The 63650-nt window shown below is 39.7% G+C and overlaps 3 protein-coding genes across 5 annotated transcripts in view; 1 reads left to right on the top strand and 2 right to left on the bottom strand.

Annotated features, from left to right (window-relative positions):
• Positions 1-3860: 3860 nt before the first annotated feature.
• Positions 3861-17290, bottom strand: LOC109971977 (cell division control protein 42 homolog). Of its 2 annotated transcripts, none has more exons than XM_020620555.1 (6): positions 17187-17290; positions 12613-12753; positions 10224-10296; positions 9805-9914; positions 7243-7440; positions 3861-4146 (listed from the first exon to the last, which is right to left on the bottom strand). In XM_020620555.1, the coding sequence occupies exons 2-6, from the start codon at positions 12715-12717 to the stop codon at positions 4057-4059; spliced, it is 576 nt and encodes a 191-aa protein (XP_020476211.1). In that variant the 5' UTR covers positions 12718-12753; positions 17187-17290; the 3' UTR covers positions 3861-4056. The 2 variants fall into 2 exon arrangements, with proteins under 2 accessions (XP_020476211.1, XP_020476212.1); XM_020620556.1 differs by having other exon boundaries at positions 17174-17231.
• Positions 17291-18095: 805 nt separating this feature from the next.
• On the bottom strand, positions 18096-22355 carry snrpe (small nuclear ribonucleoprotein polypeptide E). The gene is made up of 5 exons (XM_020620557.1): positions 22120-22355; positions 21325-21351; positions 21168-21230; positions 19415-19493; positions 18096-18237 (listed from the first exon to the last, which is right to left on the bottom strand). The coding sequence occupies exons 1-5, from the start codon at positions 22171-22173 to the stop codon at positions 18182-18184; spliced, it is 279 nt and encodes a 92-aa protein (XP_020476213.1). The 5' UTR covers positions 22174-22355; the 3' UTR covers positions 18096-18181.
• Positions 22356-58016: 35661 nt separating this feature from the next.
• sox13 (SRY-box transcription factor 13) overlaps positions 58017-63650 on the top strand; it is a 52426-nt gene continuing 46792 nt past the window's right edge. For both annotated transcript variants that reach the window (XM_020620559.1, XM_020620558.1), the window contains exon 1: positions 58017-58394. The gene's annotated coding sequence lies outside the window, so the exon portion shown is untranslated. The remainder of the gene's footprint in view (positions 58395-63650) is intronic.

Raw genomic sequence — 63650 nt, 5'->3', positions numbered from 1 at the left:
AGTTTAAACATAAATATAAAGGTATGTGTCAATCAAGATATATGCAAGAACAGGCTCAATGATTAACTACATGGACTATTGTGGGTGTGGTGTATGAATGTTAACACTCTGTAATAATTTTTTAGTATATTACTTGTGTGGTGTAGAAGAGAATTATTTAGAGATACTGCTTGCAAACCAATGATGGTAAGATGATGTCAGGGGGTAGGACTGGATAAGTCTGACTTCTTCCTACTCCATTCAAGCATGTACTAGGTATAAGCAAATTGATACTGGATTAGCATTTGTTGGATATGTGTATAATTATGTGTTGATATGTCAACTGTTTTTACATGCTTGAAAGAATAAATAAATCAAATCAAATCAATAGTGGGAGGGGTGGCTGTGGTCACCTCTGGTTTCAGAGGTAAAAGTCCAATGTGTTTGCCCATAGACAATACTCCTGACTGACAGCAGGAGCCCTTCTACAGCTTGGATGGACATTAAACTCTCCCAGTGAAGTCATCAGTACAACAGGTCATTAACTGTATAAGAGAATATATGCTTCTTTGATAAGCATGCATACACAAAACTTTACTAGTCTAGATGTTTACTGGTCAGATCTTAAAATGGTCTCATACTTGTATAGTGCTTTTTTATGAATTGCAGCACACTCAAAGTGCTTTGACACTAGTTTGGCATTTACCCATTCGCACTCCAAAATTCACGCACAGACATCATCACTGGGAGCAAACTGGGGTTCAGCATCTTGCTCAAGGACACTTCAACACGTGAAGTGGACAAGCCAGGAATCGAACCACTAATCCTCCAGTTAGGAAACGACCCGCTCTACCATCTAAGCCACAGGAGGTTTGAATCATTAATCCTGAATTGCAGTAAGTTATTTTGATTAACAATGCATTCTTCCTTTTAAACAAAGGCAAAATGAGCAGAGTTCAAATCATGATCCACTTACTGGCTGAAAGCTGGTCACAGGGAGGTGTGTTGAGAAGCCGTCATGCACTAGGGCAGATTTATGGGCGTACAGCAATCCTCTGTCTTTTTCTGTGTTCCTGCAGGCTTCGTTCTGCAGTGTTCTACAATGTTTCCACTTTTTTGCCACCGTTATACAGCGGACCGGTAAATGTGGTTAGAAGTGATGTTGGATGCATGATTGGTGAGGTTGTTCCTGATTTTTATTGTAATGTCAAATTAAATGTTATATGTTCTGGCGTCAATGATAGAATTTGTTTTTGATCCCGGTAAACTAAATTTTAATTTTGTAAATTTGTAAAAAAACAAAACAAAAAAAACAATTACAGATGATTGAAACTCAATTACTGTATATCAACATTCTTTTATCATAAATCTAACAAGCTAAGCCATTTGTACCTGACAATATATGGGGTTCACTCTAAAAGACCTTAGTAAAAGTTACAAGTGTGGGCTTTGAGACCTGTTGCTATGACAACAGGTCCTGATGAATGTTGAGTATCTTCAAAGAACAAAACTAGTTACTGCCTCACAGTTGTGTGCCTCCTCCTCCAACCAGTCAACTTGGACTTTACACCAACAGTATGTTTGTCCAGACTCACATAGTATATGTAGTGAAGACCTTGAAGGAATTTCATACAATACGTGTTTATTTTTTTCTGGAGGAGGTTTGTAAAAATGCAAGTTATCACTATATTGACATGTATAATTCTAGTGAGTAGTTTCCTGTGAGAAACCGTCTTCACTTAAAGACTACTTTTGCAGAGTAGAGGACTGACAGAGAGCTCTCTCACATTGTGCCACAACAATCACCTGGAGCTCAGAACCTGTAGAAATTCTAGTTTTGATGGAACTGTAAAATTATTTTCTCATGATTTGCATCTTGCCATACAACTGTAGGCCATACGCACTCAGTCCAAACAACACAAAAACCCCTATGTCAATAAGATGCTTTATTTTATAATACAGTAACATCAGTTTATATCATAGGAATAAATGCACTTTGGCATAATACTGTTCCACTGACCACTGAAAGGTGATGTTTGGGTGGACAGCACCTCCTGCTGGCTAAACATGCCATGTCAGGCCCATCCAGTTGTGATGCTCGCAGCATGTGGAGTAGAACATTAATATTCCAATTCCACCTATATATGTACATGTAAGTAACTCTGAATTCAAGATGCAGATGTTACCTTTGAATGTCTTGAAAGGCTGATGTACCACCTTTTTGTTAGATGACAAAATTGTTACATCTCCTTTGACACAAAACGGTGATAAACACACTAACATACAGTAATGAAAGCTATTCTGTTCACTAATAAGTAGGTTACTGTATTAGGCACTAAAAAAACAAAACGATAACAAAGAACAGGAATGACAAGGAAAACGTGGTAAAGGCAATTAAGGTATAAGTTTAATATTTCTGAAAAGAATGCATATACAAAGAACAAAGACTTTAGACAAAGCATTTGGTTTTGCACCAAAACAACAACAGGTTATAATAATTATACTGACTAGGGCTGGATGTCAACCCAACTCTAGGCCACCAGTAAAGAAAAACAACAACCAATCACAAATTACCTTTACCAAACAGTCTCTCTGTCATTGGAGGTTTTTATTCAACTAAAGCAGAGGTTTTCTTGGTATAAACTGGCAGTAGAGAGTTCAGATGAGTTCCAACCCCTAAATGTAAAAGGAGTGAAAACAACCTTTGTTTTAATATATTTAAAACAGAAATAAAGAAACGATGAAGAAAAAAGATTTTGGTAAAAACACCTGGAGCTTACATCAGCTTACATTATAATTACATCTGTTAAACCTATCATTTAGAACAGAGACCAGGGCTCAGCTACATGCAGCACCGCACAGCTTGAATGGGTACAGCAGAGTAAACAGTCCTTCACAGCCCAGACGTAGCCTGGATACAACACACTACAGGAAGGCACCAAATTCTGACCTGGCAACAGAAATCTGGTGGAAATTCATGTTCACTGATCAGCTGTTTAAATATGCAGCTCAGGAACATCAGTTTAACATGGATGCGTCTCCTGTACCCATTCTAAGTGTAAAGTGATGTTAAAGCAGTATCCTGCCTCACCCTTCCTTGGTCCCTGGCAACGTATGAAGAACACACCACTTGTTCTGCTAACACTGTTTAGGTTCCCTACATCTAAAAGGCCAATTCCTGGAGTCTGCTAGCAGACTCATTACTTCTGGATGCCTTTAGCTCTCTAAGTGATTACCACACTCCAAATGGCCTGTGACTCTGCTCTGTGAAAATCTGCACTAAAAGGGCTGGATACTAGATGGTAAGCTTTACCAATTCACTTTCCTCAGAGACAGAGAGAGAGCGCAGTGAAGTTTGAATCACATTGCGGTCAACTACAGAATCCTGGCAGACCTACAGTGTCCTTAGTGGATGAGAGCATGTCTATCTGGAACATGGAATAAATATCTCAGACTTGTCATGTTTGAGGGGAAAAGGGTGTTGGCAAACAAAAACAAAACAACACTACTCTGTTAGTATTTCTTCTGGTAGTGCTGAGCAAGATCGTTGAGACTGGGCGATGTGTGTGCTTGTAAGCAGAGGGGACAGGACCAGCAGCATGAGCAGCCACCCGTCAAGTAGCTGGGTCAGGCTGGGGCAGGGCTTATACCCCTGACACCTTTACACTGGCTGATTATAAGTAGAAGTAACTGAAACGTTGATTAGGCCACAACACTTGACTGAATTCAAATTAATCTATCCAAAGGTAGACAAAACAAATTCTACTTGTAGCTTGGTATCTGGATCTTGAGGCAATGGCACCCTGCCCCCAAGCCCACAGCAGCCTGTTGGCCAGGTTAGGTTCATCTTGTGTCCCAAAATCAGACTTGGAGGTGAAGCGTCTTATTATTGCAGAGATTTATTTAAAACTTGGTAGGCTGTTGCCGTTAATAGTCTTCTCTGTGGAGGACAATGCTGTAAACCAGCCTTAGCAGAGCAAGGGAAAGGGGGTGGGGGCAGGGGAAGAGGGGTATTTGTGTGTATGTATTTAAGATGTGTGTGTTATGTGTGTGTGCTTTGAAAAAGGTAGGAGCCTCTTATAGCAGCACACATTTGCGTTTCTTCTTGGGCTCTGGGGGCTCCAATGCAGCCAATATCGCCTCATCAAACACATTCTTTAGGCCTTTCTGTGAACGCAAACACACAAACATGGGGCTCAGTGAGGGGGGCAATGCAAACACATGCAGGGGTCAAATAAAAAATGCTGAGGAAACAATATCAACTTAAACACAGGAAAAATAACATTTGAAAACAAAATTTGCATTGAACATAATTTAGTGAAACTATGTAAAAAGCTGTAGGGGTGTAAAAATATTATATACTAATGATTTTGTGTAAATCAACTCAGATCTACTATGAACAGCTCAAGAAAATATTCTGGCTGCCTTCATGTGGTTGTTTCAGCAAGTTGTGTGAGACAGATCAGGGATAACGTGCTGACAACAGAAATCACATGCGTTCTGGGTGCGCAATGCAGCTAAATCAAAGGCAAGTCAAACAAGAAAGTGGAGGGAAAAGAGCTAAACCCCTGACACTGCAACACAAAACAAAAATGAAATCTGAGCATCACTCCACATCTCCTGGTTTTTACACTGACTCTGCCCTTTGGAGAAAAAAAAACAGACATCTACATTTAACATAAGCCATTATAAAGTCAGAATCCCACCAAATTAGCTCTATACTCAGCCCAACGATGAACGGTTCTTCTCTCTATCTGCTCCAGCTACTTGCATCATGAGCCTGATCATGTGTAGTACGCAGAGATGCACTACACAGTAAACCAGTAAGCCCCTCAGCATCGCTGAACTCAGTCCACTAACCCCACTTAGCTCTTTTCTTACAAAGCAGTGGAAGTAGAAGTGAGTTAAAGAAAGGAAAGCAAGCTCTTTTGTCCTTTATTAATTCATTTCACAGCTCATGTCACAATTCTAGCTCTTGTATTAACTGGACTTCTAATACAGCAAGATATGCACCACAGTTACTGGCACATTAGTTTCATATATCAAGTTGGGCTCAAACATGTCAGAATGCATTTTTTTAGAAGACCACAAATATTTAAAAATATGATGTGAAGCTGAGCTTTAAACCAAGTCAATAAGACAGTGCCAAACAGGAAAAACTCTAGTGGTTATTGTAAAAATGGCCAAACACTCCCTACATTTTAGTGTTTAAAAGCCCTGTAGATAACTGCATTCAGACTCCAAGTCCTGTTAATCAGACATCAACAGTAGTGCAAAAAAAAACACATTTGCATTAGAAATGCAAGCTCTGTTTAGTGTTGAGATCAGTCTCAGTGTGGAGCCATTATAAAGCCACCACCCACACTGGAGTCCACACACCATTCCCACCTACTGCAGGACAGAGGGGAAAGGCCACATCCTACATCCTCTGTTAGATATGGCTCCACTGTTGGACAGGGGCCATGTTAATGAGTGCTGGCCCAAAGTAGGAAAACCAAGAATGATACAGTGGTGAAGAGAGAGATTTATGATGGTAGACTAAGCAAACACCCATCCAGAAGTAAAACATGAACTGCACACCAAACAAACTAAATGTCAGTAGCTACAGGTTAGAAAAGACGGTCAGTTAATTGGGCCATAACACAAACATTAGTTGCCATGCACTTTCAATATGTAGCAGTAGAATGGGTCCGGAGTTAGACCAGAATCAGACTGATGGGTTGGTGAGTCAAATGACTGAGATTGGTCTAGATTTCAAAACCAGCACATATAAAAATAGAGAGAAAGAAAAGAGAGGAAAGGAGAGAGATGGGTGCAGAGAATGGAAACAATCGGAGTAGGAAGAGATGAGTGGTGACACAGAGAAAGTTTAAAATATACAACATTTCCTCTTTCTCTGCGTCTCAGGAGGCTCTAGGGCAGCTAGGATAGCTTCATCAAATACATTCTTCAGCCCTCGCTACAATGACAGGAGAAGGAAGAAAACAGCACAATTAACACAGCAAACAGAGACAAACAGATGGAAAGGAGGATAAGAGGAACATGGCAGATCAAAGACAAAAGCATGTGTGTGACATCCCAACAGAAGGTGTGACAGTTAAGGGGAGTGAACTGTGGACTGACAGTGAGGTGTGGACCGACTGCTGAGATTGCCAGCAGGAAATAGGAAATGACATCAACAGCTGTACAACAGTGGTGCCAGGGAGAGAAGGGGGAAGAGGAAGGAAGGAGCAGAGGAGGGAGGTGGGGGCTACACCTCAGCTGCATCAGCACTATTGTTCTCTGTCTGAGTGAGGCCTAACTCATCAGTCCTCCTTTCAGTCAGGTTCCCTCTGGTCGCTTCACTACTCGGGTTTTTAACAGTGATGTGCCAATACCAACACAAGTACTACAGAGTTGAACTTACAAATGAACAGACAGATTTATTAATTATACAATCCGACAAGTATTGAGAACTGCAATATTAAATCCTGGATTTTATAATACTTCACACCCTTTTCTCTTTGTCCCATTCAAACACTTAAAGGTAATAGAATATAATTTGTTGGCTCACTCACTGGCCATTACATTTCTCATTCAAATCATTAACATGTAAAATAAGTGAGTCGTGCTACCAGGGCCACTGTTCCAAAAAAAACCAAAAAAACATCGTGCTACCAGGGCCACTGTTCCAAAAACAAAAAACAGAGGTTATCTTTTGAACTTCATGTACAGCAGCATTTTCATACATCACAACATATTTTGCCACTTGAAAGAAAATTTCACCTACTCTGTGGCCATTCTGGGTGTGGGAGTCAGATCCTAGGCCAAGGCCTGGGGCCACACTGTGCAGGGAAACTCCCAGTGAAATAGTTCAATAGACAAGACTAACAACCGTCACTGGGCTCTTGTGTTTTGATCAGCCTGGTAGGTCATTTGTCAAAGCCTACAAAGCTCCCGTGATCAGTTACAGATTCTGCTTCACAAGGCCTAAACTCCTCTCTTCACCTGCACTAACACTAAATGCAGTGTTTACTGTAGCCAAGAGCCACTATGAAGCAAGGCAAGGTTTTTATCATGATGATTTACAGTCACTGAAACCAAAGCAGCATGCACAACTAAACTCAGCCATAACGTGCAAAGGCCGGGTAGAATGTAGACATGTTACTCTTTCTTCCACTTTCTTATTTCTTGCCATCGAGGTATGAATCATATGCATCTCAAAGAAAGTATATATATGTGAGACAATAAATCCTCTATATATAAATATTTACAGTTTATTACCTGCGTGAGGGCTGAGCACTCCACATATTTCACAGCCTTGAGGTCTCTCGCCAGCTTCTCAGCTGTCTCTGGAGTTATGGGTTTTTGCTTGTTTTTGGCCAGCTTCTCTATGGTGGAAGGGTCATCCCGCAAGTCAATCTGAGTGCCAACTAGCAGGAAGGGGGTCTTTGGACAGTGGTGAGTGATCTCTGGAACCCACTAGATACAGAGACAATGATCAACACACTGTGTCACAAGCATCATCAGGTTTTCAATAGCATTGATTGGATTAAACTGTCATTATGACCAAGTATCTATTTTCCTGTTAACTGGGGTTTTAGTAATCCTGGGAATTAGGGCTGCATGATATTTTATATCATCACGATGTGCACATGCGCAATAGTCACATCACAGGATATGTAATATCAAGAAAGGCAAATTAACACAAACACATCATACTAAAATGTTTTTGCTGCTTGATACAAAAGGAAAACACACAATTCTAATTTTCCATGATTAATCTACAAGAGAAGTCTGTCTGATACAATATAATTTACTCCAATGAAAGGATTCTTAGGTACACAGAATCTGTTGCTAGTGTGTCACATGCAGGCTGTGTGCGCACAGTGAACCACCAATTACAATTATTATTGATTAATTTATCAAATGACTATAGCAGGCCCTGCCCCTGCCAGTTGTGAACCATAACATGAAAGATTACGGAACAGCAGAAGACCTCTACAAGTAAGGCTTAGTTGCAACTTTTCATCATGCAAAAAACATAGTACCAGTAGAGGTGGAAATATTTGGCAATCTCACGTATCGATGTGGATTCTGATTCTTGGTGTCACGATTCAATCTAAAACGATTTTCTATTCAAAAACAATTCAACCCAATGAAAAAGAAGGGCACTATATTTTGGCTTTTACTTTAATTTACTGAGTGTCATACAACTGAATACTTCTATTTTAGGTTATGTTTTAATGCAACTACTTTTTTGAATGCAGGACTTAGAGCATTTCTACACTGTGGTATAGCTACGTTTACTTCAGTAAACAACTTGAGTAGCCTACTTATTCCACTTTTTTGGTAGCTAGCATGTGTTGTAAGCAAGCAAGCAAAATGTATTTATATAGCACCTTTCTAAACCTACATTACAAGGTGCTTAACAGTAAAGCAAAAAAATAAAACCACGTGTGGGGGGATGGGGATGTGTTGTTGTTAAAGTTACATTTGCAGTAGTGGAGAAAAGTGTCTGTGCTGCAGTGTTACTACAAGAACAAGATCCAAAACGGGCACAGGTCTGTAGTGCCGACTCTCTCTTCAGGAACTCTGAGCAGAGTCCCGTAATCTACTTTCATTTGCCAATCTCTCCCCGCCTTTAGCTGGCCTGCATCCTGCCTGTTCAAATTGACTGTCTTCCTGCCTTTTTCACCCTCACAATCAAACAAAACACCCTCATTTCTTCTTCTCTTTGAGTTTACGTCTAAGTGCCTACTTTCAATAGCTGCTGCTAAACATTTCCACACTTGATTATGTCTCCAGCTGTTTTGCACACAGAGGATGTGCCCAAGTGATACAACACCTAAACTCAAGGGATATGTCAGGTCCTCACCTATCCCTCTATTCAGATTTTGGGGAGACAGAAGTACATCATAAATTGAGCCTAGAATGAATCTAATCTTTCCTGCTCCGTGTCCCACATTTCCCTTCCATTCTATGTCTTCCCATCTCATCCACTGTCCCTGCTGAGCCTGTGAGACTGCCTTTGGACATCTACCTGCCTCTGGAATGGCAGGCAGGGGGATATAAGTAGAATATTATGGAACTTTAAATGGACATGTGGTCCAGCCAAATAAAAGAGTCCCCTACACTGTCTACTTCATTAATGAGGACTTCCCAACTGAAAAGCTGCTGTTTGGAAACGTTTTCCCGGAGGATCATTAAGTGAGAACCTCTCAACTGAGATGAGAGAAACGGCAGCAGGTGAGGCCTAGATGAGAAAGGTCAAGCCTGTACAACAACAGATAGCGTGGTAAAGGCTGTTGCCCTGAACAAGTGGACCTAGGTGCAGTGCACTGGCTACTAATTTAGTTGGTTAAGTCATAACCATGTGTATTAAACTACCTAATTTCCCCCTCCAAAATCACTTCAGAAGAGTAGTTACAGTGCTCACCTACTTTTGTGTTTGGTGTGTTGAAACCAACTGCTGCACACATAAAATGGTCTTCAGAGTAGAGTCAATTTTCAGCTTTTTAAAATTATACATTTTTACTTTCTATACAGATGCACTCCCCTACAAAATCACCCCAACCATTCTAGAATGATTAATTCTTTCCTAATACAGTTATTCAGATTATCTGGTGAAAACTTTTGTATTTTTTCCATTTAGCAATATATGTCACAGGGGAAAAAACAGCAATGTCAGTTTTTTTTGCAATATCATGCAGCCCCTACTGGTTATTACTATCTTACACAATATTAAATTTAAAAAACATCAAAAACAAAGCACCCATATCTCACAATGAAGAGGGAAAAAGACCAATGGCAAGGTAGAAAAAGAAAAGGAAGAGCCAGGCTTGCCTTTTCTTTGACATTTTCAAAGGAGGAAGGGGACACGACGGAGAAACAGACGAGAAACACGTCTGTCTGGGGATAACTCAGTGGTCGTAACCTGTCGTAATCTTCCTGACCTGGAGAAACCACAAGCAAACATGTTTAATTTGCATAGTATGGCCATCAAGTTGGCAGTACTGATATACTGGACAAAAAAACGACGCAGAGCAACAAAATCACAATGCTCATGTCAGTCTAAAGTCGAACTGCCATTAACACACAGCCTCCATTCAGAAATGTCAGTGAAGGAAGACAACCTATAACTTTTGCCATGACTTCCATTTAATTTCAAAGAAACACTTTGGGGTAATAGATCCATAAACTGAACACGCTGGATGAGCACAACTAAACAAGTGTAGGCTATAAAAAGAAAATAAAAGACTTACCTGCTGTATCAAACAAGCCCAGGGTGTAAGGCTCACCCCCAATCATTACAGTTACAGCATAGTTATCAAACACCTACAACCCACAGACCAAAACCAATAGTTAGACACTCATTATAAAGCAGTAAATTGTGTATACAATTTATTATCACTAGATTTTAACAAATATGGTGTAGACATTTTAATCTGCATTTACAAGTACTGACATTGACTGTGTGTCAATGTGATTGAATTTATTTTAAACTGAACATCTTAATGCATCAGGTTCCAGCAGATTCAACCATGGACTTTTAAACATAAGGTCCATCTGTACAACAACCATGGCTGAAATTTCATTCACAACATTGAAATTAACTTGGATCATAAGGTGTATTAAACCAAAACCAATCATCCATACAGAAGAGCTTGTTCTTAACTTTCAGACTAAAACTAAAAAAGTACACTGTAACAAATTTCTGTAATTTTCACAGTATTATTACTGTATAATGAACAACATGCTTGCTGTACAACTTGTATACAGTATGTTGCTGTAAATGTGCAGTGCATCACGGTCAAAATTTGTTGGTGGAGGAATTCTACAGTCAATATATTTTTCCTGTGAATTGCAATACAGTAATTTTGAGCATTTTTAGCAGAAACCAGTCTGTCTTTGCTGAATTTCTTGCAAGAGGTCCTGACAGGATTCCACACCTTCTTCAGCCTTTGACTTCAGCAAGGTAACTTAACCCATTACTTTGTCACTGTAACATTACTACATTACATTATTTTAGCTAAGTTTTTTAAGTATAAAGTTACTTGTGTGTGTAACTCTAAGAGTGCACTGGGAGAGACAAGTAGAGACACACACCTTCCATACCTAATAAGCTACTGTGCATAATATTACCAAAATATACTATTTTCTCATGAAGTCTTGGTAGATTTTGTTTTTAATCTGGCAACATTTATTTGTCACTTTGGTGCAGAAGTAAAGTTATTGGATATACTTAAAATCGAATTGTGTGTGTTTGTGCCCATGTGTAATGGTTATGTGTGTGCTGATATGCTAGCTAGCTCCATGTGGAGAAGCTCACACTCGTTTTTCCTATTGCTAGCTACTGTGGGCATGAGCAACATTACCGAGTACTGAAGTGGACCAGGCGAAACAAAACCTCATAACAGTTAAGACTTTTAAAAAGCACACTGACAGGATAATGTGTTTTCTGAGCTTCATCACAGGGCAGATTGCAACAGCTAAGATGAACAGATTTTTGCTAGCCTAGCTTGAGCATACAGGGGTCTCATTCCTGACTTGTAAAAGCATGTACATCCCACTGCATTATGATTTTTGACTTTTCAGTTCTAATTCTTACACATTTTTTTTTTTTGCACCATTTGGTGGGTTTCTCTCAGGCGGAGGAGCTGCAGCAAATAAAACCATGACAAAAGTTGAGACTTAACTAATGTGTTGTGTGTGTGTTCTATGTAATATATGCTACTGCCCTTTTATGCAGTGTTGTTAGTAGTAAAAATATATTGTTGTATTGCCAATGAGAAGTAAGGAGTGAACAAAAATTGTAATAGTACAATTTAGTGTTGCCTGTAAATTTCTGCATCATTAATGAATTTCTTTCAGTACAGGGAGGGAGACTCCAGCTCAGGAAGCGGTACCTAGTTTAGGAAGCAGAATTTTCTTTAGGAACAATAAAAGTCGGTCTTTAACATTTTAAAGTTTACAATTCTACAGGTTTTCATTTAGATTGTGTTTTTAAATATTTTGACTTTTAACTAAACATTTTAATTGTTATCCAGTTATTTACTGCCTATGTATTTTCAATTTTAAAATGTTGAAGGCTAAATGAAATGCTACAATAAAGAAATTTGTGACAAAAAGTAATTTTACAGTTATTAATTTACAGTATTAAAATTAATGCAGTAATGTCTGTTACAGTAGTCTAATATTTGCAGTGATAAAAATAGAGCACCTGTTACTGTGATGACAATTACAGTACAATTATTATTACTATATTATCGATTACGGTACTTTACAGGTACAGTGAAAGTGTTTACTGTAAATGTTACAGTAAACACTCTGCGGAATGTACTACAGAAACTCAGCAGCTAATTGATGCCAGCAAGTTACTGTACATTTCACAGCATGTTTTTACGGTGTATTTATACCAAGTCCTGTATCAGTCTTACATTTTAATGAATTCTGCAACAAGCTAACACAGAGGAGTTAGCCAGAATCATATAAACACCATGAAAATTACTGACTCTAAGGTAAATTTGTCACAACTACAAATGCAGCTACAATGGTGGGACATCATCCATTAACTGCAACTATGTGGTGGTTAAAATAGGGATCATATTCATAAGTCCTGTCTATCAATGTAATAGATGTTCATGGACTTACCGTAGGTACGTATTCAGAGGGAAACTTGTTTGTGGTGTAAGAAATGAGCAGGCATGTTTTACCCACAGCACCGTCACCAACTACAACACACTTGATGGTCTGCATAGCTGTATTTTACAGTCTTCACTCCTCATTCAAGATCTGGAACAGAAAACAAATAGAAAGAAAAATTTATTTTTTAATGGCACTGTAAAAAAAAAAAAAAAAAAAAATATCACACAGACACACATTATAAGCAAAGGTAAAAACTACTTACTATAGAGTTCACCCCCTCCTTTGAGTCGCAGTGGATATAATTCAGCTTTTTTTTATTTAACATTTACATAAGGCTCTTTTTCTTAATCCAAATAAAGAAAAAATTTATGTTTACTATTTACCTCTCCCTCTGGTCAATGTTTAGCTAAAGCACTATCGGCATCAATTACAGTCCTGATGTTGAGAGAACTCCTGGAGTAGCCCTTGAAAAGCTCAGTACCAGATGTTCATTAATTGTTAATGACCTACTGTTGATAAGAAGCACTTTGATGTAACTGTAAAAATGAAGCCTGCTCTTAATCTGAAAATTGATGGGACCCAAGTCCTGTGCAAAAATCTCATCAATTACTTGACGCTGGGATGGTTTAAGTGGAGGTCACCCTGTCCAGTGCAGCGTGGTCTCTCTCTCTCTCTCTCTTGCATAACAGTAAGACTTCATACAGTCATCTTTTGTTTTAGCTTATTCATAACAATTAGCTATTAGCTTAACAAGCTTGCTATGGTCAACAAACTGGTGGTGGATGACAAACAGCAGGCAAAGCTGAAATGATCACTTTACTGCAAGTTTATGTTTAGTGGATGTTTTGATAGATTACTCTTTTTGACTTTTTACTCACGGATGTTTAACTGCATGCCCAGTAACAAGTTTAGGTGTTAGGTGTAATATTTCACTTCACCCAATGCAAGCAAAAAAATGCTCATGCTGTATAGTGCTGAAGGGGTGTGCTGGATTTATAAAAATAAAAACACCACCATTATTGCGAATCGAAGTGTGGCACAATTGTTTCATCTTGATTATTTTATTTTCATAATGACTGGAAGCCAAAATTGTGACAGAAAATAAAGTTTAATTGCTTAGCCCTATCGGTACCACTGAAGCACATCTTGATACTATCTGCATTTTGAGACAGCACACTGCATGTCATACATGGACTGCTCTATCCCTGTTTCTCTTCAACAATTACAGTATATCAGCACTAAGCCACTGCAGAGCTCTGCACCACTGTGTGGGGGTGGGGCTGTCATTGTTAGTCAAGGCTTTGACCCTGTTATGGCTAAATGCCATATTAACTGTTAAAACATATCTGACCATGCTGGAAAGTGTTTGTAGTTGTTTCAAATGGCCATATTGGAAGATAGAGTGGAAAACCTGCCATCACAGAGAGGGGCAGATGTGATCTTATTTAAATAGGGCAATACTGGTCTATATTTTAAGTCAACCTCTTCTGCCAAGACATTCATATTGCTGACCTCAGTTGTACTCATGAAAAGGGATAGTTGGGACAACAATGACAGAAAAGTTCAATTCTTTTCTCCTTCCATGGCTGGCCAATCACTGTTTGAAGTGGGTTGTAACTGTTGCACTGTCACTTTCAGAAGGTTACAGAGATGATTGGACACAGACCCCTCTCATCTGACACTTGTGGGGATGGTGAGTTATCTTACTATCCAAAAAGCAGTTTAAACATAAAGACATCTTTAACCAACAATAACACTGATCCGACAAACTCTGTTACTTAACTTTAGGTGCTAAGATACTTTATGTGACTATCATTCTGAAATCAACTTCCTACACAGTTATGTGCCCTGGTGACCTGTGTTTTGTGCAATTTGATAATCTGAAGTGACTAAAGCTTAACCAACTGGCAACAACCACGTAACATTTCATTAAAGGTTTAGATGAACCCACACTGGTTTGGGGCTTTGTGTGATCTACAACATTCAGCATACAACACAAAGCACCAACTTAAGTGGGACTAAACCAGTTGTTGAGCAAGAAACAACCCTGCCATTGTATGGAGGACTGTTTTTACAACTGGTTAGTGAAAGAACAGTTAGGTTCAGTGCATGGTGATTAGCAGTGGGATGGTACATGAGTACACCTGTACATACTGACCATACCATAATCGTTTAAGCAGCATTCAACTTGGCCTAAATGCTTTCTAAGTATCTTGTATTAAGAGAAGCCTTTCTCTTTATAAGAAGATACTTGTCTCATTCTTATGAAATACATTTACATTATAATGTGATTTTTCTCATTATTACAACATACTGTCCTTATAACTACATGGGCTACCATATTTTCTCATAATAAGGTGAGCTCTGTACAGCATGGACTGAGTGCAGCACACAAACTCACTTTGAGCAGTATGCACATTCAGTTCAGCAGCCTCTCTCATCAACACCTCCCATTTCAACTTTCCACACAATGACCAGCGTTGCACCCAAGAGGTGCGCTCCAGATGGTCCTTGAGAATCACCGATCAGACACTGACATCTACACCCAATAATTAGCCCACAAAATAACACGTGCATGCAGCTCAAATAGCTTGCATGCCCTGATGTTTCAGGCATTACTGGCAACAGGTGAAATCAGTGGCTGCTGTTACTCACACCAAGCTGTGCAGGGCTCATGTTATGGAGTAGAAATAATTTGATCCACTTTGAGGTTGTGTGATATCATATTAGACAGCTCCTCAAGTCATACATTTGAATCTACATATTAGGAATGGGTACTTCAAGCTAAAATGTTATTTGATATTCACAACTATTCACCAACTATTTGAAGATGACGGACCACCTCACATTCTTGAGACTCCCACTCCATGTTGGCTAGCTCCATATTGCTAACGTTGTCATGTACACATGCTGTGACTTTACCAGTAAGACCACATGGTTCCACTGAAGTGGAAAGCAGATTTGCCAGGTTTTCAGCAATATGCCACTCTGCTCAGTTGTAAGCGCTTTCCATGCATCCGTGGTCAGAGACACCTTGTGAAACAACTACGCAGCTCACATGTATTATCATCATACAGTTTATCCAGTCTTGCCATGACCGTTTTTCTTGATGGCTGTAGTCTCTGCATGATTGTGTTTGTATTTGGCGCTGTAGTAAAATGACATACTGACCTCGTTATCTAATGGTGATTGCTGTTTACATCAGCAATGTGAGAACAAGTGTGTGCTTTTCATGAAACTATAGTTCACAAAAGAAAATCGAGGAACGTCTTATAACGGGAGTAAATATTAGACAAAGTCTAAGATAAATACTTCACTAAGCTGGTGGTCATTGACAACAAAGGATATCTGTAGCTGTGATAATGATGCCAGACTTAATCTACGCATGTGTGTTCGTAGGCCAGCTAAAAGACTAGTAGCTGAGATTCAGTTTGATGCAGCGGTTTCCTCACAATATAAAGAACTCTATTTAAAATTAACACTCTTAGACTCAACATCTAGCAAGATAGTTTGCAAGACTGATAATCTCTTAAGATGTAAGCAATATACATTTATACTGAAAACTGCACTACAACATCAAACATCAGTGCATCCAGTTTTACGCTTTACGATCTTGCGACTGGAATAACATCGCATTTCTCATTTACTCAATGATCGGTCACAGCTTCCTTCCACGTTCATATGAGCAAAGGCTTTAAATCTCTTGGACACAAGTTCTTTTAAAACGTTGCACAGTCAGACCTCATATCGAAAAGATAACTCAAGCCTTTCTTTGGGACATTCATTCAAAATCTACAATGAGTTGTCCAGAAATTGACAACATGCTCAGTATTTATGTCAGCACACTGTCACTGTGGTGTATAAATACGTGCCATTATTATTACCGTTAGCCTGTATAATCACTATTCAACAGTTAGCTACATAACAAAAACATTTCAAGATCACCGAAGAGATGACTACCACGTTAGCTTGGATACACTAGCCTTAGCTGCTGCAACATCCTCGGCCTCAATCTGGCCTAATTTCGTCTCTTTTTATCTTTACCCAGTTAGTATTCTAAACATGTACCTTAGCATCGTTCAACCACTACACTCAAAGGCCACGCTTAGATTATAATTTAAAACAACTAACATTTGTTACGCCTTTTATTCAGCTTGTTTTATTCAGTAGCTAATCGCTAGCTAGTAACTAGGTGCATCTTTTGATATTTAAACTACTGACTTTGCTTAAGGTGCAAAAATTAGAAGACTGTTTATACAAAAATCGCCAAAAATTTCGATGCGAACTGTGGCTGCTACACAGCCTCAGAAGATTTATTTACAAGCCGGTCCAATGTTTCTGACAGCTTGTCTGCTTGCTTTGCTAACAACTGTACGTTACTCCACAATTAGCCTTCTAGCTAACTGGCTGAACTAACCTTAGCGGATGCTTTAGCTAAATGACCTACATTGACAACTTAAAACCAATGTACAACAGACGATTAATATGCATGTTAATGACAACACTCATACAAAGAACCAAGCAAAACGACATTCCGGTAACAGATTAAAAAAATAATAATAAATACATTTTTCCCGTACCGTATCCTCTGTCTTTACGCCGGGCGTTGGCAGCTCTGTGCTAGGGGCTTCCCAGTCAGCAGAACAGGGACACGTTGCGTTGTGAAATACCACGTAATTACGTTAATCAATTTGTCTACAACCAGGGTACTTTACCCAAACTAAAACCAAAAACTTAAACAGCATAAATGGTTCCGCAGTTTAGGTAGTGTATGGTTTCAACAATGAAGAATACGGATGATATTTGTAGTCTAAATATGAAACCTGTATTTCAGAATCTGAAAATGAACCGAAGCCCAACCTATAGGTCCATCCATCCATCCCTTACCTATACCGCTTATCCTGAAGAGGGTTGGGGCTGGGCTGGAGTCAGCTCAAGCTATAGTGTTGTTTGTAAATAGATTTTTGGTATTGATAATACAGGCTTCGTACAGGCTCTAGTCACTTTGTAAGAGACTGTATGAAGCCTGTACAGAAAATGCACTATCTGGACATGTGCTTGAATGTTTCTTCAGACCTTCTGTTACATCCGACTGAACCTGCTTCCACGCAGTGATTCTATTTACTTGTATTACACCGTACCAAAACTAAACTATCACCTTCCCCTGTTTCACATCAGTAAATGTAACACGCTTACTTAAGGCCGTACAACGAAACATAAATGCGTTAAGTTAATCTCCTCTGTCAAGTAAATGTACATTGTCCGATTACACTGTATCAGATGATGGAAGTTTGACCTACATAAGTGCATAGCAATAATGACTTCTGCCACTAGATGTCAGTCCAGGACAATGACCTAAATACTCATGGAAATAACTGACGTTACATCTACAATGGAATTTGTTTTTTTTTGTTTGTTTGTTTTATAAATAAAAAAAAGTAGTTTAAAAAAGGGAAAACACTTTATTCCAGAAAGGATCCATGCAGTAGAAAGAAACAATTAGAATATCCATGTTATATAAACACAAACATACTCTTTCTAGGTAAAGGTCAGATTTGCAGGCATCTCCATTGCTCTAGTTGGACACACTCTGCAGCAAGGTGATGTTGTCTCCTTTCAACATGATCCTCCCTAGAAGATGAAAGCAGGTGAAACAAAAGTGGAGGAGGATCCGAAGAGCAAGGTGATGGAGGGAAAAGAGATAGAGTGTCAGTTCAATTCTGGACAAAGCAGTCAGTGCCCACCAAGTTGGCTAAAGATAACAGGGAATCTAGTGTCACAGTACATGTAAGATCAGTATCATGTTTACTTTCACATGTTCATTAGCTAACATAGTAGCTAGCAAAGGACATTATAAGGCATTCATCTGCTTCATTTTCCACAAATAACTGCAGGAGAAAAACCTGTGAAGTACTCCATATATGTCATTTGTGATTAAAAATATGCAATATATTGTGATGAACAAAATAACCATGTCTATTATTTGTGAATGACAGACATTAGTGCAAATAGAGTTTATTTTGCAAGACATACATATAGTTGAGGTCAGAAGTTTACACATACTTCAGCTATATGCACATTCAAACTGTTTTTTACAATTCAAAACACAGCTATATGCATTCAAACTGTTTTTTACAATTCAAAACATTTCAGGATATTTTCCCTCTGGTAGTTCAGTTAGTGAAGCTAAGCTGAATTTTGATGATGTGAAAGTTCTAGGGCTGTCCAAAACTGAATTTTTTTTCCACTTTGGAACTTCAGAAGTTGAACAATTCAAAGCTTATATCTCTGTTCCTGACAGATTGTGCTACAAAGTGTTTATACAGTAAAGCCCCTTTCAGATATGACATATGTAACATTGCCTGCCAGTTTCTGTAGCATTTTGGTTAGCCATGCTGCTAATGTAGCCTATTCTGTGCGAGTACCAATTTCTACCACCAGTGTAGTTATATTAAGAGTTGAAACAAATCCATCTTTTTCACCGATCAGGGCTGCAGCGTTTTGCTGGAGCCCCCTGCGGTACGCAATCCCCACATAAATTAATGCAGAGGGCTGCATTTTTTCACATTTGAAACTCAATCTGAACCCAGGCTAATGTTTTAGTTTTTACTGTTATAAATGACACCTGCTTTTCTTGCTATGACAAGATGTCAGCGAAAAAGGGTCTAACACCATGTTATTCAAGGTCAATAACAGTCTGTGAAACTGTCAGGTTTGCTGAAATACACTTGTACAAATCAATTATAAGGAGAGCTAAACATAGACAATGCTGCAAAAGCTGGTGTCAAACTGTAAGATGTGCCCTTACCTAGTGGCTTTCTGTTCTTCGTCTTCATGTGGACTTCCTCTGAATCATCTAGAACCAGGTTCATGTACTCATCAAAACCCTAAGACAGAAAGGGAACAGTCAGCCAAAAACTGATTTCAACAGGCCTCATGCAGGAAGACTTTCATATTTCTTCCCTACATGCCTCATGGTTTTCTCTGAGACTTGCTTGTACTGATTTCGCCAACTGGACAAATTGGCCACAATATGCCAATTAAACTAACTATCATAAAACACCGTTATACCTCAGATAAGCCCCTTTTCAATCACTGGTACTGGCTTAACTCAACTTTACTCGCTTTTGGTACCAGCTGATTCATTTTCCACTGCAGATAGCCCCCCTCCTCAGCCTAGCTGGTTTTCACAGAAACACCCCATTACACTGCTGTGACATCATCAGCAACCGACACAGTAACAATGGAGGACATCAAAGGTAAGCTGTTCTTGATTCTCGGTATGTAGCTGTTTGTCACAGCAAAGAGAAATTTTGTGTTTCAGAAGTGTCTGAAGGAAGCAAGAGAAAAGACTGCTGAAACAAAAAGGAAGGTTTGGCAAATAGCACTTTTGAGTCTAGATGACAAGATGACTGGTTGCTCAAAGGCGATGCAAGAGGGTGAGTTATGCAATTTCTCTGACCAATCACTAGCCTGCAGTGTTTACATGTCACCATTTGGTATTGCCTCTGCTCGCTTGGAACCTCGACAGTGGCGATACCAAAAATAGTACCAGGCACTATCCCCAACATTTGGCTGATGGAAACACAAATATGGCAAGTCAAGATGAGTTGAGCCGGTATCAGGCGGTGGAAAAGGGGCTTTAATTAGCAAGCCATGAAGCTATCTGAAAACAAGTTTCTTTCCCCAATGGTGACAGGCAGAACATCTGTACTCATAAAACAGGTCTGGACCACTCTGGAATTTTAAACTGAAATTGATCTATGTGACAAGTTCTCTTAAACCACTTGTTGATGCACCTTAGGAATATAACTGTTCACATGTGTGGCTCTTGTATGAAGCCCAACGAATAATCATCGATTCATGCACTTTGTTTCCATTCACATTAAGGTTCCAAAAGGTGGCTTTTCAGCAGTGGTTTTACATATTACACAGTGGGTAAATACCAATTCCTTTAACGGCATCCATGTTTCCCTCACTTGCATCTTTTCTTTGTCTTAGTCCTGACATGCAAGATGCGAGGAGAGGGGAACAGGGGAAACATTTATATAGTCATGAAAGGTCCTTTCCTCCAGTCCTTCATGTAAAGCATCCAATGGCCAACTGATTTCTGATAAAGAGGCATATAAAGAGCAATATAATTTCAGCGAAGGATGCTCTTGTGTATCCTAACTCATGGCTCTTACAGGCAGCCTCCTCGCTCCTCAGAGCAGGAATAAGAGCTTTGGAACACCCCTCAAGACAGTGAACCTGAACGACTTCTGGGTTGAGCAAGGATCAAGGAACTATCAAATCACAGTTTCTGCTGAAGCTCAGTATTGAGATTTGTTTTGGTTTTTTCCCCCCTAGAAAATCTGTGATCAATGACAAACAAGGCACTTGTTCTCTGATTTATCCTACTGAGTGTAATCATGGTCTCTGAATCTCCTCAGAACCAATATCAACCTGCTCTACATACTGTATATATTAATCAAGTATCCCACATTGTCTATATATTAATGAAATGACTCATTCTTGACTCCAGCTCCATATTTAAAAACAAGATAAGTTTAACAACTTACAATAATGCAGCCCTCTATCCGCATGTTCACCTGTTCATACAGCCAGACCTGGATCCGGGAGCGCTGGGAAAGGGAACATCAAGAATTCCATTTCATTCAGACACAACACAAAACATATCAGAACAAACTATAACATAAGGTTGAACTAAATACTTACGTTTTGTAGGTACCTGAAAATAAGGTTCTGATAACTGGAGTTAAAGAAAGTCAATGCTCAAGATAACACAAACACACATAACAATACAAGTCCAATACGTTCACAAGACGTTATTGAACATAAATGGCTACCGATATCGTTGTTGGTGACATTTCAGAGGTTTTTTTCCCCAAACTGAACCTGAGCAATAAACAAAACGGTGCAAGTGCACCGCAAACAATACTGTGATCGGCAAGTCAATGTAAAGATCTAATCAAACAAGTAGTCTCCACTTAACTTGCTCATTTTTATTACTGGTAATTCAAGCAGGAATTGAAGTGGCTCACCTAGATCCGAGTCTTATTCTTCTGAGCAAACACTTATGGTGAGAGCCAAATGAAGTGCACAAACTTGCATAGTTTCACCTAAAAAAATCATTATCGGTTACTTTGGTTACCTTTAACTGGAAGGAAAAGTAACTCATTGTTATTGTCTGGACTCATAGTGTATAGCACAGATGAGAATCCTTAGCTTGAAAGGGATGTCACATTGTTGTGAGGCGTGCTAATGACGCTGGATTTACCGCGGCTAGGTCTTACAAGTTACAATGAACTACACCAGCCATAATACATTTAAATCACCGTATGATCTCGTGCATGTAATAAGTCTTTGTCATACACTATAGCTCCGTTAATAGCTCCTTATTGATTCTATGGAAAATGAGTGGCTAGCTACCGTGAAAAGTTAGCCTAGCTGCTAAGTTATTGTAGCATCCCACTCAACCACGTCTGTCGTTCACCGCAATGAAAAGGATACAATGGGCTGCACCATAACCTTCTGGACCTTCTGTCCTTGTCCTCTATATGCCATCGCTCCAGCAAAATACCAGGAGTAGGTATATATATATAAAAAAACTGCACCTGTTTAATAGAGTGCACTTAAACGATACGCTCACGTTGCAAGTTCGCGTCAATGGCGGGTTGCTTTCTGCTTCCGCTTCCTGTTCTTCTTCTTCCCGAGTTTTAATGGCAGTCGGCAACCAGTAAACTAGGAGCGTTGCGGCCTCCTTCTGTTTCGGAGTGTGGATCAGTGCTCACATTCTACCCATAAGATCCATCTGTCCTAAATACAGAAATAAAATTATGTCTTCAAATTAAACTTCTGAATCCTAGCATTTCATTTGCTGCCTTTCCTGTTTCTATCTCTGACAGTCCATGTGTTACTGGCTCAACCTGAAAGTGCTCACATAATCCAGTTGAGTATTTGCCTGTTGATTTAGGTGTTAAGTTAGAATGTCCAAGTCTTATCCTGTTGAAAATGACCTCCTTTCTCCTTGACCAACCTATATTCCTGTAGCCTACAGTGAATTAATTTTATTACTGAGACTATAAAAGAATCCCCCTTTGATCCATGCTCCACTCTTGCCATGTTTTCACTGCTTTGATCCAAACAATTCTTTTAATTTCTGCTTTACCGGATAGGACTAGATCTTCTGTTTCTGTGTCTATAATAGTGTTTGTTTTTCAAGCCTATACACTTCCTCATTCACCTTCAAACCTACATGTACTTGCTGAACTGAACCAACTTCCCCTGATGAATAAGTCTTGAGTATACCTGTAATTTATTGAAGAAAATATCTTCACGGCTGCAGCCACAGAATCAGCATAGCACTAAAAGCACTGCAATCGTTTCCACTGTGTAAACCCCCAGATGATCTGATGTACAACTACCTTCCTGTCTGGTATTAAATGTGTAGCCCCAGTGGTGTGATGCTATGGATACTTTCAACAATCTACTGTATATATTCGTATGTAGTTAAGGTAAAGCTCCCTCATATGAATCTAAAAACCTGTTAATAAGTCTATTTTCCCATTTCCCTCCCTTTTTAAATTTCAGCAAGAACTGTGATTGTGTGCTTAGATGCTATTTAACTTCTCCAACTGAGTATTTGAGGCTGAACCATAAACCACACTTATTAATAATCAAGAATACACTGATTAAGGCTACATACATTAATAGTCTGAAATAGAGAAGCTGGCTCCCCATTCTACCTCACTTAGGAACCTCATAATGATAATTACTCCATGATACTTTCCCACAGTTTTACTGATATGTTCCACCCATATTAACTTTGAAACAGCACTCCTAATCTAAAACATTTACTTTCTCACACACTCTTTTATAATTCTGACACCCACATCAGGTAGGACTCTTCTTCTTACAAAGACAGTTTTCTAACTGAAAATTTAAATTCCCACTTATATGCACTTTGCCCAACCTTGTCAGGTGCTTTCTGAATCTTTTCATTCATATGTAATATGTTCTTTCTCCTTTTCTATAAAGCCCTGTCATCTGCACAAAAACATCTGGTTGTATTTGCAAAAAAAAAAAAAAAAATACAACCATCATTGATTATTACTGACAATAATAATAGACTTATTACAATCCTTGTGGGGTCCCATTTTCAACCACAGCTTACCTAAAAGTTTGTCTTTCTATCCTGACTTGTATCTCGTTACCAATGATAGTCTTTTATCCAATTAAGTACCCTTCCACCAACTCCCATCTAGTTTACCTTTATTAGAATCAGAATCAGAATCAGAATCAGAATCAGAATCAGAATTAGTTTCATGACCACAAGAAATTTGACTCTGGTACAGAGGCCCAATGTGCTCTTAATAAGGCATAAGAAGTGTCTGTGTGTGTGAGAAAATGCAATAAGTGCAATTTATGCATATATAACTTATATTGTGGTAGAAGAGCTTTCAGACTGATATATACAGTGGTTATATTTACAGTCTATTGCACTGGCATGACTGCTGCATACTGTCATACAAGTGTGGATTAACTGTTTATGAGAGTGATGGCAAGGAGGAGGAAACTGTGTCTGGCTGCATGTGTCCTCTAACACCGCCCAGAGGGGAGGAGTTCAAACAGTTTGTGTCCAGGGTGTGAGGGGTCTGTTGTGATCTTCTCCGCCCTCCTTTTGACCCGTGAGGTGTACAGGTCCTCCATGGAGGGCAGGCTCACACCAATGATCTTTTCTGCAGTCCTCACTGTCCACTGGAGTCTGTTCTTGTCCTGTTTGGTTGCTGAGCCACACCAGACAGTGATGGAGGTGCAGAGAACAGACTCAGTGATTCCTCTGTAGAACTGTATCAGAAGCTCCTGGGGCAGGTTGAACTTCCTGAGCTGGCACAGGAAGTACATCCTGTGCTGTGCCTTCTTGATGATGATAATCCTTTCCACATCATATCATAAGTCTTCTCAACATCAAAAGGGAGAATTTAGCACCACAGTGACAGTGTGCTACTGGAGAAAAGGAACTACTATAAGTACATTTACACAAATATAGTAGCCTACTTGTACTTTACTTGAGTATTTAAATTTTCTAGCACTATATTTCTACTCATCTACATCTGAGATATGTTCACTACATTTATTTGAAAGTTTTTGCTAATGCATTAAAAATTAATGAAGTTTATAAGATTAAACCAGTGGTGCAACTTTTTGGTCTGTGATTAAAACAATAAATATTTGTGTAGCAAAACTTTATTTGTTCTTTCCTATCCCTTTAATCATCTCACAACCCCTCAGATTTATCCCGTGACTTTTGTTGCAGCTTGATGCCCAGGTTGGGAAACCCTGGACTAAACTGCTTAACTGTAGCCAAAATTAACTTTACTTAGCTACAGCAGTGACATGCTTTCACATGAGTATTATTAATCTCTCTCTCTCTCACATTGTTTATACTGCTTAGTCCTGAATGGGATCACGGGGGGGCTGGAGCCAATCCCAGCCGGCATTGGGCGAAAGGTTTGGTACACCATGGACAGGTCGCCGGACCATCGCAGGGCCTATTATTAATCTAATATCCATAATTTTTTTAATGAAGAATTAGTACTGTTACTTTGGTACTTCAAGTACTTTTTATCAATGATAATTCTGTACTTTTATTTGGGCAATTTAGAATTTTATGTGTCATAGAATATTTTTACAGTGCTACTTTTTTAAAGTAAATGATCCGATTACTTCTTCCACCACTAGACAAGTGCAACCAGTGACAACACTGCAACATGATTACAAACCAAATCAGTGCAGCTTCATACTTGATATTTTTAGCCCTGAAAAGGAAAAAAGTGGTGTTAAAGCCTCTCCAGTGTACAAATTAGTAAATTTGCAGGTTCAACATACTTCCCAGATGTGAGCCTCTAGGGGGTGCTGTTGTCATAGCGTGGCATTTTGACAGATTGTTGACCTGTTTGATGAAGTTAGCAGCAGCTTGTCCAGACCATGACAATATAAATAAAATCAACATATATTATCTATTTGGTATTTAGATTCTTGATACTCATTAGTAGATTAAGCTTCTAGGGAAAAAACTATTCCTTGAACTTCAGTGTCTTCTGAAAACACACCTTCAGGTTTTAGGCCAAGAAGCAGCTTTTACTGCTAGATATACTGTGACTATCAGCATCTAACCATAATTGGCCAAGGTATTCCCTCTGATATTTATAGACAGTATTATATAAAGCATGATTGGCAATTTATACACATTATACCTGTAACATGATGAGGTGTGTCTGGGAAGCCAGCCTTGAGTGTGTAGTTAACAATAGTATTAATAACATACAACACAGGGTTGTTTCCCTGCTCAGAAGAGAAAGTGTGACAAAAATTAGCAGCCGAGGACAGACAAGAGTCCACAAGTGGGGGAAAGACAAGATCCAAGGAGCCTTGGTGGCACAGGCCTTGGTGTCGTCTTTCAGGCATGGAGCCCTCGGATACATCTTAAAAGGCAGGGCTGCTACAGCGTGTGGTAGCATACATCGCTCATCGGGGATCTCTGTCAAGAGCCACATGCTTGTTATTGTTCTATGGGAGCTGAAATTGGCTTCTGACTTTCAATGCCAAATGCCTGCTCATATTCTTAAGGAAGCCTGAGAGAAGGGAGACCCTGGCACTCCACACTGTAGAAGCCCCGGAGTCACAGTAACAGCAAGGAAGGTGGGGTTAACGCACACAGAGTGTGGTGCCACAAACTGCTGTCATGGTCTTATTCACAGTAAAGATCATATGGATGTCTTCTGATTTCTGTCCAGAAAGGGCTCATAATACTCAAAATGATAAAACTGAAATGGATTAAATATAAATATGATTTAAAATGAAAGATTTCCTGGGACACTAAGTCACTTCTGAACACAACACTGAATTCTATAAATAGGACAGTCTCACACACACACACACACACACACACACACCCATCCATGCCCAAACTGGATACCCTGCCACCACCAGCCATATGTGTTTTCAGTATTTTCTTACTCTGTCTTTCCGACCTTCTCTTTTCCTTGTCGGACTCGGCCAAAGGAACTGCCCTGGTTAGATCAACCTCCTCTCGACATCACTTCCTGTTCCTGTTGGTGGTGATTGTTCTGAGAGGAAGGGAAAGCAGACGGGATAGGAAAAGAGCTGGAGGGAGGAGGGGGTGCAGGGTTGTTGGTGGTTCTTTGTTCCCCTACCGGCCTCACCTGCCTGACCCCCACCTGACGGGCTTGACCCCTGCAGGTCTGGTAGAGCCAGCCAGAACCCCCACTGGCTGCCTGTTTCCTGCTTAGCTGACTGGCAGGATATTCATAGCGTGCTTGGAACACAGTTAGAGTTAGACTGTTAGATTGAACTAATATTGGCTTTTTTCTGAAAAATTGTCTGTCACAGTTTAATTAGTCAGTGCTTAAATATTTATGGTTAGTGGGGAAGAAAGGTTAGAAAGAGACCATATATATTGTTATGCCTTGAGGTAGAATGAGTGTACCTGAACGCCCCTCAACATTTCCACAGTTAAACATCTGAGGAGCCTCTTTGCTGCTCTGACAGGGTGCAGGCCGCTTTTCACTGAATGTAATTTATAGTTATACAAGTCAGTGCCAACAACTAATGGCGCAAAATGATGATGATTTATATATAGAGCAACACACACCACTGGTGTCAGATGTGTGTTAAAATTCCTGCACCCCTTATTTTTTACATAAGCCTGCAAGGCAGCAGCCCCAAGACCCAAAGACATGCATCAACTCATCAGGATACTCCACTGTCTTTTTTCTCTCTTGAAACTCTTGAAAAAAGCAAAAGTTTCATGGAATCCACTTTCCCAGGTCAACACACTGTAACTACATGACTTCTGTCTGTAAAGCATGTGGTGTGTGCTACAGTGGAGTCAAGTGAGGCACTCTGTGCAGCAGAGGTGTCTAAAATCTCTGTTTACTTCTCACTATAGAGTAAAGGGAGTGTAGTGAATAGGGAATCGTGCACGAGTGACGAGGAACACAGCCTCACGCTCGGTCAGGTCACCTAATGTTGATGTCTGTGCATGTACAAGCTTTTAAAACAAATGTGCATAATCTCACTTTAAAGATATAGAGTACTGAAATAAAATATCCACAAAAAGCATTCCTTTCAGCCTTCACAGATTAATATTACATGCCACACACAATTGTTCAGCACTTTTTTACTCCAGATTTGATGATCTGCATAAACTGACTTTGATGACTTTGAGTCGGAGCCAGTGGCTCGCTAAGCATTGACATGGTGCACTGTTATTACCTGTGGCTGAACCTTCTCCCTGTTCATGCACCCATTCTCACAGGCCGATGTTTGTGCTGCTGTTCTCTCCACTTGATGGTATCACTCAGGGATGTGACAGAAGTCATTTGGTCTTTATGAACGCTGACAGATTTATTCCTGTGTATTCAGAGGAGACAATCAGTTTTCTGTAGAGGGTGGAGTGGCAAAGTTATTGCTCAGGCTTGTAATGTACAACACAAACCAATTATAGAAACATGTGTAATCAGGTTTCTGTGCCCGAACCTTACCAAATACAGAGTTTACTAATGTGAGTCATGAAATAATTATCTCACGGTACTACTTCAAATGACTGCCTTTTCCAGTCAGTAGAGGCTGCAAAACCAGGTTATGGTTTGTGGTGTGGTACCTCACAGCATATACACTCGCACTGACATGTATTCTTTTTATACTCAGAACACTTTCATAAGTTATCAACTAATAACCATGAAATTTCAATTTTGTGGATTTTCATGTTTTAATTCAATATTGATATTTATAAATGGTGTCACTTTCTTGATATAAGGTGGTTACACTTGGTGAGGTCCTTTGAGGCCTTGGACAGGTAAAGGCTCCACAGCTCCTGACAATATAACAAAATTCTCTATGTAAATGAAAGATACACCATCAGTTTATCCTGTTGAACTGAATGAGAAAATGTGTCCATGCTTTTGATTGGTAGTACATATAAACTCCTGCTCATTCAGACTGATCTAGCTCTTGTCCATGCCGTAAGTATGTCCATGTCTGCAGAGATTCACAGTAATGTACAGTGTGGCATTGCCTACTGCAGTTGTTGTTAAGGGGAATACGCACAAATTTACACCGATGTCTTGTCTCAGTTGTTTTGGGTGTGTGTTTCTAGTTTCAATGTGTTGACCTTTGACCTTTGTTTCTCAAATGAGTAATGTCAGAATTGGTGATGGTCACTAAATGGCATCTACATGGGGATTCCCAGATTGGTCACATAAGCCACACCAGGCCTCAGCACAGCAGAAAGAAGGGGAAACAGTTTCCAACTTGTTCACACTTTCTCTATTAAACAATCCATTCAATGGCCGCTGCCTCAGACTTGCTCACATGGCTCTTATCTTGTTTTAACAGCACTGTCGAGATGCACAATACATTTATTTTCCCTTCAATTAACATGGTGAATAATATGCAGGTCCGATAAGGGCTTTTTGTTTCAATCAGTGTTTGTGAAACCGAGGAAATGTGGAGGCATTTTTCATTGTGATGTTGTTTGGCTATAACACTGGGGATCTGATGAACATGTCAGCCAAAGCTGCTCCAGAAGTGGCAGGGGTCAGTGAGTGGGGGCACTGTGGGGGAGGGAAGAGGAGGAGGAGGAAAGCCACTGACCATCTCACTGCCCTTAGATATTAGTCAGCTATTACTCCAAACCATTTTTTTTTAAATGTCGTCAATGTTTACATGTTGTTCAAGGCAAGAACTTAGCGTCCTTAAACTTTTTAAAGGTGTTCATTCATTGCTCAGGGCTTTATGTGCTGTTTGATATGTTCTTTACTGCTACTCTATATAAGATGGAGCCTGTCCTCCTGTTAAAAAAACAAAACAAAACAAAAATCCCCAGGTTGTTCATGCCAGCAGCTTATTATGACCGATAGTTACGTTTTGTTGTCAAGCGACCTCTACTGGCTGTAGTAACAATGACAGGAGCAAAGGAGGAAGTCAGGTGGCGTAGTATGTAGAGTTAGCACTAGGAGGAGGCTGGGGTGGAGGGGTTGGTCAACAAAACACAGGACCCTCGCCCAGGATATTAAGAGTTGTTTTTTTTTTATCCATGACTGTTTCACAACTTGAATGCTTATTGTCACAACCATGATGACAAAGGTCCTGAGACCTTAAGGAAATATTTCATTTAATCCTAACAGTGAAGTTTTCCTAAACGTAATCTAGCCAGCCTGTGACTGTTATTATGATGACAAACTCCTGGGCAGCGACAGTGGTGCAGTGGGTAGAGCAGGCGTCTCCCAGCCAGAAGGTTGAAGGTTTGAATCTCGGTGCCTGCAGTCCACATGTTGAAGTGTCCTTGGGCAAGACACAGAACCCCCCAAGTTGCCCATGATGGCGGCACATACGCAGCGGCCCAGGGCCCTTGGCTCCAAAAAAAAAAAAATCTCGTTGTACATGTTACAATGACAATAAAAATAAAGTTTCTTCTTAAAACTGCTGGTAGCAAACCTGCAAACTGCTCTTACTCCCCTGTGGATTATGTCCCGGGGTTAAGGCTCAACAACCTAGATTCCCATTTAGGCTGGAGAACTTGATGATATATAATTTATAACTAAAGCTGAATTTCTAAATTTCGGTCTGTTCAGCAAAAGTAATCAACATTTCTGATAAATTACTTTTGTCATTTAGTTAAAGATGCACTATTTTTGTATAACCTAATAACTATGCATAATGTAAAAGGAATCACCTACTCTTTGAATTATGGGTTGGTTTTCAGGCCCTAGGATGTCACATTTCTGGTTCACTGTCTGCACTCTCGTCAACTGTGTCTCATTTCCGGACACAGTAGGCAGCAGTTTTCAGCCAAACAGTTAAGACAAACAAAGACATATAGTATCGAATGGCACACTGACAAATTAGAGCTAATAGTGAATGCACAGTCTGGATGTCTCATTATATTTTACAAACTAAAGGGGAAAAAGGTCATTTTAGGAGATCCCTTTGGTGGCTTGATGTGCAGGACATCAGCATCAGATAATCTGGATTTTAAAAAGATGCTCTCATTCATTGTCAACTTTGAAAATAGTTTTGATATGTTCAAATGTATGGTTAAACCTAGCAGAATCTCCACATCCCAGCAATGAAGCTGCAGAGTAAAAAGAAATGTGTGCACTTCACAATGGATAGAATAATTATTTGCTGCATACAGAGTGCTTTCGAAGGAATATTTCTTAGTTAATATGGGTTGTAGGTTTAACACTGCAGTCCCTGTCACACATTCAGCCTTCACTTAACACATTGTATAATTTTTATCATACCATTCATAATGCTTAGCAGTGCTAACCTCTTCATCAGTTCAAACATTCCTCACCTGAACCAGCAGGTTCTCAGATCTGTCCTATCATCATCCAATCAACCACTCAACATACATACACACAGACCACTTTACTGGGTACACCTGTACAATTGTATGCACTTCAGTGCAACATTTCCACCTTAACATCTGTGTTTATGAAGCTCAAGATGGTTCAGCTTTTGGTGAAACTTTCATAAATGTATAAATTCAATTATATGTTTATTATTGAGGACATACGTAGTTTAAGGTGGTGTTGTATTGGAATGCATTATATTTAGAACTGTCTCTATCCATGTGTCTTCCCCAGCTACATGCATGATAGGGTCAGAATATTATCTGCCACTTTGCCTGTCTCACACTTTAGTGTTCTAACCCGTTTGCCTGCCTGCATATTTTGCCCCAGCCTGTAACAGGTTTGTGTTTTTGCCTTCTCCCTTCGGGACTGCTCGCTGTATTAGCTGTGTGACCAAGTAAATTGTCTCTATCTTGCCTTTACAGAGTCCTTTTGAGTCCTCACCATTATGGATGGTTTCTGATTTCTGTGTGTACACATCATAACTCTCATGATGTGTGAGCTTGAAATATCAGCCAGATGCTTCTGGTTCCAGCCTGCAGAGGTGTAAATGTCAGAGTTGACATGTTGCTGTGCTGTGCTGCTGCTGTGTCCACCAGCTCCACTTATCTGCTGGTACAAGTCTACTCTGTGTGTGTCTGAGTCAAGCAGCTGTGATCTGTGGAAATGGGGAAATCTTGACTTGGGTAATCATATGCACAGTTAAGATGGTTTGACAAACTTTGTAGGTCTGCCTTTACTCAAGTACTGCACTTAAGTACAACTTTGAGGTATCTGTACTTTTCTGCTACTTCAATACTTTGACTTCACTACATTTCAGAGAAACATATTGTACACTGTACACACTATATTTATATGATAGCTTTAGTTACTAGTTACTACTTACTTTACTTAAGCAGCAACATCAGTGCATTTATGTGGAGACAAAACCTGGACTGATAATAATGTCACAGGCACGGTCACAACGGTGTAAAACAGTTGTTTTAAAAACATAAAGATAACCTATTAAACTAATAATTATTTAAAAGTTAAAGGCCATGTGTCTGTGCAGATTCTCAGTCCTCCAGGTCATAGTAAGCTGAAAAAACTTAGAAAAAATCAACTGGACTAGATTTCTAGGTTGAAGACGTTTTACCTCTCATCCAAGAGGCTTCATCAGTTCTGACTGACTGGTGTTGAGCCAGAGATATTTATCCCCCTCGGCGGTGTTTCAGTCCTTTGAAGGCCACCAATCGACAACAATTCGACCTAGAAATCTAGTCCAGTTGATTTTTTCTAAGTTTTTTCAGCTTAAAGGCCCGGTCTTCCACTCAGGGTAGGCCTATATTAAAACTACATTAGTAATAATAAATGCTTTATAATAAAATAAATGATCATATAAATATTTTTATTTCAGTACTGTCTAAACTGTTACCCCATTATTTTGTTACACAGTAATTATAAGCCAATAATTAGACAACTGTTCCTTGAAGTTATTAAATAGGAGCTCGGTAATTTAAAAAATACTTACAGTCCCTCTCAGACATAAAGTCATTACCTTACTTATTAATCTTTGGCCCACTTCTCTTATACTAACATACAGTAGGTTCCAAGTATGTTATACCTTGTATATTTATGCAGTAAAGGTAGGCTACAAGAGATATTATAGTTAAGTGTGTGTAACCAACCTACAATAAATTGGTTTTAAAAATGTTTTGTTTTTTAAATGTCAAACTAGTAAAACTTTTCATGTGAGACAAAACAAAAAATAAAACAAAGCAATTCATATTACAGAAACTTTGTCTACATTTAACTACGATTTGTTGTTGTTATCTGTCAAAATTCAGTCACTGGCATCTTTAAGTCCCTCTACTAGGTGAAATGCTCACAATCCACAGTGCTTTGAAGTGTGTGCTGACAGTAAAGAAACTCAACAGCAGGGATAATTATCATTGTTCTGAACAATTCTTTCAATCAACATGACATTTGTGGCCTGACTTGTTGGTGTGGAAGTTGCCACACTTGCATTATACTAATGACAAATGCACCAGCACCATTTGTCTTCTGTGCTGCTGGCTGCCAACCTTGCATTTCACTGCAAGTGGACAAACTGCTTCGGGAAATGTGTGCGCTTCTAGACAGGTTGGCCTTATTAAGAGCTATACCTCTTAAGAATAGGGAAGGGTCTGTATGTTCAACCCAAACACCAGGAAAGGTAGCCTTCACTTACAGCAGCTGAGGTTTGTTCTGTTCAGATCAAGTGAATTGAAAGAATTCTGATATCACTAACAATAACTCTTTAAAAAAACATGAGGTATACAACCTTGCTAGCTCTGTGAGGGATTAAAGGGATTTTGCTATATAAATACTTTTTGATACATATTTAGCAATGTAACAATAATGGACAATTGGCTTACACAGGATAAGAACTTGGCAAATGTAAAACCAATACTTGTGTTGGCCAACTGGTAAACTGCTACTGTCAGATAAAACCTGGTTAATGTGACTCAGGTGTTTTTATTCACACTGCATATTATAAAATGAGGAAAGTCTTTTGTACCTTTTTGCTGTTATTGTGAATATGGGAAGAGAACAAAGCCCCGCAGGCTTCTTTTGCATCACTGTTCCTTCCCTCAGGTCCCTTGTCAGTCCCATGGTTTATGATCTACGTTTGCCTCATCCCTGCCAGATAGACTATCTGTGTCATTAGGTGGTAGGTCATTCATAGTTTCTGGACACAGGGAGGCTGCTACAATGTCAGCAATTGGCTGTTTCTGCATGGACTGTAATTCACTCAGGACAATGCTTGTTGTCTTTATAACTGCTTGTCTCCAAGGGCCATGAAACACGAGGGCCATGTTTCACATTACCAAAATCAAGAACTGGGCATGGATAAAACCAATCTCCCTCTCTGTGAAGCCTACAAGGGCTTTATTTCATCTGAGAGAACTATTTTATCTTGCTTCCTGTTTGTATCTCCCCGTGAAACTGACACCTGTTCACACACATACACATTGGCAGCAGATCCCAATGAAGTGCCTAAATATGGTGAACAAAAGGTCTGCAGGGGAGTGAAAGGAGAAGCGGAACAAAAAACAAATAAGTAATGAAATTATAACAATACAGAGAGGGGGGAGATAAAGAGACAGAGAAAGAGAGAGAGAGTAGGGTTGCCACAATGGCGAGGAACAATTGTGCCACGTCAATGGAAAAAGAGAGGTGGGGGGAAGAGAGGGCTATCTGGACAATAGAGCCGGTGACAGGAGCACAATGGCTGCAGTGTTTTCAATTAGACATTATCTCATAGACAGAGTGGCAGGTCTCATTGTGCAAGGGGGCTATTTCAGGGCTGCCTTTGTGTGGGGCAGTGCCATACTCCCCCACACCTCCTTGATCCTCAACTCCCTGAACCCCCCTCTCGCACCCTCGCCCCCGCAGAGGTCTTGTTATCTTGTGCATGGCTGTGTGTGTTTGTGCATGTATGTGCGTGTCCGCTGACAAAAAGCAGTTCTTTTATGTGGGTTGTTATTTGCTTTCCATCAGCAGAGGGCAAAGTGTAGCCAGATACATGGGCCAGAACTGCAGACTGATGGGTGCAGAGGGAAATAACAACGGGAGGCGAGAAGGTGATGGGTGTCAGCCGGTGGGAGTATCTTACCCCTGTCCGGCTGACCTGTGTTGTTCACGTTCACCAAAGAGTCTTATTCGCCGACACCAGTTCGCACTCCCACGGTGGACTGCAGATTTTCTGTAGAATAATGTGCACATCATTATCCATCCAATCAGGTCATTGTGGTCTCTATATCTCTATAGGCTAATGTTTGCGAGAAGTGGCTCTCGTCTTCGGCATCCTTCCGCAGTGTTGTTTTGCTGCACTCAGCGGATGAGGGGTCGGAAAAGAGGGTGCTGCGGTGTGCTTGCTTCTCAGAAATAATGCGAACTTTGCTTATCGAACAGGAGAATCTGTAACACGTTGACACGGTCACAAAAACAGTTGTTCTCACAAGTTTTATTTAGCCGCCTCTGTGCGGTTTGCAATGAGTAGCGTGTGTGTGTTGTTGGTCACATTGCTTTTTTGCATGTTGGGAAAGACACTTTGGTTCTGTCTAAATGCACACATAAGCAGATCTGAGCTATCGCTGTGATACTGTGCCAGCTAAGCAGAATAAATGTGAGGTTTTTCCACTGTTGGTGTTTATCTCAGAGTGTTGTCAGTCATTCAGGGGCCCTCCCTTCCTCTGGTGTGCATGATATATTCCATGTTAAGGTAAGATGCCACGTCGCATTATTGCAGGTGAAAAAGATTGCTAAACTCTACTAATAGCTTGTGGAAACAGAAGGTTGTGCCTCACTATTAAAAGAAAGGTGTTTCATGGTCTTATGCGTTCATGCAGCTATTTTTTATAATTGAATTGCACTCAACAACCATAAGCTCATGATGAAGTATACTTATAAAACAAATTCAGCCCCTTAGACATGTTGTATTTTGTTGTATGATATTTTGTTGTATAAGAACATTTAGTAAAAACAAATGTACAATAACTGAGCATTATTTATTTAATGATTGATCACACCGATCTAACTTCACTGCAATTTCACTGTTTGGATTGTAATAAAGGACTTTAAGCATTTATATGGTCTTCCCGGGTAACAAATCCTAGTTGCACCAATCTATCAGAATGACTTGTGGTGACACCTTAGAATCCACAACTGACTTAACATCACTATGTTGAAAAAGTACCATGTGATCACTCATATAAGAGAATGACATTTTGGACATTGCTTATCAAATATAAGCTTGTTCAAAATTCTGACAAAACAAAATGAATATTATTCTCCAGGACAGCCTACCGTCCCTATTTACACGCTTCAGGGTTAGCAGATTGAAACAGTTGAGGGTTACAGTAAGCTGGTTGGACACTATAATCACTTTTAAAGACCCAGCAATGATAAAATAAACTGAAAATTTACGTTTTAAATAGACAAAATATCTTGCTTTGCTGTTTCTAGTCAAAAGGCCATCATACAGTCTACTCTTGTATATACTCATGTTTATGGTGACACTGTATGCCTCTACCTTCACCTTAAAGCCTCTTGACTCTTTGTATCACAGTACACTGTGGTTCATCACAGGAGATAAATTCTTCACTCGTCAATGTGTTTTACATCAAAAGATGGGACGGTCCTCCTTAGGCAACAGAAGGGAGTTACTGCAAAAACAGCCTCATTACCTCTGTTCATTGGTTTCATATAAATGCAGTACTTACAGGAGGCCAAAGGACATTTAACATTAGCAGTACCTTATGTTGGAAGAAATGGTTTCAGGTACTATATCCTAACAAGTGGAATAAGCTATAGAAAACCTTGAAATTCACATCTCTCATTTCAGTTTTACTTGGATGTTTGTAATTCTACATGTATTTGTTTTACCTGTAAAACGTTTGTGATAATTTGATATTTTTTCTATTTAAAACGTCAATTTTCAGTTTATTAGCTCATTCTTGGGTCTTTAAAAGTGATTATAGTGTCCAGCCAGCTTACTGCACCCCCCTGCACTGGGTGACATGTTTCTTCATTAGCAAACACCAGACCTGAGCGTGAGTAGCTAGTGGAGTGTAAACAAAGCTGAGAGCTTGTACAAAATCCTACGTATGTGTACTTGACTGTGACTCGTGCTAACTTGAGAAAGTTATGGCTGCTTGGAGACTTTGGGGTACCATAATGGGTCTGGTGTTTTGTTACAAAAGAAACGTGTCACCCAATGCAGTAGTGTGTCTCCCTGAGGTGTTTTTAATCATTTTTCAACAAAAACAGAGATCGCACAGACGAAGAAGCTAATCCAGGACTGACACACTGACAGACATTAACCGTGAGTAGAGGCAATTCATTGTCTGTTTTAGTCGCTGTATGGAGATTGCTGAAAAGACTATTAATATAGAAAATGACCAGCTTTATAGTTTAAACTGTATAGCTATAATGTTATAAACAGGTCCCTCTTGAGAAAGAGATCCAAATCTTAATGAGGCTACCTGTTTAAGGATAATCACCTTTATTGGCCAAGTATGTTACACACAAGGAATTTGTTTCCCGTTACAAAACCAATGGCAGCCATCTGCAGCGCCACCTCAACCGATGGCACTAACCATCGGGGGCAATGGGGGGGTTCAGTGTCTTGCCCAAGGACACTTTGACACGTGGACTGTCGGCACCAAGATTCGAACCTTCAACCTGGGAGGCGATTGCTTTACCCACTGCACCACTGTCGCCTCCCCATAAAGGCCCCCCCTATTAAATAAAGGATTAAAGAAATTCTCTAGGTTAAAAAAAAACTAATTACCTCCACATTATTACATGTAAAAACAGAAAAAGTCAGAATATTTTATGTCAAAATTCACCTGGAACATCAGGCATGAAATCTGACAGGAAAACTTACTGAGCCTACAAGTTTCACATTCTATGTTTTCATCAAAAACTAAATAAGTAAATGACAGATATACTGCACTATGTTTAAGTATAGTGATGTAAGGTCTGTTAAACATTCATAAAACTATGTGTAACAAAAGGACCTAAACTTAAAGACATTCATATGTATCTTGAAAGAAAAGATTACTTGTTGTAGAATCTTATATTTGGAAGAATTTGCATATTTCACATATCACATTAGAGTATGTGAAGAATAATGCATCAATGTGGGTAAATTTGTACAATAAAAGGTAGAAAAGTCAGTAGAAATGTTATATTTGTATATACAATATTACATATTATATACATACAAGGTATACATATATATATTTGAAATTTTATAGATGGACCTGGGTTCACTTCCCAGCCAATACACCACACCCAGACACTGGCGATGCACAAGCCAGTGCACTCTTAGCCCAGATAAAAAAAATGAAAGGATTGCAGAAATGGCATCTGGCAAAAAACCTGCACCAAATCACATCTGGGTTCCTAACAGGTGCAGCTGAAAGCAGAACAACAGTATCCTGTATATTTTGTCTTATCTTCTTCTTTTTATTATTTAAGTGGGCCACAAAGAGGTGGAGAGGAAACAGGGGAGAAGCCCAAAAGTCAGTGGCCGGACTTGAACTGCCGACAATGCACGCATCTGATGCCTGAGTATATGGTGCAGAGCACCATAACCATTTGACTGTCGACACACCCCAGCTACCTTGTTTTCTATGATCAGATGTTCTGTCCCGTGTCTTGTAAACATTTATTTGCAATAAAAAATAAAGAATAACATTCTTGCATTTTCTTTTAACTTAATCTTTAAATACAATACTCATTGCATTCTCAAATATGTTGATTTAGATGATTTAACAAGTGTAAGAAAGGGGACAAATGGCACTACAATAATCTTAATATACTATACTATAGGTTGATATTACAAGAATATACAGGGAAAATAGAAACATAAATATGATAACACAAAAATATCACAGATCATCCTGTATCATCATTATACGGTACAGAAACAGCAATGATGACAAGGTCAAACCCAAACTGTCTACCAGGCATTCTAACCAACATAAAACTTTTTTTGCCACAAACCCTCAAATTATGATATATATGATATATATCAATGCCAAAACATGTTTTATACTGGTCTGTATCTGTTTTTTGAGTAATGGTTTTCAGAAAATTATCTAACAAAATGTATTGCTGCTAGGACCACTGCTACTGGAAACAGTGACCTAAAACCCCCCCCGAACAGTGGCTGTAGGCCTACTTCTATGTTTCGTCCAGTGCGCTTTGTGTCTATTTCCGTGCTCTGGACCAGTTCTGTGACCCAACAAACTAAAGTATGTCTTAGTGAGTCTTTTTGTTTGTTTGAAAGTCGTTTCCAGTCAGCACAGCGCATGAAAAGCATTCAGGATTTTACTAAAATAGAGCAGCACAGTGAGTACGTACAGTCTGACTAAATCAGTGAAATGAGCTGATGCAGTGTTTGGATGGAGGAGTGTCATGGCAATAAACCCTTTGTGTACAGTATTACATGCAACAATCTGAAAGTGACACTATGATAGACACTTGCATGCAGGATGTTGCAAAGTTCCTCATCAACATGATAGTGACAGAATACTTGAACTAGCAGTCGATCCCTGAATTGAGTCACACAGAGCGAGCGTCCATTGAACTCAACTCATCTTTGATTTTTGTATTTGTATTTACAGAAGTTTTCATTATTGGCACAGTATAGTACCTCAGCATTTTTTATGTTTAAATATTTGCTAGATATCATGCCAGACAACACTGTTTGCTTGGTGTTTGTATGCTGTATGTGTGTGTGAGTTGGGTGTCAGGTAAGCTATGCAGTCAGCAGCCCTCAGATAGAGCAGATATCTATCTAATGGCAGAGTGGAGATATAGCAGCCGAGTGACCTGATTATAATCTCTACTACCCCTTGACTACCCCAGAAAAGAGGGGCAAACTAGGACACAGGAAGACAGTGTGGGTAATTGATTTCAGTTGAGGTCGGTGTTGTTATGACATGTAGATTACTTTGGGCTGCTCATACACAACAAGCCTCCAGCAACTGCTACTGTGGCCAGACGGGTTTGTGTTGGTGGGTATATAAAAAAATCACATATTTCAATAGCATATTTTCTGTTATTTGTCATGTACCACAGTAACGTTTCTAATGAATTACCACACACTGTATATAGAACTTTGTAAACTTTCCTTATGACTAAACCATAAAATAAAAAAATTGAGAAAAGTTTGCTTTATATGTGTTAACTCCTAATATTTATGTATGTTGCCTTTTACAACACTATATAATGAGTACTATTTTGTAACTTGTAGTGCAATAAGGTTACCCATTATCTCAACTTCCTGCATTTTTCTCTCATTTTTATATAAATATCTATTCACATATCTATGTCATTTGAGATACTGATGGGTCACAAATGCTAGTTTCAGTGCTGCTTTTCACTGATTGTCATGAAGGAGTGAACAACATTCTTTAAAAGATATTTCTTTATTTGGTGTTTTGGACTATATCACTCCAAAATTCTTGCAGAGCTCTTCAACTGGGTTGAGCTATGGTGACTATGAAAGCCACAGCAAATGATTTACATAATTTTCAAAGTTATTAATGCACAATTAAACGTTCGGTGCATATTTGGAGCCCAGTATTTATGTTAAATGATGTTTGATGGATTGTTGGGCCCCACAGTGGATATCAGGCCATGCTGCCATAAATCTGTTGGGTCCCATGACAGGCGACACCATTCTCTGGCAATGACCTACCATGCCTAAACACTGGCCTAACATACTTTTAGAGCTGGAAATATGCAGCAGCTTGAGCCAGCCTCATATCCACATTGTATCTGAGCTGGGGTGGATGTACACACTGGCTTGAGTGGCAGTTTCATCTGAATGCAACAGCCCACTCAGTAGTCCAGCTGTGGCTCAGAAGTTCGGCTGTTACCGTTGATTATCAAGCCCCATATAGCCCAAGCAGTACTTACCAGTAATATCAGAAAACTAGCCACTCACCAGCTTTGAGCACCTTTAAAACATTTCTGAATCCTGTGTTCACTCAAGCCAATAACATGTATTTGGCAGCTCAGGTTAAACTACAGTGGCACAGCTGGCCTGTTCAGGTGTCCCACCACCACCAGCAACCACTACTCGGCAGCTCCTCTCAATGAAATATCTGTCTTACCCAATAATGTCACAAGCAGCCAAAATAAATAGTGTGTGAGTGTGAGGGTGTGGGTAAGTCTACATGGTCATCAGGTGAGCACCCACTCAATACCTAGTGTTTTGCTGAGGTGGGCTCGTGACAGAAAGAAGTCTCAACAGAAAACTTCTGCAAATGTTATACAAAAATCAACAGCTTTTTAGTATCCCAGAACCACACCCCTCTTCACCTGCACACTCCACAAAATCCCCCCTGACCGATTAAATTTATTCCAGTATTTCCATACTATTCAATGAGCCTTTGCACCATGTATGTAAGAATCAGCATTTGTTATGTTTCTCCATTTAAAAGAAGCACATGTACAGTTCCTGTTTTCACATGTGAAATCCATTATTTCATGTATGCTTCTGCATGATAAAATACATTTAAAAAAATGTATGATAACAGTTTTTATGGATAACAATATAAGCACAGGAAGAAAGGAGCAATTATAGTAAAGACAGACACATAGACTAAATCTGATGGTGCTGTTTAATGTTTAATCTATTGTGAAACTGTGAAAACTAAAACACAAGGCAGACCCTGTGTCATTTTAAATACGTGTAAGCTGCCTTAAGGGCAATGAAACATGTTGTTAAATTCGTGCATGTAACTACTACCATCCACCTGGCATATTTTTGTGGAGCAATAGTGGAAATGATTGTTGATAGTGCGGTGCTTAGCACTATTGATTCACAGCCAGAAGGTTTTGGATTCGAACCTTGCAGCCAACCAGGCCGTCCTATGTGGATTTTGCATACTGTCCTCATGCCTGTGAGTTTTCTCCCAGTACTATGCTTTCCTCCCCCAGACTAAGGACCTGCAGGTTAGGTTGACTGCAAACTCTAAATTATCTGTGAATGTAAACAGTTGTTGTGTATGTGTGTGTCAGCCCTATGATAGACTGGCAGTCTGTCCAGGGTTCACCCAGTGTCAGCTGTCCCACAAGGACAAATGCATATACTTGATGGGTAGAAATAAATCACTTCTGGTTCAGACTGGTGAACTCTTTTTCCATTGACAAATCTCAAGAAAGGACCAAAGACAGCAATCAGCTGAATCTACTATACTGTCTGATATATCATGTTCCTGTTTGCTATAAAGCTCCAAATGACATGATCACATACAGTGTAGTTAATTTTTGACAAATTCTTGATTTACTTGTCTGAATAGGCAAAAACACCAGCCTTCCTTTAAATCCAAATTAATCGTTTTTTGGCCACCACAGCAAACTGTAAACAAACCAGTGACATAGTATTACTTTACATGCAGCTGTAACAAAGAAACCATCAGCATTTATCTGTTGTCATGTTTCTGTGACCATGGAAGCCCAGGATTCACTTTGCTTTTAGTGCTATTTTGGTCTCTTAAGAACAACAAGAAGAAAAAAAAACCTCTTTGCTGGTAGGAAGAGCATTCTCACTGAAAACAGGTGCACGATCCTGAAAATGAGATTGATGAGAGCCATGAGATGCAACCAAAATAATTTAAAATGAACTAGTAAAGTGGCATGTAGATACCTAAAACAAGACCAACAGGACCTGTTGGTACCTAAGGGCTCAGCCTTGGTTTGGACAGAAATTGAAATTATGTTCAGGTCTGGGTCAGATTCATACACATAGGTTAAACATTAGGCTAGATGGCTCGAGCACTGAAATGTCTGCCTCGTTTGCCTGAGGTGGCCATACAAACTCAACTGTGTTGGGCTTGGGTCAAGTTCAGACATCATATACTATAAGCTTGCTGGGCTGAGGTTGGGTTCAGATTCCACACTCTTGGGCACAGGTTGGGTTTGGACAGAGATATGCAGCCTGATCCATGCAGGAAAGTTGCAGGTTATAAAATCAAACAGTAAGCTGAAAGATGATAAATGCTTTGTAGAGCTGAGAAAAACTGCAGAGTCAGAATATAAGTGTCTGCCAGTTTGTAAATGATACACTTTACATTACAAATAGTCATTTGATTCATAATGTGAAAATATCAATTAGTCCAGCTTTAATATCTATGCTCTTTTAATTGTGATTATACAGTAAGAAAGGTGCATCAACATGAACTGAAAATCAATTTGAAGTCAATTTACAGTGTCATAAACTGAAATCATATTGTTAGGTGCCTGCACCATTATAATCCTATAACTTCTATTTAAACATACTCATCATTCATGCATTTTTACTAAACCTGGTCATTACAAACTGTTCTTACAGGTTGCTGTATGATCAATAGCCTTTTTTACTCGACACCTATTTATATACTCTTTATCTGTGTTATATCCGATTATTTGCTGCTGCAATGGCTCAGTGTTGTCATGGGAATCATTAAACAACCTGGCACATTACTATGGAACATATGGTGCTCACAAATGCAATTATATTAGCGGTTGAGGCTCTATAGTGCAAATAACTAATAGAAGCATACCCTAGAAGCTACAGCTAACAGTGGCTGAAGATGCTGTAGCATGATGCAGTCTGGCAGAGCATGTAGAGCAGGCTGGCACTGTCCAGCAAAGCTGCGCCAGTTTCATCAGCACAGGCAAATATACATGACCTGAAAGGCAGAAGGAGAATAAAGCCACAAGACTGTAAGGCTGGCACTATTCCTCCTAATGAAATAAAATGGTGGTTTGTATGAACAACATTACAGAAGCACAATCAGTTTGGGTTCCTGTAATGTGAAAAAGTTTAAAGCCTGAATGACTGGGATCCTATTACTTGTGTTTGGTATGAAATAACACAACTTGTTGTTAGGTGATGCCTTGTATTATTCACATATTATTTTCCCTGTGGTCATGCTGAAATCAATTTATTGCAAATTGAACCCAATATTTTAGCCTGTATTTGTTTACATTTTGGTAAATAAGCTTCAGGCAAAATATGCTGAATTAACTATTAATGCCTCCTGTTTTCAGCATGCCCATGAATGTATGGTACAGACAAGTGTCATTGTATTACCTTATTACAGACGTAAAATTAAAAATGTGATGCATCTTTTTTCCTCTGATTTCAAAGATAATTTCTTTGGGAAGGTTAAGTCCATCCATCCAACCACTATCTATACCGCTTATCCTGAATAGGGCTGCAGAGGGGCTGTAGCCAATCCCAGCTGACTTGAGCAAAAGCCATAAGGGCATGTCACACAATCTGAATCAGATTTTTGTTCAGATTCAAACCCCAGAAATTGGGAATTAAGGGGTTTTTTAGTAGCTTTATAGCCTCAATGTGCCTCTCAGTTTGATCATCTCTCCTCTAGAGTAAAAGTATATTTGAGCTTGAACATTTATTTTTGAACTGCAAAATCACACTATGACTAAGATAAATAATTTTCTTTACAAGATGACATATTTGACCATGTTTTTATAGGCAACTTTGGCTCTTTTTGTATGCGTGGGTATGTTGATAAAAACAGTCTTAGACTTTCAGAGTGAGGACATTATTGTAGAATGAGATTATATTAGTCACTAGAAGTTTGTTCAGTGTTGAAACTTAAATTTAGCACTGGTTAAGATTAGACATGAAATGCAGTAAAAGTACATCACACAGCATTCAACACAAAAAATACTTCATCTTTGGAACAGATGATTCACTTGTGAAAAAATAAGTCCATATGTTGCTTGTGTCAGTAGCTTATTACAGGCACGATTCCTGTCACTTCACCTCCAGCCAACAGGTGTCTCTGGATCTTCACCCTGTTCCCCATAATTAGACTCTGCCCAGTACACCTGTTCCCCATTCTCCTATCAGCCTCAGGATATAGTTACTTCACTCCTCTGCCAGATTGTCTATTGTGCATTCTTTTTTGCCATAGCGTTAGCATGTCCTGAATTCACCTCCTGTGCATCTGTACCTGATTCATGTTTTCTTGAACTACAAATAAGTCAATCAGCACCATAGAGTCTATACAGTGGGTAGAGGGTGTTTTCAGACCCTCTCATGTTTTTTACATTTTGTTATGTTTCAGAATCATCTTAAAATTGGTTCAGTTCTTTTTTCCTCATAACTCTAGAGTGCTGCAGTAGTCAGTCCTAAAACCGGGAGCTGAGTCGGATTTTTTGCACTTCCAGTTATCTCACCCTGAAATCTATGGGTTGTTTGAATGTGTTTTTGGTTCTTCTTCTTCTTCTTTCGGCTGTTCCCGTTAGGGGTTTGCCATTGCAAGTCATCTGTTTCCTCCTAATTCTAGGATGCCCTCACCATCCTCTACTCTCATCCCAATTAACTTCATGTCCTCCCTGTCTGACACTCTTTTCACCTCTAAAACATTTCTCACAAGCTCCTCCTTCAGGATCACTCCTACCCCACTTCTCTTCCTGTCCACACCATAATAAAACAGTTTGTATCCCCCTACAATGCTATGCGCTTTGCTTCCCTTCCACCTGGTCTCCTGCACACACAGTCTATCTACCTTCCTTCTCTCCATCATGTCCGCCAGCTCTCTACCTTTCCCTGTCATTGTGCCAATGTTAAGAGTCCCTATTCTCAGACCTATACTCCTGCCTTTCCTCTTCTCTCTCTGTCTATGAATCCTTCTACCTCCTCTCCTTCTTTGACCAACAGTAGTCCAATTTCTGCCAGCACCCTGTGGGTCAACAGCACTGGTGGCGGTCGTTGTTAACCCGGGCCTCCACCGATCCGGAATGGAATTCACATTGATGATTCGCATGCTTAAATTTGGCATGTTTTTACACCGGATGCCCTTCCTGACGCAACTCTCTCTATTTATCCGGGCTTGGGACCGGCACAGAAGTCAGAAGTCTAACCCCTGGTTAGATACCTAAAATAAGGTCTGCGGTTCACACAAGGTCAATACATTTTCACCTTTTGTTCTATGAAATAAAACACATTTATTTTTCTAATTTTACATGTCTTAAAAAGGCAGTTGCTAACAACTTGTGTAACAAGCGCTAAATGAGACTAGAGAGGTTTTCTGGGATTTTACACATCATCACAAAGACTCATCTAATCACTAGTCTGTCCTTGCAGCCTCATTATTTTTAAACGTGTGCACTTGCAAACTATTCTAACTAATTGACACAGGCCATGCTAAGAGGAAAGGATTTTGTAGAAGAGAAAAAAGCTATAAATCAATTTACAACTTGGAAGCCGTGGTGGTGATATTGAAGTCATGGGATCGTGGTGTAGTTGGTTTAAAGCCTAACAATAGCTTTTTATTTCAGGCGATTGTATTTGGGCTTCAAAAATCATAAAAGTGGTGTTCACTTTGTTAAGATTATCTTGCTGAACAAAATGTGTATCATAAGCTTTGGATTGTCGCAGTTTATTTTTCTGCAATAATCCAAAAGTGTATGGAAAAGTCCCACTGGCCTTTTGTCGAGGGAACCAGCGCAAGGCTAATTTCCAGGTTGGCCTACAAAAAAAGCATCATCCCTACGGCACTCTATACTCACAATGATACAATTAAAACAGGTTTATAAAGTATTTTTTAAAATTTATTAAAAATCAAAGACTGAAATGTCCTATTTAATGTGGTTACAACACCTGCAATTGAGCTCTGGTGCATCCTATTCCTATCAATAGTCACCAAGATGTGTCTACAGCTTGATTAGAGTCCACTTGTGCCTAATTTAATGTATTAGATGTAATTAGGAAAGGCATGCACCTGTCTGTATAAGGTCTCACAGTTGATGGTGTAAGGCAAAGTAAAATGAAAGCCATGATGTCAAGACAATTGTCTGTAGACCTGCGAGTCAGGACTGTGTCTAGACACAGATCTGGGGAAGGAGTTCACCAAAAGGCACCTGAAGGACTCTCAGACCAAACAAAGAAACTGGCTACAATTTCCAGCAGTGTGTGTGGAGAAAACCAGGCCCTGAGCATCATCTTACTAAACACAGTGGAGGCAGCATCAGGCTGTGGGGAGGTTTTTCTGCCAATGGGACTGGGAGACTAGTCAGGATAGAGTGAAGGATGGCTGCAGAAAAATATAGAGCAATTCTGAATGAAAACCTCCAGAGTACTCAGGATCTCAGGCTTGGGCAAAGGTTTACATTACAACAAGCAAATAACCTGATGAAAACCGCCAAGAGAAAACAAGAGGGATGCCATGAAAACTCCTGGAGCGGCCCAGCCGGAGTCCGGACCTGAATCCAATAGAGCATCTCTGGAGAGACCTGAAAATGGCTCTGTACTGATGCACGCCATCCAACCTGGCTGGCCTAGTATTTTTCTTTGGAATGGGGAAAAAAATTCTAAAAGAAAGGTGCCAAGCTTGTACTGCCATCATTAATGAGACCTGAGGTTGTCATTGCTGCCAAAGGTGCTTTAACTTTAAAGTGAAGGGTCTGAATACTTGTGTAAATGGGATATTTCAGTCTTTTACTTTCATTACATTTACAAAACACTCCAAAAACCTGTTTTCACTTTATCATTGTGGAGGATTATTTGTAAATAGAAGAGAACAAATGAATTCTGTCAATTTTATGATGAGTCTAAAATATAATTAAATGTGAAAAACTTGAAAGGTTCTGTGCAGTAATGACCAAATAGTTGGGGGACATTTTATTTAATCAAAAAAGTTATTAAAAACAAACTCACCTGAAAAGGTGTGATAATATCTGCCACAAAACCACAAATATCGCCTCTGGGAAAAATCTTTTTGATTTGTACTTTGATTTATTTATTTTTTGGCTCATTCCCCATCCACTAACATGGAGAGGGTGGGATTTATGACCTGTACCACAACCAGCCACTAGCGAGTGATTGACTGGTGGCTTCACTTCTGGGAGCTGTTATGTCATCCATCTTTATATACAGTCTATAGTCAGTACTTACAATTTTTACTATATTGGCCTGTCAGCCTGTGTGTCTACCTGGTATCTCACATGACCAACAGTTTTGTGTTATTGTTAGGCGACCTCCAGCAAATAGTAATTATGACACTAACAAGGGAGGAAGTTGGGTGACAAAGTCTACATTAGCAGGAGGTTGGGATCGATGGATTAGAAATCACAGGACTGTCCCACAGATCAGTGTTTGAATCCTTTGTGAAGTGTTGTGTTTTACTATTCCACAATCAAAACCATATTTATTAATGAACCGTGACAGCAAAGGTTATTTTAACCCAAACCACAATCATTTTCTAAACCTAAGTTTTTCTTGTGCTTAAACCTAATCAAACAAGAACATTTTGTAACCATAACTGTGTGTTTATGAGTGTTCCTATGATGACAAAGGTCTGATAAGTGTGCTGTTGGAAGGTTCCCGTGAGCCACATTAAAGGATAGTGACAAACATATTGTTGCTTAGGTTGAAGCAGCAGACATTGAGGACTGCAGAAAAGGTCATTGGTGTGAGCTTGCCCTCCATGGAAGACCTGTACACCACACGGGTCAAAAGGAGGGTGGAGAGGATCCCTGCAGACCCTTCACACCCTGGACACAATCTGTTTGAACTCCTTTCCTCTGGACGGCGTTACAGGTCACTGTGCACCAAGACAACCAGGCACAGGGACAGTTTCTTCCCCCTTGGCTGTCACTCTGATGAACACTTAACCAATGACAGTATGACTGGACAATAACCCTCAGTGCAATACCTGTGTATATATACATTGCACAGATTATACAGACTCGTACAGGTCTCTAGTTTTAAGTACTCTATCTTTATCCCTATCTCATTTCATGTGAAAATTCCTTGTTGTCTGCATTGTTTACTGTCTGTTTATACTGCTTATTCTGCATTGTTTGCACTGTTTGTTGATGCCAATGTTGCTGTTAATACTGCTTATTTTGTTATATTACACAGCCTTATGCTGGTTTACTGTTTACACATTGAGAGCCGATGTACCAAAGTCAAATTCCTCGTGTGTCCGTCACACCTGGCCAATAAATCTGATTCTGATTCTGATTCTAAAGGACTGGTTGAGAAAACCCTTTACTCAGCTGGAAGAGTAAAAAGTAGCAGCTCTTTATAACCAACGACAAATATTTTTAAATGAACACGTGAAATTAGAAAATCCTTACATCTTGTACTGTATGTTGAAATGAATTGATTTTGGTTTGAAATGTGGCTGAAAACAAGCCTTTACACTAGTAGCAGAAATTATGTTGGCAAACAGGACATGGTGACTTATCTTTGGTAATTTTGAGACCAGAGGCACAGCAGCGCTAGAGCTGGCAATGAGGAGGAATACATTGTCAGTAGATGTGGCAAACCTGGCTTAATGTATGATTAATGAAATTCCTTCTTTCCCACTGCACTGCATGCCACAGCACCCTAATAGCTTCACTGTGGAGGAGAACAGTCCAAAACATGCTAACCAGAAAGCCTTCCAAGAGAAAACTGTAGGTTCCGAATAATTGCATGCAAATATATTGCACTTGAAATTCATATGCTTGTATGGTTTACTGTGTTGCTCTAAGCCAATGTAAAAACAGACATCTTTAATGGCTGTAGCCACCTCCACAGTTCTGACTACATCATGGTGTAAAACCTAACAACTCTGTGCTACAATCATTCACACCACAGCCATGTGTGTAGTTATCTTCAAGTCAAAAAAATTTTTCATCTTATTTCTTGAGAAATGTACATTAGTTGGCCAACCTATCTACAAAAGTTCAGTTTTAACTAATCATGGACAATGCCACAATACACAGTATAAACGTGACTCTGCGTTTCACCCAACACTCTGTCCTGGTGTAAGCAAATGCAAATCTTGGTAATAATTGACTTGAAAATTGCACTACACAGCTTGATCGTTGCTGGAACTGCACCTCTGCCCCCACACTGGCACAGTTAGCTTCACTGTCTGTTAGCAAAATATCAAACAGATGCAAGTGAATAATAAACCTAGTTATGAAAATGCCACTTTCATGCCCCAGAGTCCCACCATGCACCACCATGAACCGCAATCAAATAGAGCCTCCAGTGTGTTGGTCTGTCCAGCAGGAGGATGCATCACAAATCCAAATATATTTTAGTTTAGTATGTTATGATTTGACCTTATATCTAATGTAAATGCTTTTTCTCATCATTGACAAAAGCGTGTATCCTGATTATGACAAGGAGAGGAAGACTATTTGAAAAACTGCTGTCACATGTGCAAATCAGTGGGTTGGCCACAGTTTCAGGAATATACTGGTTGTTTTGCAAATATTAATATGCTTTTGTGTGGAGTGTACAACTTTATTATTGCCATAGTTGTTTCCAGTACTAAAGTGCCTCTCTAATAAGATCACAACAAACATCAGTGTAATATTAGTCCACAAACATAACATAAACTTTCATTAAAATACAGATACAAATTGAACAGTGGCATACTGAAAATTATATTCAAGTCTGAGAAGCAGTTAGACGAGCTGTGTGTGAGTTGTTTAGGACCCACTAAATATGCAGATTCGAACCCAGGCTAGACAAGAAAAACGTATTTAATGATCCACGAAAACAAACAAAACAGAGCCGGTCTCGTCCGCTGATCTTGGGGCAGCTGGGCACACTGAGTTGACTGGACTACTGTCTCCCGGGGTGAATGAGAGGCATTGCTCGCTAAATAAGAACAGAGAGAGAATTTAAGAACAAGCAGCAGGTATGGTATAGATTGTTTCTGGTAGTCACTCTGGGGACCTGAACAGCTGAGTATGCCGCAGGCCCAGGGAGTAATCCAGGGAAGGGGAGACTGGTGCCAGAGATCTCGGGTTCGGTGTGTGGGTCCCCTGATGAGGCAGCACTGGTAGCTGAGCGGTGCGACGTAGGTTGGTGGCGCTGTCCCAGGATTGCCTTGGAGCTCTGAGAGGAGGAGCAATTCACAAAAAGCAGTCCAAAAACCAAAAACTCCTTTAAACGTGAGAAGGGCACGAAAACCGATACAACACAACAATGCGCAATAATAGTTCACACTGTTGCGAAAGGAGCGCAGATCAAACAATGGTCCATAAACTTGAGGCCTTGACATGAACATGAAACGTAGTTACACTACCTGTGCCTGCTACCGAGGTACATGGGGCGGCCCGGGTCACGGACGTAACACTTCTCTGATGTAAAGTTTCCAATCATAAGTATAGGCCAAGGTGGACTGTAGTCTGACTAGGTGCCTTTTCAGTGAAGTCTTCTGATAATAGTCACATTTGTTGCCCACAACTTTTTGCCCGCAAATGTTCTACCATGAACACTGAATTTCAAAGAATGGCTAACTAACAGCATCCATTATCCAGGTGCCAGTGGCAGCATCAAACATCTGGACTGTACTCACACAGCTGTTTTATATGTAGCGGCCACCTGGCACAAACAGAGTAATAATAGACTCTGTTTGTATAGCACCATTAAAAACAAAGGTATGGGGTGCTTTATAATGCACAGCCAGAAAAAGCATAACATTTAAGTAGGTAGAACTAGAGGACAAAATAAAAAGAGACAATGGAAAAACCAATACTTAAGTCAGATAAAATCCTAAAGAAAGGCTAAGCTAAGAATAGTCACAATTAACAAAATAGCCATTTACAACAGAATTAGTATTAAGTTCCTCTTTAAAGTGGCTGGAGAGGAAAAATGAAGGCTTTCTTTTTCTGTTCACAGGGGCTGACAGCAGAATGTTGTGTAATTTAACCAGTGGTACAACAAACATTAAGGTCTTTCACTGTAGTAAAAGTAGTAATACCACAGTGCAAAAATACTGGTACAAGTAAAACTAATATTACATTACTTAAATTAAAGTAATATCAGGAAAATATATTTTAAATGTAAAAAAAAGTACTCCTCACTTTGAATAGGGAACCTGAAAGTATTTTTTATATTTTACAGATTTATGGCTGTTGATGGATTAGAGGGTTTGGTGACATCATGGGAGTCTAATCAGTCAGGGTTTTTTCCACACAGAAAACACCCGTGTGGGTGTGGAGAGCCTTTAATGAACCAAATAGCTGCTGTAGCTGTCAGATAAATGTAGCACAGTCAAAGATACATTTGCATAACATGGAAATACTTAAGTGCAGTGACAGTACTGCAAAATTGTACTCAAGTAAATATGCACTACAGAAAATAAGTTACCAGCAAGATAATGAATGACTATAATAATGACTTTCATCACGTCACTCTGTGATGATTTGGGAAATACAAATACTGGGGCTATGGCCACATTAATGTGCCCAATGTTTGCTTGTTTGTTGCCCTGATGCTTTTCTTCTCTTTTCTCTCTCCTCTATCCACTCACCCCAGCCGGTTGAGGCAGAAGGTCGCCAGCCAAAAGTCGGGGTCAGTCGGATGGTTCTCCTTTCCACTGTCACCAAGTGCTGCTCAAGGTGGATTTGTTGGGTTTTTCTCTATGATACTGTAAAGTTTTGACCTTACTATGTAAAGTGGCTTGAGATGATTGTTGTTGTGAAGTATACATTTATTTGAATACAAATGCAAATAATTTTGCAGCCTCAACAAATGCAAATGCTAGGCTCTCTGCACATCTCTAATGCAAACAGTGAAACTAATCAATGGGTTTAGCAGGACTTTCCCTCTTTGTGGTACTTAACCCCCACCACAGCTCATCAAAGAAGCTGTCCCAGGTAACACAAAGAGGGAATTTTTATATAAAAAGCCTGTAACTTTTGAAGATACCTACTTGACTTTATTAATTTAAGAGTACTCTCTACTTTTAACTTTACAATACAAAACTGCAGGCTATCCTTTCAGATAATCTAAACAGTTAACAAACCACTCAGGCCACTACACAGCATAACACAACACTGGTGCCATCAAATTTGCAGCTGGAAAGCCCATGTGATTCAAAAATTACAACAAAATAATCATAATCGAAATGCTGCGTTGTCACTGGTGGGCTGAAGGTAGTCATTCAGCAAAATACAAATTCTCTCCATTGTTCACATGTATTGTCAGGAACAATAGCACATGCTTTTTAGAATAGGTGACACAAACAACACAACTCTGTTTCAGTTTGCAAAATCGAAAGTGCTATTGTGTTGTGAAAAGCTTCAGAAGTTACTCACACAATGTGTGTAAAAAGAAAATACAACATTTAAGGTAGAAAAAGATGTGCCTCTTCTTTGAACCAGTTTTAGGAAATAAAATGATATTCAAACATTTTAAGCAATTCATAAAGGGGATGACACTTGGCTCATGCAGGTCCTGGGTTTGAGCCTGCTGATCATAAGTAGTGAGAAAGGTAATAGAAGGACAGTGTAAAGCTGCTTTCTGCTCCATATCTTGCCTGTTGCTAATTACGCGACAGTGTTGTATCCACAATTGCTGCCCTGATGTCATTTGATCTTTTCTTTGAAAGCCTCCTCCAGTGCACCCCTGTGTCTCACAGCTGCATCTCCTTTTTCCTCTGCTCACAGTTTTTGACATACTACAGTTTGTCTCTATTGTTAGGATGCACTGCTTGAAACAAAAGGTTCCTTTCTGATGAAACGTGACAGACTCAAAACTCCTCATACAACCAGTTCACACCTGCAGTAATTTAGTGCTGAACAAAACACATGCTACTTATTTACCACCTGTTAAAATAAGCTCTGTGGGACCAATCCAACCTAAGAGACTTGCCATGCTGTCTATATTATGGCTATCCCTATCCTTTTAATAATTAATGTAGTATTAGTTCAGCATGTAGTGGTTAGCACTGTCACCTCAAAGCAAGAAGGTTCCAGTTTGAACCTCTCGCGGGACCTGGGCCTTTCTCTGTGAAGTTTGCATGTTCTCTCTGTGACTACAGGGGGTTTCTCCTGGTACCTGAAGGCAACATCCAATGTTTTGTCAACATGTCCATCTACCACATTGTGCATACTGTACATTATCAGTATATAGCAACATCTCCTGACTTACTCCTTCACTACCAACACTGTTAATATAGGCACTAAAGGGCTATGAGACATAATAAGCTGCTTGTCTAAATGGACAGTCTCAGGATGCACAGCTGGTGTTTAAGCTGGTGGATGGTCACGCTCATATATACTGTGTGTGTGGCCACATACAACTTTTTTTTATATGCACTAGCACTTTCTGGAAAGAGAATTTGATATGTAAAAGTTGTGAAATTCCCCTTTAGGAACGGCCTGATCCATATGGAGTAAGACTAGTTTATAGCCTGAAAGCAGCTCAGTCAAAAAAAAATCCTCAGCAGTTGATGTAGAGACACTGGGGCTGCACCACATAATGGGACAAGCTTCAATTCTTAAGGCAAACCAAATTGGCAGCAGAATTAGATGCTTCATTCAGAATGAGATGTAGGACTAGCTGAAAAAAAATAGCCAGAACTTCTGGCAGCTGCTGAGGGATTGGTTTCTTATTGGAAGATGCAGAGAGGTGCATTTAGTGCATGAACGTCCAGACTGTCAATCATCCTGAGAATCTCGAGAAGCCTGAACGTCACAACACTGTGACAGCACGTAGCATGAAACAGGCTTTCACATGTATAGCAGCATGAGTCTGCCTTGTATATCTGACAAAAAAGACTAAAAAGATAAAGTGAAGAAAAAACAGGGACATTAGTTTAAAAGTGGAAGAAAAGAGAAAAGTGGAAAAAAGTGAAAGGGCAAAAGAGAAAAGGGAATGTGGCGAGAAAAAAGGAGAAGTGTCGAAAAGGGTTTTGTAATCTCAGTGTAGTGGTGTTGTGCCGTCTCCATGGTGACAGGCACAAAGGCCTGTGGTTGGCCATTGATGGCTAATTGTATTCTTCACAGCTCTTTTGTTAATTGTTGTCTGCCCAGCTCCCACTTCCTGCTGGGCCACGGCACAAAGCCATGAACAGTAGGGATTAGAAATGGCACATCAGCTCCCTCAATGCACCGCCAAGCTGTCTCTACCTTGTTCTCTCCCTCTCTTTCATTCTCTCTCCTCTGGTCTTTCTCCCTCTCTTTTTTCTCTATCTCTCCCTGTCCCCATAGAGCTGTGCATCCTTTTATCTCCTCCTCACCGCGTGCACTCCTATGACCTCTTCGATTCTTTCATTCTCTTTCTTTATTTCTTGATATGAGGTCTTCACTTCACAAGTCGCATTTATGTGACGTGTATCAGCTTGTTTTTCTTCTTTGATGCTGTCACTGCCAGCGTTATTCACACAGATGCAGATAAAACATGGCTAATATACAGCATGTCCACTATAATGCTACACCATTTCAAATACATCTTAAAGTCACAGTTCTGGCTTTTCATCATCACTAAGGCATCATTTTCCACCACAGAAGCTGACCTGGGAATGCTGAGATATGGCAACTACTTTTACAATCATTGACAAAATATAGTACAGCAATATTAAGAAACTGATCAGAAACAAAGTGTTGTTATTAGCATACTGTATTTTTATGTTGTGAACTCTAATAAACATTGGATCAAGCCTTGATCAAATCACAATTCTCTACTTAGCAAGTCCTTTGACAGCAAAAACAAAGACATCAATGACGGTAGCGACTGTTTGATCCAATATATTCAGACACAACACAAGCAAATACAGAGTCCGAAACAAGAACAACTTTATTTTAAAAATTGTTTCCACATGTCCCAAAATGTAGCTGTTTCCAAAGATGCAACATATATAAAGTATGAAATGAAAGAGATATAATAACATATACAAACCAGAATATTTTCATTTGACGTAAAAATGCAACTATGATAACATGATTTAAGTTTGAATATGTCATGTAAAAAATACTGAATATTAGGTGTACCCTTTATGTAGTGCTGCCATAAGCTGTGTCTCAGTTCAAGGGCACATCATTTGAAGGGTGTGGTCAGCGAAGGTGTGGCCATTGTAACCATTGTAGACTATGGAGGCCGAACCATCAGCCAAATCAAAATGAGACTGTCTAGTCTACTGAAAATTTCCTATTTACGTTATCAGCTGTTCCTGCCCTTACCGCTGCACTGCAAAGTCTCACTCGCTAGCAACTCTGACAGCTGCTCTGTGCTCTGCCGGCACGCAAAGAACCTATGGATAAGGTGGGCTGTCAAGGATCCACTGGGTGGAGCCTTTATTACCTGGAGAAAGGACACATTTCTTGGCCACATTTGAAGGAGCCCTCAAAATGGGATGCTCTTGTTGTAGCACTGTGATGCCATCAGTCTTCAAATGCAGCCTTTGAAGGATATGTCTCCTGAATTGGGACACTGTTATAGAGAATGTGAGGGTATGACAGGCCATGTTGAATGCTGGGATGCGGGCACCATTTTGGGAGGGAGGTGCTGTGTTTACCTGTATACATTCTTGTTTTGTTTGGCTAAAAAGGTTGCTTATCATTTAGATCTCCCTTTACTGACTGAGGTCATTCACAATGGATAACCTTAGCTGACTGTAGCTTGTAGCCTACCTAGGCTTCCTTTTGACAGACTGAAAAATGACTCTGCACCCTGACCTCAGCTCTCGGTTCTGAAGCTAATGCTAGCTAGCAAAACACTGCATATGAATCAGTTTCCTGTCTGTGCTTAACCTCAACAATGAAGTGGATGTTTGGATGTAGCTGAAGCACTGCTATTGTATGTAGCTGTATGGGATACCATTTATTCTTTAAAATTATTTTATAGATGTATGTATTGTATATATGTATTATTGATAATGAGGGTGATGCTCCCAAAACGGCAAATTTACCAAAAATTCAACATGACGTTATATTCTTTAAAGTGTGTATACATTTGTTTTTTCTCGATTTCTATGGAATTTAAGTGGCAAAATCAAGAGATTAAAGACTAGTTTCATCCAAATTACACAAAAAAATATTTGAACCCATGTTGGTAATTTTTATTTGCTGAGGTTTTGAGATATTTGTTACTTTGTTGCAACATCAAATCAGTTGAGGTGAACTGGAACTTTGCTTGTGGTGTTCAAGGCATAAAACTATATTTGAAAAACTCAAGAGCATCTAGAGTTTTGCAAAACTTGGGTTACTCTGGATACAATCTTTCTTTCAAATGTCTTCATTACCAATACAAATTTTTTTAAAAAAATCCAAGGTCACAAAAAGAAATTGATGTCTGTGGGTTGCAGTAGTTTTCTTGTGCAAAGATACACTGCCGTTGGGTTTGTCCATTGATATTTATTTTGGCACTTTAACCAGCATAAATAAAAATCATCGTTGCAGTGCTGAGGAGGTTGAGGATGTTTTGGATGTTTTGAATATCTTAAAACCTTTGCAAATAAAACCAAAACAGTGTACAAAGAACAGAAACTGCTATTGGTAAATCAGAGAACTTTTTGGGGAAATTTGGTTGAAAAATTCCTTTAAGGGGTTAAAATTTGTTAGTGGAGATGAAGCTACTACTTGATTGACAGGAAACCAGCTGTGATCCTATTTGATGATTCATGAATTGTGTAAGGAATGTATTAAGTAAAATTGCAAAACATTTGCTAATTTGAGCATCTCTTTACATCGATGTTACCTGAATATCTGTAGGCTAGACAAAATAATTCAGCTTTACCAAGGCATCACCAAAGTAAAAAAAGATTAATGACAAATACAAATGTGCGATAATTCAGTGACACTGTCCACAACAAATATGGACCAATTTAAATATCCAAAGCCCATAAAACAACTGCAAAATGTAATATTTGTGGGAAAGTGCTCATGAAAAGGGGGAACAACAAGTCCTTTGTCTAAATACTTATCTATTATCCAACATGTTAAACTAAGAACCTGTGTTGTTGATAACTTGAGAAGGACAAGTGCTTGGCCTCAGCCTGCTGCCGGTGTAATGCCATATTCTTTGACCCATCAGATTCTGTGACCTGAAGCAGTGCAACAGTGAGCTTGCCCCAGTTAACATTAAGAACACTGTGCATGCAAAACACTGATTGTGTTATTAACATGATTAGAGACAGACAGATTCTTAAAAGTGTTTGTTCTATCTCCGTTACACACAACAGCTTACATTTGTTTTGTTACTGCACTGAGCAAAATAAAAGCAGTGCGATTTTGTAAACTCAAAAGTGACAAAATTCCAGTGAACCCCATCCTGTGGGGTGCATGACTGAAAGCGTGTGAAAAACAAATCATAAAATTATATTATACTTCCAAAGTGTGTGGCTACAGTCATCATTTGTTGGTAAAAAAAAGTTGATAATGTTTGATGCTGAAATTGCATTTTAATTTTTTTATAATGCACTCAATTTTACATATTAATTACTGATCTGATCCACATACCTTATTGTCTCTCAAAACAAGATACATGCTTACATCCTCTGTAATATGGCTCCCCTTTATGACAACTTTGTCAATGTAAAATTCAGTCTGTAAATCAGACTGACTTAACTGAAGTAAACTGAATGTTCTCTCTTCATTTCCACCACCTAGAAATCAGACCCTCTCCCTTTAAGTGGGAGGTGAGCGGCAGGGCGCTGCGAACGGTGACTGTTGGAAACCCAGAGCAGTAGATAGAAAGTCACTGGGAGCGAGGAATAAAGGGAGTGAGTAGGTGAGGGAGGGGGGAGGGAGGGAGTGAGTGAGAGAGTAAGGCTGCGCTCTCTGTCTCCAAAACATTTACGCACCGCAGCAGTATTCCGCCTCTCCGTGTCTGTACTCACCACCGTCATCGTACCAACATCCACCACTAAGCAGCTCTCTCCACTCTGAAGGACGAGGAGCAAAAGTCAGCACACGTACCGATCTCTCTGACCACCGTGTTTGCATGCGGTGAGCAATTAAAGCGGGAGAGGAAGAGGAGGAGGACGGAAGTTTTGTTTCTTGTTTTTTTCCCTTCCTCGTGGAGAGCTCAGGGCGCACCGGCGACTGGTGAGTGGAGGCTTGTTCCCATTTAGGCGTGAACACCATTGAAATGCTCTTTTTGTAAATATGTCTTTAAAAACCCTTTAGGAGCCTCTGCAGAAATTAGACGTGTTTGTGTCAGGCAGCGTTTGCTTTGAAAACTTTCAAAACTTCCCTAAATGCCAGGTATAGATTTCCAGTGTGTCATCTGTCAGCTTAAAGGAGTTGTAACATTTTATCCCATTCACGAATTAATGACTTCCAAAAATTCCCAGTTTTGCTTTTCCCCCATCGTAATTCACACAAATCATCAGTTTATTCTGACTTGCACTCCCCCACCCGCAACTTCACCTCTTTCACTGTGTCTTGTGAAATCTTTATTTTTTGCCCTGGATGTGCCAGAATGAGAGGCTGACAGCACAGCGCTACACTGCGCTGCATGGTTGGCAGCTTTCACAATTATACACCGGGGTGGGATGATGATGATGATGATGGCGATGAGGACGATGATGATGATGATGTCAGTTCTGCTGGTTGATGCAAATGAGCAGGTATCAGCAGGTTCGCCGAGAATAGGTACAGGTGTCAACATTTTACCAAAGGCTTCAACACCCTGCTGTTCGGTGCTGATCTGCTGAAGTTTAGGAGTTCAGCAGCATAATTAGAAGTTTATCAAGTTTCAGAATAATGTGAAGTAGTCCTTGTGCTCATATCTTTAAAAATAACATGGAGGGAGCATTGAAATAACAGCTGTCATTAATCTAGAAATGTAGTTTATTTAAGGCCGAGGGTTAAGTGTCATGCTGTATAGAACTAGTCATTTACTATATATAGTATATGAAGCATGGGAGCAGTGTAAGTGTGTAGGTCCCGGCCCAGGGTCCTTTGAGAGCATTCAGAGGTCCCCAACATGCAAGAACGCTCAGAAATAAGTGTCTCTGTGTGAGTACTGTGGCTTGGTAGAGCGGTTGTAGTTGAGGATACCCTCATTGTGAACTCTGGTTGCAGACGAAAAAGGCAGCAGGCCTGGGGCTAGTTCAGAGGTCTTAGTGCAGACGGCAAAGTGGGTAAAAGCTGGTGGGCACTCTGCCACAGCGGGGGACAAACCCAACAGTGAAGTTGTAGATGTGTGCTCATCTTTACAGTCGCTGGCTGCACACAAAGCTGTCTGTCAGTGGGGAGTCCCTGACCTTTCTTTCCATCAATCTCCTTCCTTTCCTCATTCGCTCTTCGCTCCCATCTTCACACCACCTGCTGCCACCACCACTCTTTTTCTGTTCTATTTTGTTCTTTTCTCTCTTTCCTTTGTTTTGGGCCAGTTAGAAGGACAGTTAATGCTGCATCTCTGTCTCCTGCAACTTGCCTGCACACACTGTGGTCGTGCTCTCTGACCTCCATGGTGTAGAGCAGGACCGAGCAGAATGAAAGTCAAGACTGACTGTCAACACTACTTTATGATGTGTACAGTGTAGCTCTCCTTCTCTCTATTGTCTGACACGCACACAAGATAATCTCCAGGAGTGGTTTGGCATTTCACCCTTTACTCTGCCTCCCCTCCCCCCTGTCTCTCTCTATTTTGGAGCTTTGTCTGCAGGTGAATGGGTTCATGTAGGACGAAAGGTGACCCAGGTGTTCAGTCTCCCTCTCTCCCTGCCGGTCGACTTGAGTGCTATCATGCCTTTCATCATAGCCATAGGAGATACTAGCGTCGGTTGGCAGGTGTCTGTTAAAGTCCTATATCTGGACGATTATACAGTTTAAATATTTTAATGCACTCTACAGTGTTCCAGTGCTGCACCTTGCTTGTTATTTTTACATACTGTGCATTAACATAGTGTTCGCATCAGACTTTTGAATTAGGTGCATTGCATTATATATGGTTTGTTTGTGTCTGATAATGTGTGTGTGTCTGTCTGTGTGCCTGGGTTTCCTACACATCAGATGTCTCCATAAGGGCAACAGAGCAGACAAAGGTTTTCTCTCTCCTCCTGACCTCTTGTATCCTCTGGACATTGTTCTCTGAGTCTCACTGAAGCATGGGTCCACAGAGAAACTCCACAATGGAGAATGATGATGTCTGTGCACCTGTGTGTGTGTGTGTGTGTGTGTGTGTGTGTGTGTGTGTGTGTGTACTCCTCAGCCTCTCCTGTAGCGCTGTGTGTGGCCTAGCTAATCATATAGAACAATGCAGGGTTCGGGGAACATTACACACTCAACGTGCTGGCAACTGACGGACTTCAGTCTGGTCAGCATCACCTGTCTACATCATTTACCGCATCTCATGCAACTTAGTTTGTTCCCTGCAAATTGAATAGCCATTAAACATATCCACTGAGTGTAGGGCTGGGCGATAATTCAAAAGTACTATTTACCAAATATCATAAATTTACTCTTATGTATTCGCTTTCCTTTATTTAACCTGAATATCAGTCTCAATTAGTCTAAGTATCAAATGCTACAAAAGAATTAGAATCAAATGTATTTGCAACCATTTTTAAGAGATTTTTTTTTAAATGAGCTTGAATTGACCAAATGGAATCTATCACAGTTTCAGGTTCTTCACATTGTTCTAAACTTTCTCCTCTCTCCAACATGTACCTGTAGAATGTTGTGAGACCACAGGTGAATGAAAATGTGGGTAAAATACGACCTACGCTTTGGTGTCAGCTACCCGTGTTTGTGCTCGATGCGTGCATTCACATTATTTTCTCATTTTATATAGTAATGTAATATGTTTCCAGTTCTTAAATCTCTTATTACTATCTAAACTTAAGTTGATGTTACTTTGGCTTTTTACACAGCAGTCTCAGAATTACTGCATTGTGATTATGGTTTCACTGAAAAATGGCAAAATTCTCTGGTTCCAGTTTAGCTTTGTGGACTCACGGTCGAACAAATTAAGTAATTTGAATAAGCCTTCTTTCACTCTGGGAAATCTACTGACTAATCAGTAAAGAAAGCAATCGGCAGCTGCAGCTGTATTTTAAGGACCTGAACACCTCCAGCTCGGACACTGTTCAGGTCCCACAGTAGTTAAATTGGTTATGCGCTCATTCTCACTCATAGTTGGTAAAAGTGCTTCTTTTTTTATTCTGTGCCTTAAAAAGTGTATCAATTGAGATATTCAGGTTAATTCTTTTCTACAGCCCTGATAAGTGAGGTCTATCACAATCAGATTCAGTGCCTCACAGTGTCCTCTTTTGCATTATTTAATAGCTTTCTCTCCTCATGTGGAGCCATTCTGACCTGTGAACATGTAGTCTTGAATTATTACATCTGTACATCTGTGGCATTTATCATTGTGCCTTAAGTGTAACTGCTAGGGAAATGGTGCTTTTCATCAGAACTGCCTGTGGTGAGAACTTCTTGGCCATTGTTTAAATGTCAAGATGCAGCTCATCATTAGTTTGAGGAAAACAGGGTGAGAAGGACTGGTAATTATCAGTGGTAAACATGTCAGGAGAAGTTGTTAGGATTCATCTTTCTGCGAGGGAAACACAAAGATGGAGTGGTCCTTTGATCCTGTTGCACCTTAACATCTCTCTTTATTCTTCACAGGGCTTTTTAAAGACACTTTCCATGTGTTGCTTTGGCAGAAGAAGAAAAAAGTAGCTGACTGTAAGAACGTCATAGGAAACACACACTTACATGCACACAAAGGACACAGTGGCTCACACTGGGTGGGTGATAAAGTGCAGGGCTTATACTTGTGATGGGTTACTCTCTTGAGACACCTAGAGACAACGGCAGCTGCGCACACACACACACAGCCCTGTAAGCATCTATACACACCTTCAAGGTAAGATTCCAACTTGACACGGAGCAGGCTCCTCTTTAACAAACCTCAAGAACATGAGAGAGATTTGTTTCTTGTGAGGCTTTTCATGTGTTTGTTTCTGAGCCAGATGCACGGTTAAAGCATCTGATGACTTGTGTGTGTAAAAGTAATAATGTACAGTATTGCTTAAGTTTTGGTTCCGTAAAGCTGAGGCTTAAACAAGGATCTCAAATAACAAGTTAGAGGATCCCATTCCGGATATGCAAAGTGCATTTACTTTCTGCCAGCTGCGCTTTCAGTGCACTCACTTGTCCGTGAATGCTGTAATAAGCTCATAATAACGCGCTAATGTACAGGAGTAAAGCTCGCGCTTTCAGCCGTGGCAGGCTATTTATCAACAGCTGTAAATCACTTTTAGAAGAAGAAAGAACGGAAGCAATCTTGAACACTGCTCTGTATTTCTCATGTCAATTTTGAGCAGCTTTTAATCCTTATGGCAGAAAAAAAAAAACAGCGCTTGAGTTTTCTGAACTTTCCCTGCACGCCTGAGTTGAATGCGTGTGTGTTCATTCAGCACGCGATGTCAGAATACAAGCTCCTACAGGACTAAGGTGTGTTTCAGTAAATATAGCACTGAGAGGGAAGCTTTTGTTTGGAAGTATGTGGTGTGTTCTAAGTTGTGATCTTTGTGAAAGGGCCATAACTGCAGGTTTCCTTTGTCTAACTGTTTGCATAATGCTAGTCACATAACGGCCCTGTATTGTTTGGCAGACGGGACCTGAATGAGCAAGTTTGTGTGCAACAATAACATACTGTAAAGCGTGTCTCTTATACTGGGAGCCTAACAGAGAGCTACGAATGAAAATGATATTGAAGATTTTCTGTTGTCATGATCAGGCCCGGCCCTAACCAATTTGGTGCCCTAGGGAAGATTTCAGGTGGCGCCCCGTTGCATCGCAGTAAATTCCACTGCTAGTGTATATACTCATAAGAAACGTAATAGCTTTGTCTTGGACATTCTTTTATTTAAATAAAGCAATTGCACATTCAAAATACTTAGAAAGAATTAAAGAAACAAATACAAAAAAATGAACTGAACATATGAAATACAATATAAATAGCTTACATAAAGTACCTATTAATACTCCCAAAATAAAAAGTGTAAACAAGTGACATTAACTTAAAAATACAATATAAATACGGCACTGTGCAAAATAAGATATTAAAGAAACGAGTAGGCACAAAAAAATACAAGGATTTAAATAAAAATAAAAAGATGATCTTACAAAGACCTCTAGTGGTGTTTTTGGTACTGCCGTAACTTAAAAACTACACCATCACCTCCTCAATCTCACATAACCTGCTACAGCTTTACTCTCCTGGTTTTTCTTGCAGCAAAGTCATCTACAACATCATCATATGACAACTGATTTGAGACCACATGGTTTATGCTTATAATGGCAAGTCCACTGAGACGTTCTTGCATCATAGTAGATCTCAGGTAA

The sequence above is a fragment of the Monopterus albus genome, unplaced genomic scaffold, assembly GCF_001952655.1.
Source record: "Monopterus albus unplaced genomic scaffold, M_albus_1.0 scaffold241.1, whole genome shotgun sequence".
In the NCBI taxonomy this organism is placed as follows: Eukaryota; Metazoa; Chordata; class Actinopteri; order Synbranchiformes; family Synbranchidae; genus Monopterus; species Monopterus albus.
The sequence above is the reverse complement of the archived record's forward strand: the minus strand, read 5'-3'. Positions and strand labels throughout refer to the sequence as shown.

Excerpts from the sequence above, each read along its gene's own strand:
- LOC109971977 (XM_020620555.1), bottom strand. The coding sequence starts at position 12,717 with ATGCAGACCATCAAGTGTGTTGTAGTTGGTGACGGTGCTGTGGGTAAA. Across the intron at positions 9,915-10,223 it reads GGGCTTGTTTGATACAGCAG|GTCAGGAAGATTACGACAGG; the intron begins GTAAGTCTTTTA and ends TGGTTTCTCCAG. Across the intron at positions 7,441-9,804 it reads TTGAAAATGTCAAAGAAAAG|TGGGTTCCAGAGATCACTCA; the intron begins GCAAGCCTGGCT and ends CTCTGTATCTAG.
- snrpe (XM_020620557.1), bottom strand. The coding sequence starts at position 22,173 with ATGGCATATAGAGGACAAGGACAGAAGGTCCAGAAGGTTATGGTGCAG. Across the intron at positions 21,231-21,324 it reads TTTTCAGGTACCTACAAAAC|CGCTCCCGGATCCAGGTCTG; the intron begins GTAAGTATTTAG and ends TCCCTTTCCCAG. Across the intron at positions 19,494-21,167 it reads GGATAGAGGGCTGCATTATT|GGTTTTGATGAGTACATGAA; the intron begins GTAAGTTGTTAA and ends TTTCTGTCTTAG.